Source organism: Pezoporus flaviventris, unplaced genomic scaffold, assembly GCF_033815535.1.
Source record: "Pezoporus flaviventris isolate CSIRO_AGI_PZ_B2104156 unplaced genomic scaffold, CSIRO_AGI_Pfla_v1 ptg000023l, whole genome shotgun sequence".
Classification (NCBI taxonomy): domain Eukaryota; kingdom Metazoa; phylum Chordata; class Aves; order Psittaciformes; family Psittacidae; genus Pezoporus; species Pezoporus flaviventris.
Window position 1 is genome coordinate 13,857,012 of NW_026892571.1, and position 72,089 is coordinate 13,929,100.

General features: G+C 41.1%; 1 protein-coding gene and 1 long non-coding RNA gene across 2 annotated transcripts; one reads left to right on the forward strand and one right to left on the reverse strand.

Moving 5' to 3' along the window:
- The first annotated feature begins 35,437 nt into the window (after positions 1-35,437).
- NMUR2 (neuromedin U receptor 2) lies at positions 35,438-43,005 on the forward strand. The gene is made up of 4 exons (XM_061456861.1): positions 35,438-36,751; positions 39,561-39,645; positions 40,922-41,047; positions 41,933-43,005. Exons 1-4 carry the CDS (start codon positions 36,032-36,034, stop codon positions 42,190-42,192), a joined length of 1,191 nt encoding a protein of 396 aa, XP_061312845.1. The 5' UTR covers positions 35,438-36,031; the 3' UTR covers positions 42,193-43,005.
- Positions 43,006-50,521: 7,516 nt separating this feature from the next.
- LOC133271312 (uncharacterized) lies at positions 50,522-52,974 on the reverse strand. The gene is made up of 3 exons (XR_009744082.1): positions 52,839-52,974; positions 51,008-51,114; positions 50,522-50,825 (listed from the first exon to the last, which is right to left on the reverse strand). It is a non-coding gene; the product is annotated as an uncharacterized LOC133271312 (long non-coding RNA).
- Between the last annotated feature and the right edge of the window lie 19,115 nt (positions 52,975-72,089).

The following is a 72,089-nucleotide window of genomic DNA, read 5'->3' on the forward strand; positions in this document are numbered from 1 at the left end:
ATACACTGACTACAGCACCGTCTCACTATCTTGACAAAGAAAAAATCTCAGATCAGACGCATGGGTAATGCCGAGGCCCACAGTCAAACCTCACATCAGACTTAGCCATTCTCTAATGAGTTTTCAGTTTAAGCAGATAAGACAGAAAAAGGATAGAGAAAAGCCTGCTTTTCCTCCTATGTTGCTGTATTTATTCTGTCAGACAGAAAAAGGAATACCTCGACACACAAAAACCCATCAGCTCTAGAGACAAGTCCGTTGGTGTCAGGGTGGTTGCTGTACATGGGGCCAGCACGTAGTGAGGTCTTGCATGTCCTCTAGTGGCCAGCACGGGACGGTGGGAGCTGGAGGGAAGAAACGCAGCTTTTCTGGAAAGTCAGATAATAGATTCCTGCTTCGGCTTCCTACAGAGACAAGTCTGGAGAGTTCCAGATATTTTTGTCTGCTGTTAAATTCAGCGCACAGTTACCATTATGGGCCCTTCTAAGAAGCTGATCATTCACAGCATGAATCCTGTACTGCAACACTCAATAAAGCAAAGTACCTCCCATTTCTGCGAGAAGGAGAGAAATAATGCTCTTACATTACAGCAGGGGCTGCAAAGAAGCCCTGAAAGTGCTTCGGTGACAGGCTTCTCTGAGTGCACAAGCACAGAGCCCTGGCTCAGTGTGACCGCCTCTCCACTTTTAGGATCAGATAGTGAATGGGCAGGGGGTCTGAAATAGGGCCTCGTCTCTGAACAGGGAAGATCTTGGTCCTGCACATGAAGTAGAAAGTTTGAGGGAAGCTCAATGTAAAACATGGGTCACAACAGTACCTTTCACCTGTCTGACTTGGGAGGATAAATTTACCCTCTCTTAATTTTTAAAAGCTATATAATCAATTCAAGTTGCCAGGTGTTAAGAAACACTGTAAAATTCAGCTGGTAGCTTCATCTGAGAGGAAAGTGATGAACAACTCTAGTGTTATATTTCCTCATAACAGAAGAAATAGATGTAGTCTGAGGAAGCCAAGTCTTATTTTTCACCCATAGCGCTTAAAAATTAGTTCAACTTGAAGTAAATGTTCCAGTCAATTTGTTTTTCCACTACCCAATCTGCTTTGTTAGTAATGCAACAGTAATAGAAAAAATATATTGACAGAACTGTATCTGCAGAATACAGAGCAAAGCCTGCCTGTGCTCACAGGGAAGACTATTACCGATTGCTACAAGAATGTTTCTCAAAATGGTTTATAAGGCATCAGCAAGTCTTTAATTTAACTGTGTGCCATTATTACATGCTGAGTGTGGTTTATTATTGTACTAATAAACCATAAAGAAGACTCTATAACTTCATTACTACAGCCAATTGCCATGTGCAGTGTTAATTTGCCAACAGATCATTAATTGCCGGTACTCGCTGAAATGTAGACATAAAGCAAAACTATTGGGCAGAGTTTCTTTTCCACATTCTGTTCTGCTGACAGCAGTAAGACTGAGCACACACAGAAATAGCTGTGCATTGCCAGTAGGAAAGCTTAGGTCTCCACCGAACCCAACCGGAAAGGAAGCCACAGAGGTTTCCAAGCCCAGCAGTACTCCACTGACTTCTAAAAAGTCGGTAACATTGAAGTAAAATTAAAGTAATTTTCAAAAAAAGCCAAATGTATTCTCATCTGAACTCTTACAAATGCATGGTTTACACTATCCAAGGATTTCAAAAATGTAACTGTTTTGGGAAGTATCATTTTTCCATAGAGGAAAAACAAACGATAATACCTCATTTGGCTGAAGTAACCTCTTCAAATAAAGTGCTAAACTGCATTTTCGCATTGTATCATGGGGGATTTATTGTGTACATAAAGTTGCTTTCAGTCCTCTTTGGGCTGCCTAATGGACAGTGCCATGTGCATATATAGCTGGATGTTGTGGACCCTTTGTGGTTGGCAACATGGTGTCTTGATCATCAGCAGATAGACAAGCTTAAGTGAATTAGGGAAGCTGCTGGAAAAGGAAAATACAGTTTAATGTTGACAGAAATAAAAGATGTTTACACAAGTCCTTCAAAGCAAAATAAAACATTTAAATGTTGGAACAGTGAAAATGCTGAAACCCCCCCCAGAAAAAATCTCTGATCCTGTAAGAAGTTCATCTTTTGTCTGATTCATAATGAACCTAAGCACAATGAAATTCCAGATTGTACTCTGCTGAATTGGAAGCTTTTTCCAGTTTTAGGGGAAAGTGTAATGGTCCTGATGCTGCTTGTGGTGTAGACCTTACCTTTAATCATGCCATTACAACAGGGAATTTTTTCATGCTTACTTTCCCTGGAGATATGCAGCCCCACTCCTTTCAGATGCAGGATGGGGTATATTAAGTTTCCTAGTAGGTGTTCTTTAAATTCCTAATTAAATTGCTGTCACATTGATGTCCTTTTGTAAAGCTTGTCTTACACTTTATTACCCAATACAGAAATCTGAAAGGACACAAGGTGATAAAAAATACCTGCCACTGTCAATGTAGGTTATTCCTCTAGTTATAAAGCCCAGAGATTGAATATCATGGGACTTGACACCATAAAACAGACATGTTAGCAGTATGCTGCTACTCATCCCATTCAGGGATGCCCTCAATTCTTGTTCTGGTGAAAGAGCTGGTGTCTAACTGGGCAGCGTCTATGTTTCTGATGATAGTAGTTTAACACCATGGTCATCTTTACCCTGAAGCATGCTTCTAATTAGTAGGAATAAGGCAAGGGGAAAAATACAAGTGAGAGAGTGCCTGAAAGTTTAAGGGCATTAATTGCCTCCCAGCTGTCAGGGTAGTAATTAAATTCAGCTTGTTGACTTCAGCTTTGTTGCGATTATGTGAAATTAATCTTCAAACACACTGAAAGCTTCCATTGCTGTTCATTTTAGTGCTGAATCCAGCAAATCCCAAACAATATGCACAGAAGCACTGGCATGCATCTGGCAGACCCAGCAAAAAATGTCAACTTAGAGAAATGAGATTAAACTTTTTTCCCAGTTTGCTATTTTGCACAATACTTTTTCCCTTTTTTTATTCCCCTGACCAGGCTGGAGCTATGTCTGTCTCTCTGGAAGAGGAGAAACTCAGCTGATAATCTTTTGAAGAGGTCACAAAAGTCCAGTTGCAATTCTTCTCCTATTCCTTAGCTCAAGTTGGATTAGATATAAAGGATTACTTGGAAATTCCAGCTTTCAAAGAACAAATCCTTCCTGCTTGTTAACTCTCGATTAGCCCTGTCAGCCTCCCTGTGCTACACATCACGCACAGTTAAAAGCAGTTTCTGCCCCAGAAAGCTAGAACTCAAACTCCCTGCTTAGTATGCAAATGCATTACCTGACTTGTGCATATGTGTCAAAAATTTATGCATTGATGTAGTCAGTGTCAGCTTTCTATTAACATCAACTAGTATGCTAAGCCCTTTTCATGTGAGGTGTGCATAAATACATTCATGCATTTTACATCCCTACTTCCAGAAAAAAAATGTCATTTTTCTATGAATATATAAATACCCTTGCAAGTGCACTTAGTACATTAATTAAATGATGTTCACTCTTAAACTGCAGTGTATCAAGGAATAATTGACTGGTCGGACTCTTACACCTAGGCAGAAACAATGTTTATTATCTCTGCTTGCTGCTTTTAGCTACTAGGTTTTGCCTAAAAGCTTCAGATCAAATTGGCAGCATGGCTTACATTTTTCTGCAAAGTTTTGATCTCATCTTTGAGAAGTGGCAATCTCAGCAGCAAGAATCTCCTTGCAGGGTATGAGATAATCAGGTATTACATGGTGTGAGAGACCCATGTGGCAAAAGTAAACAGTACATTCTCTATTGTTTGGACAACAAGGTAGTAGAAGAGTAGCAGAAGTTGGTATTGCTTTCTCTCCTGAATAAGGACACCCACTTAATATTGTTGAGTTACATCCACTGAACAAATTACTACAAGTAAACTGAATGCCAATGCAGCAAACAGTGCTCCCTTGTACCTGTATTAACAATGGAGCATCTCCATGGAGGATGCCTTTTCTCTTAACCCTTGGAGCAAGCAGTTGGCACAAGAAAAGACCTGAGATGAAGTTGTTTGTGGTGTTGAATTTCCCTCGTCTTGGATTCCTATTGGAATATTCACTGGTAACTGCCTGGCTGCTACCAAATGAGGACATCACTGATCCCAGAGGTGTTGCACCCTGTGAAAGGGACCTAGAAGCAGTTTGCTATTCAGTGAAGAACACTAGGAAGGACCGGGATCTGTCTTGGTCCTCACTGACTCCTCAGAAACTTTGCTAGGGCAAATTGTTCCATGGTCTGATTGACTGAGAATTCTAGTGTCCTCTTACCTGGATATGTATCCCCACTTTTCTGTAGCCCCTGATTCTCTAGCTGGTCAAAGAAGGATACAATCAATATCTGCCTCTTCATGCTGTGCCCAAAGGCTTTGTAGGATATCTTTGAGAGTAACTATTTGACATCAGTCTTGATGACAGAGAACACTGATTCTTTCTACCTTCAAGAGCTACATTCAGCCCTATGATGCTGCACTACAACATAAAACTTCTGGGTTTTGCCTCTAATACAGGACATGCAATGCAAAACATGTCAGCTGATAGAGGGCAAAGCTCAGTTTTTCAGAGCTTGTATTACAAGAAAAGGGTTTGCACATGAAGCCAGCTACTGGATGCAAAGCCTGGCTGTTCAGATCACCAAAGGGCAGAACTCCTAACCTGCTTTTGGAATCATTTGTTTTCCTGAATCTCACTAGATATTGACCTATAGTCTAAATTTGGAGAAGTCTCAATAAAAACCAAAAAGCACTGGGGTATTTTTACCCTTCTGGCAACCCAGAATCAGCCATGATGAATTTCAGTGCCATTGGCTATACACTTGGCAGGCATATATTCTAGCTCAAGGCAGCTCTTGGCCTTGCTGTTTGTCAGCTTCTCCCTCAAGGAAAGAGCAATGAGGAATTGCTGCCAACATATGTAATATTGCAGGACATGAGTGTCCATCAGCAGAAAGAGTTGGGACTGGTACCTCAGATAAATCTTTACTTTGTTGACTGCATCCTCCTGAAGTTTAGTTCTGATTTCAAAGGGAAACACATACCTTATCCATGTGGTTTTGAACAGCACCAGATGTCTAGGACAGAAATGACAGTAAACTACTACAGCTTTGGGCAATTCAGTTAAAAGACATCACAGAACTTCAGGTACGCTCTGCTAGATCATGCAGACCTGGCTCCTGTCCCAGAAAACCTCAGATGTTTAACTAGGGTATCTGAGGAGCCTAATTGCTGTATGCTCTCTCTACAACCTGTGGATAGAAAGAAGCTTGTAAAAAGAAGGTTTAGCCCACTTTAGGTATGCTATAAGGTTAATTTCAGTAAAGTTTGGAAGTCACTGTGTGGAGACTGAGGGTGCTGAGGGAAGACAAGCCACTGCAAAGTTCATTATGTACTGAAAGAAATACCGACATTCCTGGAATTCGCTATACCAAGAGCTGCAGATCCCCAGGGTGGATGCATGCTGTTATTAAACCCCAGTTGTAGCACCTGAGGTTGAGGAGATAGCAGTCCTCTGTCACCTTCCCACAAGTTCTCACTTTCTGTGCTGCCAGAAGTCCTGGAGCCCAGCAAGGAGACTGCAGCCCAGTGTCAGCACGGCACAGGCAGGCAGACCACTCTGCAGCTGTGTGCTTTTTCCTTCCTGGAGCTGGCAAGATCTGCACTGCAGATATATCCTGGGATCTTCTGGGTGCTGTGGTTCTTAAATACAGCTTCCCTCTTACAAGGCTTTTTCTGCCTTTCTCATTAGGAGACTGGAGAAACACTGACCCTAAATTCAACCCTAATCTTAACTCTTTAACCCCAATTCCTTTCTGAACTATTTATTTTAGACTTTCTATTATTTTTTGAGCCGTGCTGACAGGCGATAGTTCTGGAATATGAAATGTTTTGCAGCCATGGTAACGCAATGCACTCATTGAAAAGTTTTCTGATACTAAAAGAATTAGTTTAACACAACCTTGAACATTAGGCTTCCTATAAGATTCCCAGGCTCACCACATTGTTTAAAAGCATGGAAATCATTGACTGATCAGGTAACACTGCAGAGAGTCCGTCTGACATGCTACACAACATTTGCCCCTGGAGCATACCACAGGAACAAGCCCAAAGGAAATTACTCATGAAATCTACCAAGCTGCAAAAATTGGAAGCGTTGTCATTAAAGGCTACTTTCGTTCTGTTTTGTTGTGGATTTCCCTTGCTTCAGATACAAGCTTTAATTTTGCAGCAATCACTTTTGGTTTGTAAAGAGAAACAGAAGCCCTACCGTGGACAACAATAAGCAATTCCTCTCCTCTTTTCATGTCACCACCTTTTGCCCCCAGTGGGAACAGATTCCTGCTTGTTGAAATCACCAGTACCTCCACTGTAAATATTACCCACAGTTTACCTCTCTTTCCATTGTCTATGTCTCTCATGAATTTATATCTAATCTTAGTCATCTTCTTCTGTATTATGCTGGATTAAAATCTCCTAAATGCATGAAAAATGGTGACTGTAATGCACGAGCAAAAATTAATAAAGCCAGAAGAGAACATGAAATCAATAATCTAATTCTGACATCTTGCTTTGTCTCTGTAGCCAGGCTGTAAGGATGTACTAGTGTTTCCCTCTGTTTAAAATTAATTGAACTATTTTATCATATCAGATAAGAGTGCACTTTTTGTGCTATTGAAGTGATAATTATGACATGATAATTACAGTCTGTGGCCTGCATGATTCTGTGAATGAGTCAGCACAGGCAATTAGTTTGCGGCAGCAACTTTATGTGAATGTGTCCCTGCAGACAGGAGCTGCAGGATAGTTTAGCTGCTTATGTCTGTTCCCCAGGCTTCCTTATTCACAGGAAGGTATTTTTTGTTGTGGTGGTGTAGGGGTTTGGGGGGACTTTGGAGGTTTTAGCTTTTAATTTGTTTGCAGTTTGGGTTATCCATTTGGATAAACAATGACTGCGATAATCAGAGACAGAAAATCAGCTGCTGGAATGATACAGCTTCCCCACGCCTGATGCACCTTAGAGTGACTCCATTAAAACTGATCAGCTTGGAGTTTTCTAAGTCACCAGTCACTATAATATCCTGCTGACAATGGTATGCTCCTCCTGTGCTCACTGAAAAGGCTCAAAAGTGTCCTGGAAGAAGGAACACTTGTTCTCAAGGAAATCTATAAGCACCAAATATTGCTGAAGAACTGCTTGGTTTTGGCAAGCTGAAAACATAAGGGTATCTGATCCCAAGCCAATTACAGACTGAACCAGGAGACGATGTATAGATAAACAGGCAGATAAGGATAATGAAAGAATTTTGGGAAACATGAAAGAGTACAGTCTCAGCATGGAGCTATAGTTGTTAGGTTATTCACTTTTAGAGGGAAGGCAGGAAAGAAGAGGGTTGTTTGATTTCTAGGTGTCCTTTTCCTGTATGGTATCAGCTGAAAAAAGAGTAATCCTCATTTTAGAACAAATCATTAATGCGTCCAATAAATAATACACAAGCAATAAATAAAACACAGTATGGAACAACTGCTTACTAAATGAATATCATCCATTCTGTAAGCTCATGAGACAGTGGAAGAAACAATATGTGATCATGCAATTAATGATGATACATATCAGTATGATCCAAAAAATCTGATTTAGGGCCACATCTCCTAACTCGGCAACATTTAATTTTGCAACCATAATTTACTTTGACTCTGTGTGTAACTATATTTCAGCTGTATTATAAATTTAACTCAATTTATTTGTAAGCTGGTTCCACCTTAGGCGTGCAAATACAAATGTCATAAGATCGGGATGGATCCAAGGCAGTTCAAATGGAGAGGACATATTTTTATTCCCTGAACATCATGGTATGCTACCATCTGTGAAATTTCTGAAAAGGTGCTATTTCAGCATCCTAGGTCCCTAGTAGATGCGATGAGCTGCAAGGGAGCTGCCAGCGAGAAGGATTTGCATGCAGCATATTGCCTCTTGACAAAAGGAACCAACATGCATCAACACATATACAACATGTCACTATTAGGTCTAGGTTTGGAGTTCAGGCGACAGATGCTCTGCTCATACCCGCAGTGCTCTGTTGAGTTCTATGTACACTGAGTGAGAATGTGATCCGTAGAGAACCACAGGCTCTTCCTAGGGTTCGTGGGAGATCTTCTGGGGGAGTAAATGCATCCTGTAACTTTCAAAACGAAAACATTTTTATTCACTGGGGAAGACTTGGCTTGAGAGTAATCCTGTGCTGTGTTTGTGTCTTGAAGGTCAAAACCAAACCGGATTGTCACATGCAGCGTAAGTGACATCTGTTTTGGTGACACCTAACAGAAATCCCCCTGAACATGTAGCACCTGGCCTAAGCCCCAACACAGTTATAGGAATAGCTCAAAGATCAATGTCAGTATTTTTTTTCCAGTAAGTAATCGAATTATTTTGTTCCTTTGTTCTCTTTGTGTGGCTGCATCACCATTATAAAAATCTTCTTCCCTCTTCTCCCCCCACTGACACACAAAGCAAATTGTTGGACATGACATCCAGGCACATCTTCACTTGCACTCTCCTGTTCACTTGCATAACTGGATATGAATATTGATAATTTCTCTCTCTGACAATCTGCTTTTTAAGAGGTTTTGACCTGGAAAAGAATCCCAAATACTGTGCATAAAATTCTAAATGTTAAAATTCTCATTCACCAAAAATAACATTTCTAGCCTCCCAGTTCCTGCCTTGAACAAAGAGAGGAACAAACAGAAAAACAGTAGAATCAGAGAAATGTTGGCTAGAAGGGACCTCTGCTGGTCAGTAATTCAAACTCCCATTTGGAGCAGGAATATTGTCAGCAAAACCAGTAAAGCTCTTACAAAGCAGAGATGCTCCCTACTTGTATCTTATAATTATGCATGTTCATTCGCTTCATACAATAAAACAGGTTTCTGTGTTACTGGGGAAACCATAGCCTAGGAACAGCGTGCAGCACTACAGGTCTTGGCAGAGCTGCTCTGAGATGTGAACAGTGGTGCACCATGTGCAGAAAGCCGATTTTTATCTCAGCTGTCCATCTGGTTGGAGTCAGCAGGAATCAGCATAAGCTCAGGTGCACAGCTGTGAGCCAAACGGACTGGAGCCCATCAGCCACTCAGGGCTGCTTTATGGCAGTGTATCACACATGGACCTGAAGGAGGAAGATCCAGTATGTGTCCCTCATCTCTGAGTCCGTGGTACGTGGCTCGAGGGTTGCAATAAATATCTGGAGCTGTTTGGAAAGGGCCATGAGCTGTCTGGGAAGGACACCTTATTGGAGATGGAGCAGGAGTTAAGTCTGGACCCCTTTTGTGCGTTCTAATCATGTTATGCCAATTGTGTCCCTGGAACTCTGTAGGGAGTTTTCTTGAAGTAGGCACTCTAGTGGGTGAACATGAGGCTCCTTTTTAGGGTTATCCTTCCCAAATTCCAGGCCAGAGGAAAGAAGTTTTGCAGGACTATGGAGAAACTAACAGAGTTGCCCTTTGCAAGGCTGCTCTGAAGGTCACCGTTACCACACAAGTCTCCAAAAGCTACCTAGCCTTCTCTGCCCATTGGACTTCGTTCCCATATTGCTGTAGGAGCAGGCCTGGATATGATGAAAGCTGTAATGCTTTCTTCAGGCTCAGTGGTGCAGAGAAAAGCATTTTGCCTTTCATGCGTGGGGAAGAATGAGACATGAAGAACCATGTGTTTTATGGCACGGACCATTGCCAGGTGGCTAGCCTGTAATACTTAAAAAGGAACAGCTGTGTTGATTTCAGCAACTTGTTTCAGGTTTTAGGGCAATAGTGCCGTCATAAAAAAGACTGTTCTGCCATACAGACCTTATGAATACAGGTTTATTCATGCTTATAAAACTCTAGGCAATGACTGTCTCTGGTATGCCTGTTTAGATGATGTAGGTGAACTTTTATGGTTATTTCCAGCATAGGACAATGACTCTGACTGTGGCAAGGGGATTGTATCACTCTTATCTTAAAATGACTGGGGAGAAGAAAATCAGCTTTCACTTGCAGAAATGAAGGTTTGGGCAAGATTTTGTTATTGAATAAGTGACTGATGATACATGTCATTCGTTGATTTTCACCAGCGTATGTTTTTCCAAGAGCCACAGTAGTGCTGAAAACAGGGCAGTATCAAGCTGGGAATCAAAATGTCTCTACACAGGGGTAATGTTTGATAGAGCGACTGTTACAAGTGGGGAAAAGTAAGAAGAAATATACTGCTGAAGAAACAATACAGTTTGAACTGTACAGCGTGTGGCTAGTTGTTCTGACTTTAACTTAATGTGAAATGCAGCCTGTAACTTTGATCCAGTTTCCTAGTTCCTCTCATTATGAATAAAGGGAAACAGGACATATGGCCCCAATGATGCCCAGCATAGGGGTGCTGCAGGACCAGTGAAATAATCCGGGCTTGCTGTGTGCTCTTTGAATAGCGATTCTTTAAACAATTTATCCTATAATGACATCTGGTGGTTGTTTTTCTTTGACAGAAAGTTCTTGCAGAAGTATGTTGCCAAGAGTTGCCAAAGGGTGAATATTCCTATGACAATCATTCACTGGGGTGAATGCTTTTAGGCAGGAAGTGCAAATGTATTAACAAAAATGAGCACTTTTTCAAACACTTAACAAACAGCACACAGTTCCTCCTTGGGGCCACTCACTGTGGCCAGTTGTCTTGCTGGGAATGATTTGATGGTCAAGCATCAAGCAGAGAGGCCACTGTTGCACCTGGAAGATTTACTGGTTCATTCTGAGAGCAGCTATTGCTCTGCCCAAATATGTGCTGTGATTTCTCACAGATCAAAGCACCCACATAACCATTTTGGCAGCAGAAGTTATGAGCTCACTCAGGAGTGAGCACGTGTCTATGTTGCAGCCCCAGAGCATCGCTGTGTTGGGGTGCTGAGCACTCTGCAAAGAGTGATCCCCAAGCTTGTGAGCCATGCAATGGCAGGAGGGTGGGAACCTCCAAAGGCTGATTCTCTCTCCCGTATAACTCATAAAAAGAGCCCTAAAAGACAGAGGAGATACAAAAGACCCTCAGATATCTCTTTCTTGCAGCTGGGCACCATGCACTGAGTGGAGAAAACTGCAACCCAACCTCCGCTCCCAGGTGCAGCTAGGTGCCCACTCAGGTGCTGCCAATTCCCGGCACTCAGCTAATCCCAGAAAGGCTGCAGGGCAGATGCTGCTCTTTGTCTCCTCAGTTCCCCATGGTCGGAGCTAACCTGTGCTGCTTGGATGTGTGCGCGAGTCCTTGTGGCCGTGCAAGTGGACGCTTTGGAGCCTGTGGCTATGACAAGTGGTTTTCTGGCCACCAGATGGAACCCAAGCCATGTCTGTCCTCTCAAGATCTCACTGCCAGTGGCTCCTTGCAGAAGCCTGCAGGCAACTCATCACTCCTGTGTGGATTTTACCCTTTTGGACTGGCTTATACTCGACAAGCTACGCTGGATAACTGCTGTCCTGCTCAACGAGGCACCAGGTGAGTAGCACAAGGGGGAGTTGCCCAAGGGGAAGCATTAGCAGACAGCAGTGAGACATGGAGCTTTAAAATTAATTCTTCAAAGCAAGCATTTGAAGAAGCAACTGTGAATACGTGGTGGCTGCAGTGTGGAAAAAGTAGCATGAATTCATTTCATGGACTTTGGCCTGTGTTAAATTAATGTGGGCAAGGTAGCAATTAAACTGTGGTGCCAAATACTGCATTGCTTCTTGGGGGAAATAGCCAAGAGCTGCCGAGTTTGGTCTATAAGGGTCTAGGTCATGAAGTCTGGATCCAGCTATTCTGGACTGGATTCCTGCCTGATATTCATATGTGATACAGCATATTCAAGCACAGCATTAATGATTAAAACTGAATATTTTTTTTGTAACTTGAACTAAATTCTTAACTGTGTTATCTTCCCTCTAGATTCTCAGAGGGTTTTGCTTTGGAAGCTCACTGGTTAATGCTGGGTAGTACTAAAGAGCATTGGTGCTGGTTTTGCTTGCTACAAAAGGATGTGGCTTGTTTTTTTTTTCACTTTAAAATTTTACAAGATATTTGGAGGATTTTGTAAAATGAGTGTTTTTCTAAAAGACTAAAGAGAATTCTGTTGTTTTGGTTGTTGTGGGTTTTATTCCCTGTGGCCTACTAAAAACATGGAAACTTCAGGGTAAAAAATGGGATGTTGATTTACATACTCTTCAATATTTCTCTTAATGATAAGAAAGACCTCCCCTGTTACCCAGAGCAGGATGAGGGTACAAACAGCTGTTGCTGTTTATGCTCTAGGATTGTTCAGGCTCCCCCCAGAGAAGGTATATGCACAGTAGCTCATACATTTGGGACCCCCATAGCTCTGCTGCTGCTACAGCTCTTTCTCCTTTGCTTCCCTGCCAGCACCAGCAATTGTGTGCTTTCTTATTCTTTCCCCAGAGATGAAGCCTGGAGTCAGCCCATAAGGGTCATACATGGTTAATACTCTTTGCTTTGTTGACTCGCACATCAAAAATAATTTCTTAATATCCTTGCACTCCTTAACCTACTGTTTCTTCTCATTACTAGCACTGAAAGTACATCTGTGATCTCTGTTGAGAACTATGAGTATTCGGGATGCCCTGCGGGTTCAATGCTTAGCATCACAAAATCTTTCTAATCTTTAGATACTTTAAAGTTTGATCTTGTTTATTTGCAATTGTTTTTTGCCACTGAGGTATGAGGATCTGAAAGCATTTCTTTCATGGCTTAACACCCTAAATGTGTGAGCATCTTGCACTACTATGCATCAGATGCTGTAAGCCAGCTCTACTGGCTGTCTGCTGGTCAGAGTGGAGCACTGATATGTTTCTCTAGCAAATACCATAGTGTATTGCCAGTGTATTGAAACACCAAAAGCTGTTTTTGTTGTCTTGTGCTTTTTAAAATCTTTTGTTCCAGAGCAGTGCCTCTGTTCAAACTTGACCTAATCAGGAGATCCAGTCCAGTGAAAACTTCTGAGTTGATCTAAAATTCAGTCAGAGTGTTTTCATTTTTCTTCAAAGGCAATTGCTTTTATTGGACTTGCTTGTCCTCCTCTCCCCTTGAAAGAAGTATGACTTGACACCAAATTGATTGGGAAGTGTGGTGTTTGTCTGTCCCCCTTGTCTCACAGGTAGTGTCTCACTTCATTTCCTGAGGTGTGATGAGACTGAGACCAGGATTAGGGCTCTGACAGCTCAGCCCTGCCACCTTATAACAACTTTTCCCACCTCAAGCAGCCTACCTTTCCCTCTGCCAGAGTCTTTCTCGGAGGGGTGGCAGAGGCAGATGTGTGTCACATCCACACATTTGGCTTAGCAGGCTGAAATACCAGCTCCCACCTACCTCTGGAGAGGGTTTGTGGCAGCTCAGGGATTAGCACGTATTCACATCTGCAGCATCTTGTACCAGGGCAGCAGTTTCTGACAATGTGTTAGGGTGGATGTGACTTCCTAAATTGGAACCCTGGCACACTGTTTATGACAGTGTTACTGAAATACTTTGTGCTGTACTTCTAGCTTGTTTTCTTCCACCAGCAAGGTGCATGCAGGTATGAATGACAGACATGAGATAATAAAAGTGACCATTTTTTTTTTATAAAGGCAAAAAGATTCAAGAGGTTACAGGAAAAGGGATTGGATATTGGCTAGGACTAAATGAATGTGTAGAAGAGAAACAGATTGTATATGGAGATTTTTATATATACACAAAATCACTCATTTCCACAGACATCAGTTACTGAGAGCTTCATCCCTCTTGGTAACTAGCATCGATGTCACCATCTGCTCCCTGGTGTGGCCATTGCACAATAGCCTTGCTGTTCTCAGCCTTCCAGAAAGTCAACTGCTTGAAATATATTTTTTTAATCCCCATTCTACTACTTTGGAAATGATGTCCAAAAAGAAGTCCGTAGGAATCAAAGATTTTAGTAGGAAGGGTGAGAAACAATCAGAAAACAGATAACACAGGCTGCAGGAGGAAAAAAAAGCCAGTCCAGGCAATTGCTTTCTCCTCTGTGGGTTGAATTTATTTACACTTTTTCTTGCTTATGTTGAGCCAGGCTAGAGCAATTTTGCTACCAGGTGTGGTCACTCACCCTCTGCAATCAGCTAAATCAGGTTTTGTGAAATCTGACACTTATTTCAGCTGCTTCTTGAGTGCAATACCTGACCTCAATGCTTTCCTGCACAAAACCTGGGCACCAGCCTCTGTCCCCTTCTGCATCCCTGTTCCTAGCTATATTCTCATGTTCAGCAGTAACCTGAAATTAACTTACAGTCCTAAGGTGTAGGTAGGAGATTTGCTGAGAAGTAATGAACATCCCTGCTGCAGTCTTGGGTTTATGGCTTAAGAAGACATCGAATAATTTTTGCTTTCTTAGGTAGGATTAAAATTACAAATGTTTCTCCACCAACAACTTTTGAGCCTTTGGGGAAAATTTAAAAAGAAGATATTTCTTTTAAGAAACACAGAGTTTACTTTGCTGTCAATAGAGTTGTCACCACATGCTAATATTGCCTAGCTAAGAAAGACCTGAGCTAGGAAAAGTTAGTTTTAAGGCCAAATATCTACTTGTTCTCAAATAAACAAGGAGAAAAGAACCCCAAACCTGTAAGGTTTCTGAGTAGGGGAAGAGTCTGATTGTGTTCAGGTCACAAATGGCTGTGATGCAGCACTTGTACAGCCTCAATTTTCAGCTTTAAGAGAGCAAAATAACAGCCTGACTGAAGGCTCTGTAAAGGCAGTAAATGAACCTTCTATATGGATGTGAGAAGAAAGTGGGGAAAGAGAAGAGGATGTGTGGCCTTAGAACTCAGGAATGGGTCTGTTATTACCAGATTCCTGTCAGTGAACTGGATCTGCCAAAAAGTCAACCTCTTTTACCCCAGAGTTTATTTCTTTCTGGAAAGTAAAAGATTATGTGGTGTGGGTTTTTTGGTTGTTTGTTTCTTTGAGGTTTTTTCCTCTATTTTGTGGCGAACGGAGATTCTTTTATTCATTTTGATGATCTGAAAAACATGAGTTGCTCTGTATGTTATTACTTTAAAGAGATTTTTGTTTCGTTTTTAAAGTGCTTTTGCCTATACAAAGAAAGAGACATTTGCTCAACTGGGAGATGTTGTTGAAAGCACCTGCTCCAGCTATGAATAATGTTGCAATAATCTATAGAAAATGGGAGGGTTTTAACAGGTCAGACTGAAAAAGCCTCATTAAGGAATATTTCACAGGCTGTGGGAGGAGCTGTTGGGTGGGAATGTCTCAGGAAGATGTAGGAATCGAAGTGGGTGAAGAAAACATCCTCTGCGTCGAACTATTGATGTGAAGAGCTGCTCCCACTGGATTTGAGATTGAGCTAATATCGAGCTTTTATTTTCTACTGTTTGTTTTCTGAATCTTTAAAATTAGAACTTATGGAAAAGCTTTTTGTTGTTTTTTTTTCCAGTGAGAAAGAAATACGTATTTGTTTGAATCAAACAAAATCATACTTGTACTATCATGTAAAGCAGTGATCCCTGGATAATTGTTAGTCTGTCAGTTTTCATGTCCAGTAACGGTGAGAAGAGTAGCCAGATTAACACAATTACACTTTTGGTGAGACACACTGTATGATTTGCCTCTAATGACAGCTATTTATCTTTGTGGTAGGGCAATGTTTAATAGCAATACAGGCAATAACTTGCCCTATATTGCATGGGTAATCTGGGGATGTTTTAATTGAAAAAGAAACTGTGCTCATTTTGTACCAAATCTGAATCGCCACAGCTTTGTTATCCAGGTTTTGTTCCGTCAGAAGTACTACTGATTGATCAAGTTATTACTGGTAGCCTTGAATTTCTGATTCATACATGTAATGCTGGTAGAAAATTTTCTTCAGATTCAGCACTGCAATTTGGCACAACAGCAAACTACTGGGAGAAAATGATTTGCTGATAAAAAAGGCTGAACTTCACAGCAGCAGCCCAGCTAATATTTCCTGAAGATGCTATTGCACTATAAACAGACTCATTGTGTTGGCTGTAGGGCACTGGCTCATCTGAAACACGTTTCAGAGTAGTTACACAATTAACAGATATATCTGCAAATAACTCTGAATTTTATTTTTTTTAAATACAATTTCCTTTCTTTAAATTGTTTCAATACTTTCTAAACCACACAGTGCACTCCTGACTGGGAAGGGTACCCTAAAACCTGTTCCTGCCATGCTCTTCTCTGCTCCGCAAGCATCTCAGTCTTGCTTTTTCTCCCCCTTCTTCAAGCAATCACTTCGTGCTCCTAGGAGGCCTCAGATGGCCAGATTAACAGTCTGTCTGAGCCAGAGTGGTTCAGGGCAATCTGCTCATTGGCACTTAATTTCTCCTTCTCTTGCCCAAGGCTGCTTCTGGTGTAATTCCAGCAACAGTGATGCAGTCAGTCCCTGGTGTGGCTGATAGTGCGACAGTGTACTGGACCATGGCCCCCTGCACCATCCCTCCCAGCTCTGCTCATTAGGGTTGAGTCCTTGCTTGGACTTTCTGTAGACTTTGCCAGCGTCAAGCTTGGATTTTGTTTTTTTAAATAACTAATTTAGCTGCAATTTAAGGCACAGTTTTATTTTCACCTGAAGGCAGACCGGGAACATCAGCATAGGGTTTTTTTCTAGTATTTGTTCCAGAGAACTTCAGTTCTTGGGGAAACTTAATAAGTTTAAAGTCAGTAAAGTATAACTAAAGACTAAGGCTGTATAGCTCCAGGACAGATGTCTAACATCTGATAGATGCCTAAAGATTTTGATAGCAGACCTATGCAGGAATTTGCAAGTCTTTTCAACTCTCGAGATGGCTGGTGGTGTTCCCTGAATTTTATGTGAGTTTTCATGTGGGGTTTTGAGGGGTTTGTTTTGGGGTCTTTTTCTGTTCGTTTGTTTGGGGTTTTTATTTATTTATTCTGAAGGTGGACAGGCTCTTGGGAAACAAGTAACTATTTGTAAACTAATAGAAAAATTTGCCAATGCTTCTATCAGGACCTCAGGGGTCTTGAGATAGTTCTTGCTTTTCTGGAGTGTAGTGCTTGGATACAGAGATTGAAAGAAATTCTTTGTCCATTTACATCACAGATGAAAATAGAGACAATGTCATATCCTCACTGGTATGTCTGCTTTTTGCACAGGGAAAGGATGAACAGGAGGGTAGACATCCTCTGGGCCAGCTCCATCCCACAACCTGAGTAGACTGAAATTTGACAGCATTATGTATTTCCTGTGCAAGCAACAATTTCCTACTGAATCATATACATTTGTCACTGCTGTCACAAGAGGATCTTTCTTCTTGGGTTTTCCATGGGAATAATCAGCTGTTCAGAAAAACCTATAGCTCATTACAAGGGTCCTTGCCACTCTGTTATGACTGTAGAGACAGTCTTTTACTCCTCGTGATTTTTCAATAGTGTTTTAATGAGCTGAATCACAGAATAGTTAGGGTTGGAAAGGACCTTAAGATTGTCTAGTTCCAATCCCCCTGCTGTGGGCAGGGACACCTTACGCTAAATCGTACCACCCAAGGCCTCGTCCAACCTGATCTTGAACACTGCCAGGGATGGAGCATTCACAACCTCCCTGGGCAACCCATTCCAGTGCCTCACCACCCTAACAGGAAAGAATTTTCTCCTTATATCCAATCTAAACTTCCCCTGTTTAAGTTTTAACCCGTTACCCCTTGTCCTATCACTACAGTCTCTAATGAAGAGTCCCTCAACGAACTGAGTAAAAATCAGATGATAACAAGACTAACCCCCAAACTTCTGATCAGTTTGGTAAGGGGGGATTCAGATCACTGGGCACTGAAGTACTTTGTGTGCTATCCTACCAAATGAATTCCCCATCGAGTGAGAGAGAATACTTAAGCCCCAATGTTATGGTGGTTGTAACTAGATCAGATCAATAAATAGAACTACTACATTTTTACTTCTTTTTCTTTTTGAAGCCCACACTTTCCAGTCTTTTCAGCAATCTGGATATTTCAAGGTAAATCAGCTGCTTTGTGAAATTATCATTTCAGCACAAGATCAAACTTACTATTTTCCTGGAACTTTTCTATTTCAGAAAGTGTTGCTGTTAAGCTCAGAATCCCTTAACTTAGCTGTGTAATATACCAAATTCCTACCATACCATAGTTAGTATTTTGATATGAAAATAGATTCACAAAAAAGCATTTAAAAAGCTTCCATGACTCAAATGACATTGTTTTCTTGTCTGATAGTGCTGTCCACAGAAGGTCTTCTGAAATATTACTCAAATTTTAATTGTGAGTGCATATAACCACCCTCATTAATACATCAGGGGGCGATTACCAGGGAGTAGTTTCTAAATTACAGTAATTACAGAAGAGTTATTAACAGCTAAAGGCTATGAAAGTGATAGAGTCTGGGGAGGACAAACTACAATGTGAAGTTGAAAGAAATTGATTTGTTTCTTCTGCAAAGAAAGAAAGTGATACGGAAATTTTGATAAGCCTTCAGCTCAATTAAAGGTTTAGGGTTTTTTTTACATGGGCAGTGATCTGCGCTGCACCATGTTTGTAAATACGGGGTTAATATTGAGGATATTTAGCTCAGATATAAAGAAGAAAAAGTCTGATTAAGGAAAGTCAAGGTTTAGACAATGTTGAGATGTATTGGAGTTTCTTCAGCACTTGAGGTTTTAAGGAATATTTCTAGTAGCAATTCCTGGTTATGCTTTAGGCTGGCAGGAAAAAGTCCTCCTCCCAGTGCTCGCTTTGTTCTGCATGTAGCAATGTGTGAAAACCTTCTCATGTGAGGCTGTGCCCACCCAGCTGGGAAGGGGTGGGTGAACCTCAGACCCAACTTTCTGCGCCTCCCCTTGTACATTAAGGTACACACCAGTCACAAGGTTTACTGGTGAACTATGGAATCATCCCCCAGACCTGTCATGGAAGGAACTGGCTCATTAGCCTGGAAGTGGGGAAGAGGCACATGAAAAGGGAGATAGAGGAGACAGGGCAGCTTCACAGGTGCACTGTGACCAGCACAGCAGTGCAGGCTTCAGATAGATAAACTAATCAGTGAATAATTTGATATCTTTTACCTTGCTGCAATAAAAGAGTCATTTGCTGAGCCTCCCTTGCTGAGCAATGACTTGGAGCTGCTAAGCTGTCAAGCAATATACAATTGAAGAAGGAATTTGAGTGGATTAGCACTGGCCAGATCAATACTGTCGTATTTAAACAGCATCTGAAGTTATTGTTTGATGGAACAGAGAGTCAGTTTGGGAGAATTATCTACGTGTAAGAGTTCAGGCTCTGTCTTCATCTCATTTTATGACATTTCCACGTGATCTGACCCTCTGTGGAAACCAGTAATTATTCTGGGAGGTTGTTTATGGTGTTTTTCTCACAGTACTAATTCAAAAGGCTGAAATTCTTTCCCAAAGATGAATGTAGAGTTGATTACCTAGACAGAAAATTCAAAGAGGGCAAAAGTGTGTAATTAACATCCTTATTATCTGTCTTTTCTGATGCCAGTTCCAAAAATTCCTAAATACTTTTCTTACCAGGCTGTAATCTTTACTTTTTTGTTGGTTTCCCCCCTTCTTGCCTCTATAATTAGACACAATTGGGGGGGGGGGGATTGAAATAACAATGAATATATTTAATATAACCCCTGCTCCTTACTTGGTAGGAGGAGGTACCACCAGAATGCAAATCCTTTGTCAGCAGCATGTGCTGTGAGGTTGCTCAATCCATGCATGCGCAGTAAAACTTTTATTCCTGTGAAACACCATGTGGGTATATGCACATAAACACAGGTAGCCAAGGGCATCCGAGATGCTGTAGCATGTTCCCTGATATACCTCACCAGGAAAATCTATTTGCCTGCCTACTGGCCTCAGTGGCTGTGAGTTGCTCTCATACTCTGCTGGTGAATGCTGTACTAAGAATCATCAGGATGTTTGAAATGAGCCCCATTTCCTTCTGATTGCACAAATGTTCTATTTCACAAATGCCTTCCACAAAATGGGCCCATTTTGAAATACTGGATGATGAGCTGTAGGCTAAATGGCCCAAACAGCAGCTACGCATCCTGCCAAGCAATTCACAACTTTGAAACACATCCTATGAAGGGATGCAGGCACCCTTGTTACATGTAAAAGAAGATGGCCCTGAAAAAGCAGGTGGTTCCTAGGGCTAACTGAACTCCCAGGAGTGTGGTTGCCTTTGTGCTACCCTCTTCATATTATCATCAGTCCATGCATTGCTCCTTCTTGCAGTTCAATTTGCAGGTAAAATTGAAGTTGTGCCCCAAAACCTAAGTAAAATATCACTTTGTTAGAACAAAAGTCAAGAAAATTTGAAAGAGGATCTGTGGCCTTGTTCCTTTTTTCCTTTCTTTCCTGGGAAGAAAGACATACTCTTTTTAGTGCCAATTATGGTGGGAAAGTAAGACCTATATTCTTGGAGATTGTTAGGAAAACAAATCCTTGCAATGTTTGCTTGCACAGAGGCTGTAGATCTCTCTGCCCCAGAGTTAAAAGAATACAGCTTCACTGTAGGTAGCTTATTCAGAGAAACTCATGTCTGAGCAGCGGGATTTTCCAAGCTATAGAAAGTCCTGATTGAAATATCATCAGTTGCTTATCTCATTTTCTCCACCAGAGGGAGAAAGTCACAGGACTGTAATGGTCCTTATTTATGGGATTATATGAAATTGAAGCACTGCTCCTAAGAGTATTTTCTGCAGTAAGAAACCAATAGATATTACAGGTAAAATGTTTACCAAGATTTAATTTCCAAAAAAAGTTCTTATATTTCCTCATCTCTATATGTGTTGCATGATTCATATTTTTCCCCAGAAAAAGCTGAGGAATCACCTAGCCAGTGTGGACTCGGGATCAATTGGCATTTTGCTGCTACAGACATTTGTTTTGCCTCTTCAGAACTTCCTTATCACAATTCTACCACCTTTCCTGGGAAACTGTACCAGCACTTGCCACTCTACCTGCTTGGATATGGCCTTGTGGTATTAGGGTCAGGAATGGAAGGCAATAGATACTGTTTCTAACTGGAATTTGAAGGCATAATTACCTCTATTTCCCTACCATTGCGGAAGGTTATTGTGGAGATTGTATTGTACTTGTAGACAATGTGGAATTTTGATTAGGTTGTTTCTCTTTGCTGCTTGTGTTTACATAATTAGTGCCCTTTTAAGAATTCAACCACTTTGCCATTAAGTAGTAAACAAACTACTTACTTCTGCCCTTGGCACGCTGATCTGCATCTCTAAGATGTCGATGATAAGTGCTACATGTGTTCTCCTGTGAAAGGTATTAAATCATAGAAGATACAGGCACAAAAACAAGCGAGAGATGAATGCTCAGGTGGGAGAAGGTCAGCTCTGGGGGTAGAAGGGTTGGAATATTGTGTTTTAACAATGATGGATCAGCATCTTTAGTCATTAAGCTTCACTTTCTTGGTGTCAACCTAATACATAATTTTTTTAGTTCTAATCTGCTTGGGTTTATAGCATATTTACACACACACATTTGTCTAGCGAGGTGAATTGGTGATGGATATCAATGTTGGTATAGCAAACAGACTTAACACACTTTGTATGGCAAGTGTTATTTGATTCCTAGCAACACCTGAGTCAGAAAGGCTGTGAATATGTCAAGCATGCATCCAGGAAGATGTTACATAGGATCAGAGTGGTGAGACACTTCACTGCTGCAGATTTCAGCATCTGAAATGCTGACAAAGGACTTACAGCAGTACAGGTGAAACTCGGGCATCCTTGTCTCCCTGAAGTGCAGGAAGAAAAAGCTTTCCATACATTTCCTCCCTATCTTGGCATGATGTTGGCTATCCTGCACTGAGACACAAGTATGGATGCACGTTATGTTGGTATGACCTTAGTAAGGTTTCTGGTTTGGTCCAGAGAAGGAAGGTGGCAGGAAAAAGGAAAGCAAGACATGAACAGGGAGGAGTCGGTATGTTCACTTAGGGAGCCAAATGATGCTCAAGGTGCATGGAAGTGTAGAAGGAAGATGTGATAATATTCTTTTTGCAGGTCTATGACTCCATTAGGAGGGCAGTTTCTCATAATATTTCCACTTACCCATGGCTAGTGAAAATCCCAATTACCGTCCTCATCAGCACATGGCTACAAAAACAAGAGTGTCTTTTGCCTTAACCTCTGTGTATGACTAGCTTTCATAGCAGATTAATATTGCCTGCTTCAAATACCATAAAGCTGAGATTTTAATCCTTGTTCTTAACTGATTACCTCCTGCTCTTCTATCAGAAGTTTGTCCTCTGATGCTTTGGTTTAGGTGGATTAGCCAGGACTCTTTTCAAATTATTATCTCTGTTGTCTTCCACCATTCATTTTTTTCCTATTCTTATAGGCTTATTGGTCCTAAGTGCATCTCTGTAACAGGATGCTTATTAATATTCTATGCAGCGTTCTTCATCTTGGTGAGTCTCTCTTTTGCATGCACAGTTCTGTGGCTCACATTTTAAAAACATAATGAAGTAATTTGTGATTTCTTTTTTATTTTTTCCATGAACTCGTTCCGGTGTGGTTTTGGGGTTTGCTATAATAAGGAGGTAAATAGAGTCATTAATGACAAGGTACTTGTCATCGATCTCGGAGGAAAAGGGGAGTAATCAGTTCCTGAATACAGTTTAGAGGCAAAAGAAAAGTTCGAGTCATGTCTGCAGAAGTTTGGTTATCACTTTCATTCTGCTGGGCTTCATTGGTTAGGTTTCTCTTTCTCCTTTTAGAAATCTGCATCCTGAACTATATATTAAAAAGATCTGGTCCAAAGATGATGTTTAATATGAGCCTGACTTTGACGTTAGCATCTTGAAACATATGCAAGGATATGTTCATGAACTGGCATTTTTATTTTCCTGTGCATTCAAGCTGTGATAACAATTGGTTTTAAAAATGGGAGCAGCTGTGCTTAGAAGTATGTAGATATCAGGTATTAGTGCAATATTTCATTACTTCAATTAGATTTCCAAGTAAAATTAGTAGAACATATTTCTAAATGTACAAAAAAAATAATGCAGGTAACAGTTTGGGTTTTTTTCTATGTAAATCAGGTGTAAATTAGATGTCAGTGCTTTATTTGCTTTAAACTGCCTAATTTAACTTTGCAAAAATGTTTAGATTTTCCCTTGTTATTGCTGAAGGTATATTTCTGAACTATCACACTCCTATCAACAAAATTAGGAGATAATTTTTATCTGTAGCTCAGTAATTTCAAAATTATTCCAAACAATCCCATTTTTGTCATTATGTAATCGCATGTGGTTCTCAGAAGTTCCTTTTTCTACTTTAGGGCATTTTCAGGCTGTAAGGGAAACAAATAACACAATCTAGGGAGGCAAAGAGGCAGCTGGGAACCATGAACAGAGCATTCTTACGGAAGTTGAATTACTGACCCATTTTCCAGCCCTAGGCAAGTCACAGATTTTTTTATATTTAATTTGTCATTATTAATGACCTTCACTTGTCATATAAGGGAGAAGAAAAGAGGAAAAGATATTTTTCACTTCTTCTTTGGGAAGATTTCAGAACTATCTCTGTTTTCTGTGTTTCTTATGCTTGATGTGTACGTATCCTCACTGAATTTTAGCTACCTTCTGAAGTACATTTCAGATCTTGAAGTTACTCCTCAACAATATTAATATTTTAGGATAATTTTTTTAGTTAAAATAAAGACTAAGTGTGTGGTACCTGAGCATATGTGAGTACTATCCCAGTGGTAGGGGCTCACTCAGTCTGATGGTAAATCCAGGTCAGCCTCAAACCTCTGTTCTGACAGCTCCAGATCAGACATCAGATTCTGTTCACTACAGACAAGAGTTTAGGTGCCAGACTTTTGGTTACTTTGGAATTAATTTAACAGTCTATAGGAGGGGAGAGTTGAACCTGATGACACACACACTGGAGTAATACCCAGAGCACTGGGCTATTGAATTTTTTTGCAAGGAAAAAAGTCCTTCAAACTGTTCTTTATCCACCCACCCCAAAAAAGAGAAGTGTTTGCCTAATAAGTGTTCAAAATGGGTGCATTCACATGAAAGGTTTTGAGTTCAACAACTTGACATTTTCTGATAATGGTTCTCTTCCTACTGAAAAATATCTACCAGTTGAATAAATTATTTTATTATGCCTAATGCAGCCTGCATCCCTTCCCTTCTGCTCACTGCTTTGAGGTACAATGATATAGTCTCCCCAGTTATTGCCTACACAAAGCTGCAGAATTATTCCAGAATGTTCAGCCAGGATATCACTGAGCTGGAAAATTCCATTAAGGGGAAAGTATTTGTATTTACCTGCCTTCAAGCAGTGTGAGTATTGCCTTTTTTCCCGCACTGAATCGGTTTAAGACTGCAATCTTCAGCAGTAGATATGATGAACTCTGTGCTTAAAATGCTATTTCCCAAATCCTTAGAATTACTTGTATTTAACAAAAGCTAGGCAGATAAATCCCCAGAAAAATTAACGTCTTCTCACACACTTGAAAAATGCAATGGAAATGCAGAGAGTAAGTAAGAGGCACTGATTTGCTTTCAAACACCAGCAATACCTTGACTTTTTTAAAGTAATTCAAAAGCTTTAGAAAAACAAAAAATGGTAACGTAAGCTTCTGATGCTTGTTTTTAAATGTAGGCTAATAGAGCTTGTTGTAGTGGTCAGGTTATCAATATGTTTATTCATTTATTTAAAGACATGTTTAGAAGTAGAATAAACCACATCAAAGGGAAAACTCTCCATATATATATATATATATATATATATAGCTCCATAACTACCTTTTATTTAGAAACACTACACACACAAGTGCAAAATGTCCCAAATTTGTCTTGTTAACGGTTTAAAAACTTATCTCTGTCAGAATTCTGGGTTCACCGGGAACACTAATACTTGAAGACTTGTTTTCTTTCTGAATTAGGAAAAATAGGTGAAATCCTGAGATCTTTTGCCGAGTGAAAAATATTTAAAATTTTATAAATACTCTTGGAATTTTAACTTTAATATATATAGATTATTCCAAGTTAACACTGGGCTACTCAAAACAGCTACTCCTGGGTAATACTTTGGGTGCTGCTCTTGTCTTGATAAAATGAGGAACACTGAAAAGCTAGTGTTATTTTTCCAGTTCAATCTCGAATCAACAGTTACTGCACTTAAAACATATTTTAAAAGGTTAGAAAATATGTAAATGTTGTGCTATATCTGGCTGTATTTTACACTATCACTTGACATGTTCTTTACAAAGCCCATCAAGTAAAATTTATGACAGACCTGAAAATAATACAAAAATATTCAAACTAATATAAATGAAAAGGCATGGCAATATTTTGATATTGAAACCTTTATTTTGATATTTCCAAAGCAGATCGCATTTTACTTTCAGTATTTTTCTGAATGGGACTAATTTCATCAAAACCAGTAGCATCTGAGGCACAACTCTTGATTTTTATCAGAACATCATTTTCCAAAAGAAAGCTGGTTTAGAATCACAGAATCATCATTGTAGAATCATTATCATAGGATTGTTAGGGTTGGAAAGGACCTTAGGATCATCAAGTTCCAACCCCCCTGCCATGGGCAGGGACACCTCACACTAAACCATGTCACCCAAGGCTCTTTAACCACTAGCTTATAACTGAAGTTGAATCTTACCAAGAATTTCATTATTTTAACTTGTATACATCTCTTTGTCAGCTTAAGATGGAGTTGCAAGGGTCAAGACCAACTAGTTCACCATGAATTGTCTACAGATTGGACAAGGAACAGAGAGCTTCCCTGCTGCCAGGAAGGTTTGTCAGGAAAACAGGAGACAAAGAGGAATCAGGTAGGAGCAAAAAGTCTTTATTGCATTGGAAAAGGATGAAATGCTACCTGTGTTTGATACCATACTGCTCAAGATTCACACAGACATGAAGCAACATCTTCACCAGCAATTTGGACTTGTATTCACTGAGGTGTGAGGTTCATATTATCACCAGAAAGGGGCAGTGCCCAGTAAACTCTCATTGTAGTCCTGTTGAAGGGAGAAATGGAAGGAGCTCTGATGTGCTGCAGAATGTGCTCCACACCTGGGGACCCCTCTCCATCAAGAGTAGGAAAGGGAAATGAGGCTTTACTGCTCTTTTGTGGCACTGCAGATTCATTTGGCTGAGCTGCTTTGAGGTGGCTTTGTTTCTTTGAGTGTTCCAGCACAGATTAAAGCACATCTGAACTCGGCAGCAAACCTTTGAAATTAAAGCAGAAAAGCAAAACCAGTTTTTTTTTTTTTGCCCAGGTAACTGGGTAAACAGCAATTCACAGAATTACTGTGTGCACTGTCAGAAAATAACCTGTTTTCAAAAGTGCATTCAGCTGTTCTGTTCTTCAGGTTTGGGTGTCTGTTCTTTTTTCTCATTCTGTTCCTCAGGAGGTGCTTTCACATGTTTCCATGATGCTTAGCTTTTTGTGATTCAAATTTGGGCACTTTCTATTTGATGCTGTGTGTGTACTTCAACATGCTCAAAGTAAAACACTTTGCAGTGAAATACAGCTCTAGTCAAATAAGGCTTAAAATTAAGTATGCTCTTTAATAAAAACAGCTTATCTTTTGAGCCGTCTTGTCATCTTACAGTTGACTTGAGATCTCAGAAGTCTAGTTCTAACAAAGCAATACATGAGCTTCTTTTCTTACAACAGCATGGCTGTTGCACAGAAACTACATCTTTTCCTATTTTTCACCCTTTTCTTTAATGGAAGATACAGTAAGAGAACACCTTCCACAGCCTCAATGTCAAGAGCAGGTAGTTAGAAAAAGCACCCACTTCACTATAAATATGTATAACATCTGAAGAAAAAGTCTTCAAGTTAATATGTACAAAGTATGGTAGCAATCTAGACATTTTCAAAATACCATACAGCAGACTCAAATGGGCTTTAAAGTACTCCAGGGCTCTTGACATTATTGCAATTGTTGTCAGAGAAAGACGTGACGTCTCTCAAGCAGAATCTACATAATGCTCCCAAAAGGGTGGAAGGGAAGACAGCATTTCTTTTGGAAAGACGTAATAATGTCTCCTGATATTCCTCCAGTGGGCTGTTGATACAGCACAGGGACAAATGCTAAAAGGTTTAAATTGCTACAATTTTTGTCAAACTTTGTACTTCCTTTGGGAGAGAGGAACCATCTTGCTTTGCAGGGCCGAGCTATTCATATCTATAAAGCACCTGAAGATCTTCAGGGACGTTTTATAGCGGTGCAAGGGTAGATATGATCAGGAAGATGAGCTTTTTTCCCACTGAGCACAGTTTTTCTGTCATTGTGAAGCACCATCTGCAGTGCATTATAGACTGCTTTTGAAAGAATCGCTGGCAAAATGCATAGGCCTTGATTCTTGTGTCTTGAAGACAAAATTACAGCCTGTATCCTTGAACTGAAAAGGACCTCTTTAGAGCCAGTGGGAGCAGCTCACTTTTCACAGGAAGGCTCATTTAGGTCCATGAATAAATGTTTCTCCAAAGGGACCAGAGATGCCCTGTATTCTGGTTTGAACTTTATTCCACCAAGCCAGTAACAATAGATAATCATCTTTTCTATCTATAAGGTGTCATTTAGACCTTGTACCTTACTAACTATGACCAAAGTCTATGTTTGTCCATTAGCTTGGAGGTACATACAATAGTGTCAGCCTGACTGGTCACCTTCACTTTTCGAGTGAGCCACTAAAACCATTAGAAAATATAAGAATCACACAAAGTACTACCTGCATGTTTTCCTTTCATTTCTATGTTAATCACTGCCGTATCAGCTCTGAGACTTCAATCCAAATGCGTGCTGTGTAAGACAATGTATTTCAAACTATGGTGATAGTCACCCAGAAGAAAACAAGCATAGCATCTTCTGATGAAATGAAGAGCAACTACAGCAGTGCTGTGGGGTTTGGCAGCTACAGGCCACCCCAAAGTTTTAGGAGACTTACTGATCAACACTGTGGCAATGCAAGGACAACCAAAGAAGCTTGGACTGTGGAGCCCGGAAACCTTCAGTTCTAACTTTGCAACTCTTATGCCTTGAGAAAAAGTCCTGAGCTTTTTCTATAGGTCATTTATTAGTGCTATCAAACTATCCAGTATTAACTCATCATGCATTATATCCTCCAGAGAATTGGCAAGGTAAATGTTCAAGTAGGATATTCTCGGTATAGGGAAAACGTGTTATAGTATTTCTCTTCTGTTTACTGGTAACATAAGCTAGGAACCAAGGCTCTGAACAGCCTTTATGATTCAAAGTCTCATGAGTACCAAGAGACATAGGCTCCCAGACACCTCGTTATTCTGGACAATGGGTACCATTTCCTTTCTCTTCTGGGATGGCTGAATCATTTCAAACAGCAGAAGACAGAATAATGAATAACAATGTGAGACTAATCAGGTTTATACACAGTGTTAGCTTAGAAATAGCAATGCTGAGTGGCAACAGCTTCCACACAGAGAACTGCTTGGAAAGTGCACATTAAAGTAAAGCTAGATAGTGATCCTATTTCTTTACAGGTTATCTGTTGCTTCCTTTCTTTGTGTCTTCCTTCTTCATCTTTACCTTTATGTATGTTGTTCATTTGGTGTATTCTGCTAATTTCCTTGTCTAAAGTTCATTTTGTCCTTTTTCACTTCCAGTCCCCAGTGTTAATCTTCCTAACAGGTTATAGTTTCAAGGTTGTTGGGTCCTCTCCATTTTATGTCACTCCTTTATCCTGCCAGACATCACTAAGCTTTGCTTGTTTCAAGCAACATTAACCTTTTGGCCATTGATCTTTAAATAGAATTGAAAAATAAAACATCAGACTTTCTAATTCTGTTGTCCTTACCTAATCTATTTCAGATGCCATTTCAAAGTTAATATTGCTACCCATTTAAGTACAGCTTGCTGTACTGAGAACAACTTGACTCAGATTTGAGTCATTTCTCTTTGATGCAGAAATTCATTTTATTAAAGGTATTGCAGAATACATTCAGATATTCATTGAGATGAGATATGTTTAACATTTAGTATGAGCAGAGCAAATCAATAGAGTTCTGGGTCAGCTCAGATCTAATTGTGGATCAGAGCTTGCAAATGAGCAGATAATGAAGGTGTCTTGGCTAAGCAAAATACATATCAGTCTGGATGCTAAACTGGTCTCCCAGAAAAGAGAGGTTGACTAAGCCAAATTTGTACAGCCACTGTAAAACTAGCACTGGGGAAAAGTAGGGAGAAATGCATTGCAGCAGCTGTGGTCTCAGTGACCATGGTATAGGGAAATGTCCAAATAACATTTTTGTGCGTCTGAAATAAAAAGGGCACAACATTCATTCTATTGCTTATTTGTAGCAGTCTGAGTGGGAAGCTCCTGAGCCTCACACTCCATCTTCAGCTTCAGTGAGAGGAATAGGGCTCCTAAACTGGTAGATGGATCTAAATCCTGGTGGTGAAGAACTGATCTAGTAAAGCCACTGAATCCAAAATCCCCAGGTCATAGGGGTACTCAGGCCACCTAATCCACGCATCAATCCTGCAGAGGAGAGCTGTTCTCACTCTATGCAGACTGTTCCTTGCTCTGCTCCTCAGCTATAGAGGGTGTGGATGGGTTATCTTACCTTATTTTGAAGTACTGCCTGGGATCATCTCACTGCTGAGTGGGCTGCAAAGCACAAGAATGTTTTTGAGATGTACATCCCAATTTGAAACAAGTTTTTTAATAAGTTGGTTCAGTTTGCTTTGCATGTGTAAGGCCTATTAGGTTATTTGAAAACTCTACAAAATTATCCCTCTGGGATGTATCTTTCTAGACACAACAGTGATGAAAGTTTTCTTTCTCACTTTAACCTTGCAGCAGGAGACGTTCAAAAGAACAGTACCATCCCTTGCTGCATTTAACTAAACCAAGATATGACTCCTGGGGATAGTCTAATAGGAAAAAGAGCAAGAAGAGAACATAACCTGCCAGCATATTAATGTTCCAATTCATGCACATCCTTCTTCATAAAGACGGGGTTTTTAAATTCCAGGTCAAATAATGTTGATGCTCAATGTGACACAAAGGCAGGTGATTGCTGTAATCCAACTTACAAAGCGATCTGAACAGCAGCAAAGGCAGAAGCAAGTGGAAGTTCTTGACAAGTGTTTTTGCCAGAGTCACCCTTATGAGCAGCCAAATGATACTTTTACTGGAGCCAAGAAAATTTAAACAAGCCTAGATAGCTTAAACAAGCCTTCTCTAAAATTAGAAGAGGAAAAAATGCTGTGTAATATCCAGTTTCTTAAATTGTATTATTATTATTATGTAAAGAGTACAAACTAACACAACACTGAATTTCTGGGAAAAATGGAGTGTATCTACTTTTTCAGTAGGATGAAAACTTTTGAAATAAACTTTATTCTTATAGTAAGGTTATCTCCACATCAACCCTTAAAGAAAAAAAATGTTCAGGAAAGAGGATTCTCTTAACATTTCCTTCATATATGCTACATATATGTGACTTTATATATGTTACATAGTATATAAATTCCAAGTGTCACATTTATCATTTTCATTGATGGATTCAGTTCTATAACAAATTGCTAACTTTCTACCACCTCCAATAATAAAGTGTATCTCTGTCTGTCTGTAAATATGTTAGGACTTGTTGTGAATCCTTCCGTCTCATCAGAACACATAGATTTCTAATACATACCCAGGCGCACTATGCAGCCGTTTTGATATGGATGTATTTTTTTCCAATGGAGAAAAATCTTTGCCCAAATCCCAGGGTGTAGAACTGAAGCCAAATGGATGTGCACTGAAAAGTAATACTGGTAAGACATGGCAGGGAAACAAGTTAAGTGTCTATTGTGTCAGATAATCAAGTGAGTTGAGCTCTCCCAAGAAACACATGCACCACAAGGAGAGAAGTATCAATACTGTAATAAGATGCAGAAAGCCATAGAGAGATGCTGAATAATTTGATTCTTCCTGAGTACATCTGAGTCCTATACTACCAGATCCCTCCTGACTCAGACAATCTGACTCATTCTGTACTGTGCTTGTGACTTCAATACATTTTCTGCCACAACAATCTTTTCATCTTCCTCTGTGTAAATCCAAGTCACTTTGTCATGATGGATGCATTCAGTATGACAAGTTTTTCCTTATCACAGTTCTTTTTGAGCCCTTTTTGCTGTTCTCCAGCACATCGAGCTTGAACCACTTTTTTACCTGCCACCCACTCACTTCCTATTCAAAGCATGAGCACACACACACACACAACAAAAAACACTTACTGAAGAGAAAGAACATAATTCCCCCTAATTTCCAGAATCAACACTAACAAAGCAATCCATTGCTGAAAGACACGTTAATAGGTGCATCCACCTGGCTAACTGAGAGAGAACTAGGGAGTGAATTTTAGCACTGGGCTGTCCTCGCTTTTCACCTGCTGTCTCGCTACCTGGGTGTTTTCAGCTATCCCAGCAGCTTCTCAGAGACAAAGCCTGTACAGGGCCTCCTCTAAAGACCAGTCATAGTTGCAGGAAGATGGATAAGAATGCACAAAATTGAGGTCTAAATTCATCTCAGCTGTTTAACAAGCTTGTTATACTTTATTATCCACTTTTCCTCTGCAGACAATAGGAAAAAACAAGCTCCTCCATTTTCTGTCTCTTACTTTGTGCTATGGATTAGGGCAAATCCCTTTCTGGAGGTTCCTCTTGCCATTATTGACTAAAGTAGGAGCCTGAAAATCTGTGTGGACTCATTTGTTGATTTTAATGACTAAAGTTAGCCACTCTTGAACTGGTCCATGTCTGTACAGGCTGCATAGGTTGCCAGCTGCTCCAGGCAGAGGTGCCCTCTTCGGTGTTTTGTACCGTAGCCATGAAATCCACTTATTGGCTGTGTTGATTGAGATCCTCGGGACTTCAGGTATGCACAGCCGTTGAAAAGCTGTGTGTGAAGAGCCTAGATAATTGCAAAATTACTTACAATGAGGCATGGAAAGGCTACTTCAGATCTAACATTTATTATAGTGCAGCTCACACCTCCAGCCTGGGGGGAGAGAAACCACACAAAATATAGCTATGCATTTGATGGTATATTGAATGTTGTACTGAGTATACTTAGAAAAACAAGGACTTACTTTTCAGCTGCTGTAGCAAACAAAAAACTTTTCAAAGGAGAAAAGAGAAAGTCAAATGCATGATCTATAATTGTAGGTCAGTTATTTATAAGGGGAGCAGGGCTATATAGTTCTAGCAATTGTGATAACATCTTCAGCATAGCATGGCTTAGTATTTCTGCTTAACAGCTCTGTGCTTTATTTGCATCCCTTTCTGTGCATCCCAATAGAACTGAAATACTTGGTACTGCCAAGTTCTCAAAGATTTAAAACAGTGTTTGAACTTGCAATTGTGAAAGTAGTGTGGCTCCATGGGCAGATCGTAAAGCCTCCAGGAAAGAAGTAGGTAAAGCAAGTTCTGACAGGGTGGATAGCAGTCCCCTCACATAAAGTTTCTGAAAGTCTTTTGCACCTACCTTCAGTATCTACAGATTGAGGAAAGGGTGAAACCACTGAAACAACAGCATCTGATGACTGCAAAAGGAAGTTAGAAATGAAAGGCCAAGTTGTAATTGCTGAAGATGAAAAATAGTAGACCTGCTTGCAAAGTAAACCAGATACCTCTTCAAACCCATCCAAAATAGGATGACTTTCTAAGGGTGTGTACAGTAAGCATTACAGCACTTCTTTGCAGGCCCTGAGCCACATCCCATGTAGGGTTGCTCAAGAGATGTCAGCTCAAGTACTGGGTGCCAAGTAGACACATCAGTGAAATATTGTGTCTCAGCTAATTAACAGAATTAATCAGCATGGCACACCATGGCATTATCACAGCTATATTACTTCCAGTTCTACAACCAGAGCATAAGAAGCTGGATGAGAAAACTCATCTCACCACATAGATAAATATCAAAAAAGGCTTGTTTTGCATGAATAAAATGCTATATTCTAAGATAAGCAAGTATTCAAAGTACACCATCATAATAGCCCATAGTTCTTCAAAGTACATGCCTCTGTGAACATGACCAGTGGTACATTTATCCATTTGCTATACTCTAGATTACCTTCACTGTTCTCTTTTGATGAGTGTGTCCAATTTTCCCTAAAATGTAAAATTATTCACCATGTACTGACCTAATATATAGTTGCTAATAGGTGCCCTTGCAAGAGCTTTGGCAAATATGGAGGCACTTGAATCCACCTCTTGAATGTGCACTTTGCTGCCCTTAATCGAACACAGGAATGGGCTGTAACACATTACATCAGCTAAGGGAAAGATTCTACAATGTAAATGTGGTAAAATAGAGGCCACCAGTGTAAGGGCATCGTCAGTGTCTAAGGAGATAACGGCACACTCTAAGTAGTAGGGGCACTTACCATGCCAAAAAAACTTGTCTGGATTAATGTGACCAAATATTAGACTACATTAATGGAAATATTACATTACATTAATTACATTACGATTACATAAAACTGCACAATCCTAAGGCTAGCATGCAGCATATCATCTTCCCTCAAGCATATAACAGCTAGCACCAATGAAATGTGCTTTGTAATAAAAAATAGCAAATACTTTAATGTTAACTTTCTAAAGGAAAATCTGTTTTTATTTTCTGTCTCAGTTGTAAAAATAAAATATTTCCAGTCATGCAGAGCCAGAGCTAGTTCTGATTAGATACACTCTGCTACCCTTACTGGGACAGATATCATAAAGAACACCAAATAAAGCTTCAAGAAATGAAGCGAAATATAATTTCCACTGTCCTTGTGCTCTCCATTTGCCACTTAATCGTCTCATACCAACATGCTTCTAGGGGTGGCCTGTTAGACAAACAGACCTGGTTTTCTTCTGGACATCTATTCTTACATGTTTTTGGCACACAAGGCCAAAAGGATCTAAAAGGACTGGGAAGGAAGAACAAGTGGAAGTAGACATAGGTTGTCTAGCACATCCATGCTTTCAAGTAACCTGATGTGTTTCTACACAACCCATTGCTTTCCTCTCATAGAGATCATGGTGTGTGTGGATGCCCTGTTGCCTTTTTAGTACATAAATCCGTTTTGGTTTCCTTTTCTTAAAGATTGATTTAAAGCAGAATAAACCTCAAGTTTCCTTTAAAATTTATTTACAGAGGTTAACGTGTAAGAAGAAAAGTGAAAACCGATTTGGTAGGTACTTTAGAAGTGTTTACTCACTTCAGTTATGACGCAGTATAGACAGAACTGCAGCTCTCCCTTAAACAGACTAAGGCAGAACTTACTCAGGGAAGAAAAAGGAAAAATGGAAAGAACTGAAATATTGAGAAATTACAGAGAGAAAAACACTGCAAGTTAAGCAGAGGTACAGAAAGTATTTAGTCCTGCACAGTTTCTCAAATTCTTGTCTCCTACTGTGCTCTGAAACAGTAAATCTGTGTGGCAGCAAGGGACTCTACTAGTGTTTCCTCTGTTCCTACCTCTTACCCAGATAATAGCTCAAAATCAAATTCAACATTGTTCAAATGCAAGGAAATTCTTTAAAATGAATTCTTAATGAAGGGAGAAATAGGTCAAATGAGCTTGCTTGCTGCTTACCAATCCAATAAAACCTTTCAATCTGCTGTTAGGGATGTAAGAAGCTTAAATGGCTTCAAGGAGGGGACTGGGAAAGCACTCAAAAGTGACAGTGAGAGATATTGGGTAGACAACTGGCACATCAAGCTGATAAAAATCCTATAAACTAGCCCTCAGCTTTTGCACCTCTTCGATTCCAAACAGTCAAATTATATGCATGAACATGAAAAATGTTCAGAAAATTATATGCATGCACATGGAAGCTTTTTGGTTTAGAGAAATTCAGTAAGGAATCAAGCATTCATAAGGAGCTAAATGATGTATTTTGACGCAGCTATCATCCTTGCAGGATACATTTTCTTGGCTCAGAAGTTGTGTTTGCAGAATGGTTGTAATTCCAGAAAAAAAATAAAGATTTTATAAAAATGCATGTCATTCTAGTCCTGGAGGCAATAAATATGTCTTTGAAATAATACAGTGCTCAGAAATAATCCCAAAACAAGGGTAACTAAGAATATGGGATCAGATTCCATCACACCAGGAAAATGGGAAAATATTTTTATATCAATAAAAGCAAATGCAATCCTAAATCAGACTTCAAGAGGAAAAAATATACAGTGTTTAAAAAAAAGGTGAAATATTGTAGCAGCCTAATTCCACACGAATAACTACAAAAAAAGGTTGGCTTTCCTCTATTAAAACTCTGCTTCCAAGTACTTGCTGCTGTAAAAAACAGAAAATCAGCAGAGATCTGAAAAATACAATCATGCTAGATTTTGGGGTGCTTTTCTTTTGATTTTCTCATAACTAGATATAGCATCGATATAATTTTGTAAAAGCTTTTTGGAGTTTTGGGGGTTATTTTGTCTGGTTTCCAGCCCTCTGAGAACTACAAACAACTTGCAGCTAGTCTCACATCCTATTATTTCAGATTCCCAGCTCTCTAAACCTTACATTTCCTATTCTGTAAATGCATCTGCTACAGGAGTGAGACAAGTAGCTGGAACCTCTCTTCTTACTCTGTAATCTAACGCACTTAGTGAGCCAATGAGTATGTGTGAAAGGAGGGGCTTTCTGGCTAAGGGACTCCTTGCAGGGGAACAGCTGTTACAACAGCAAAACCTTAACTGAAGCCAGGCAAACACATTCACTCTCATCTCTCAGTGGCTTTGCGCATCTAGGTCTGGCAAGACAACTCTTCCCCCCCGGCTCTTTACTCTCTGCAAAAAGTGAACAAACTAGCACAGAGAAACTTGAAGAACAGATCTCAGCCGTGAGACGTTTCATCAGATCAAGTAATGGCCTGGACCAGTAATATCTCCTGGTTTAATCACCTTGCTCTACATGAAGAACATTTTAGGAGGTACTTAAACAGCACAGAGGATTACTTAGCCTTCCTATGTGGGCCCAGACAGAGCCATCTGTTCTTACCTATGGCTTTGGTGTACACCCTGATTTTTGTTGTTGGGGTGGTAGGTAACTTCTTAGTTTGCTTGGTAATCCTCAAGCATCGGAACATGAAGACCCCAACCAATTACTACCTCTTCAGTCTTGCCATCTCAGATCTGCTTGTGCTGCTTTTTGGGATGCCACTGGAAGTCTACGAGATGTGGAGCAACTACCCCTTCTTGTTTGGGCCCATTGGCTGCTATTTGAAGACTGCACTCTTTGAGACAGTGTGTTTTGCCTCCATCCTCAGTGTGACCACCGTCAGCGTGGAGAGATATATTGCCATCCTCCATCCTTTCCGTGCCAAGCTGGAAAGCACTCGCAAGCGTGCCCTGAGGACCATCGTGGTGCTTTGGGTTCTCTCTGTCCTCTTCGCCCTCCCCAACACAGGCACCCATGGCATCCTGCTGCAGTATTTCCCTAATGGCACCCTGATCCCTGGCTCTGCTACCTGCACTGTAGTCATGCCCATGTGGATCTATAACTGTATTGTCCAGATTACTTCTTTTCTCTTCTATGTGCTGCCTATGGGGGTAATAAGTGTGCTGTACTATCTGATGTGTCTAAGAGTAAGTTCTACTCTGACTGTGCTCAGTGTTTCCTTAGCTCAGTCTCAAGTGTCTGTGTCTGTACGTGTCTTTTAAGTGATTGCACCTTTTTCTTGTCCACCTGTTTTCCTCCTGTAAAGTATTTCAAAACCTCTGAAAACAGTGGATCCAGCTCCTTTTTTGATGTAATCCTGCTCTGAAATTAATACAGCTATGTTGGGGAATAATTTACCCCAATCTTTTTAAAAAATACTTACCATCACTGCTGCTCACATTTGACTGTTATTTAAACATTCAAGTAAGTACACTGATTCCAGCCTCCCAGAGATTTGCACCTTTGCAATAGGGACTAGAAGGAAACAGACCAAAAGGAAAATCTGAAAAGCGTAGAAAGGAGCAGGCTAATGATTGATTCTTGTGTATTATTTCTTTTCTCTGTTCTTGTGACTATTGCATTACTTTATTTTTCTCCTTCCCAGGAGATGGTGATAATATTCAGTTGTTATAACTCACAAAGCTGCTGTAAATGGAAATGCTACCTTATTGCTGCAACTAGTAAATTCAGCAATAATCTCTTTAGATAACTATAGTTTCACCATCGATTAAGGCTACCTTAGAGTTCATATTCACTCTCTCTTCAAAAAGTCAGACTAGTTTTACCAAGTATTCATTATCTAAATACACAAATAAAACAATCAGTATCATAGTATTATAAAACTATATAGCAACACACTAAAATGCACTGCTGATCATAGCTACTTGGTGAGTATTTTCTTCTCTTATATTACATGTATTTTGAGAATATAAATCCTATCACATCGCATTGAATGTAACTTTAAATAGCAGTATCTGATCATATAGCAAGAAAGGGATACAGTATTCTAGTAGAGACAAACGAACTTACTGAATGCTGTGCAAGAAATTCAAGCAAAACTCTGCTGGTGTACATATCATTTTGTTGCACTGGCTGAAACTATACAGAAGCATTTTTTTCTTACTCAAGAGAGCCACAAGGATTTACTGCCAGAAAGCCATAGCACACAGCCAATCTTTAAAGCAATGAATAGGCTAAATTATCCCCACTGCCCAGTGGTTCTTGTGGGATCTTTACACAGCTTCACTGAAAATTTTGTAAAATAAGGCCTGAAGTGAGGAAAAAAAGTGTTGAAAATAGAGCTGCTACAAAAAGAAAAAGAGAAGTCCCCAAACTGATAGAAAAAAAGTCTCGAAAATTGCAATAGCTTCTGTCTGTGGCAGCAGATATTCCTAATCCCCATCCCAGAGGAGACAAGTACCAGACAAGGGATGCTCCCCTAGGACTTCTGTATTTCACAGCTGTGTTCAAGCTGCCTTTGAGGCTTTGGAATATGCCTGGAATAGAATACTGTTGAGACTGGAAGCCACTAAATGAAAGCTAGGGATTTTAATCAATATGAGCAGACATTTCTCACTAGATGTGTTTCAAATCAACTGAGCCTCTTCCTTAAGCAACTATGAATAAAAGTTACAAAGGAAATGATGTAAAACATGAGAGGCTGAATTGCACTATAATTGAGTATAATTTGATTTACATGTGTTTCCCTTTTATGAGTTTTATGAATATGTAGGACAGTGAAAGAAGGTCTTATTTGATCATCCTTATAGAGAAGTATTGTGAATCAAAACTGAGAAGCAAAAAGTCACAGTGTAAAAGGCAAAAGAAAATGGCACAACTATCATGTTAAAAGCAACTGAAATCTTTTGCAGTTATGTAAAGTTAGGTATAGCTATGCTCTTGCAAGGAGAAGGAGTTGGGTCTTGGTGATCCTTACAGGCTCCTTACTACTTGAGATAGTCTATGATTCTATGTTTTCACAGGCTTTTTACAAATCCAGATTGATTTCTATGTTTTCCCTCATTCCTGATATTCTTTTCCATGTAATTGAAAGTTTTGTTTCCAATTTCTCTCAGTTGAAAAAAACACCACTCCAAATCTGTTGGCTAATCAGAAGCTCCCACTTCAGGAATCTGGGTCCAATTATGCACTCTCCACAGGCGATTTTGTTTGTAATCAAAGCAATTGTCCTGATTATCTAGACTTGACCTTTTCATCGCCAAAGCACCAGTACTCTTGCTGCAAGTGTGTTGGGGAAACATTTCAGGGAGGATTGGATTATTATTCTTTATGTCCATTTTTTAGAAGTACAGGAAAAACTACTGGCCAAGAAAACCCACCTTGTTGTAACCGAGCAGTAGGTGGCTGAATCCATGCATATCACACACACCAGCTGTCTGCAAGAGAGCATATATAGGCTTTGTTCATTAGTGGCATTGAATATCTATTAGTCCAAACACTCAGGGCATGAAACAAACTCCCTTGAATGCTACAGGAATTTTCCCAGTGATTACAGCTGTGTTTCACTAAGGCCTCTCTGAGTATTTTTTGGATCATTGATTTGTGCTTAATTGTGGGGAACCCTTTTAGGAAAATAAACAATATTTTGGTAAAAGAGAAAATAATGCCTAGCAAAATATTGTTGAAGCTGAACACAAACTGCGGACCAAATATTGATTCATTGAGAGGACAAGTGGGGAACTGAAATACAAATTTGCTGTAACTATGCAGCCTCAGATGCATAAAATCTGCAGACTGTTATCAACCTAAAGCTTCAATGTTTCCCTAAATTAAAACTGAAATTTAAATGTAGACTTATTTTTGTTTTCAGTGAGGCCTGAATTGCCCCATATTTTGTATTCTCAAACTACAGCTATCAAAGTATCAAACAGGTTATACCTGGTGGGGATGTCGTCTCCTGTCTAAGCTTTCCTTTGATTTCCCTACTTTTGCCAGTTGAAAGGAGACGAATCTTTGGAAGTGGAAGAAATGGCTGTGAACGTCCAGAGACCATCCAGGAAATCAGTTACCAAGATGCTGTGTAAGTAATGAGCCCTTCTGTGTTTTATTTACCATGGACAAGAGGGTTACCAGGTCTTGAAGTGTAGCAAGCAAATTCACTGGATTCAAGAGTTACGAGATGAGTAGCTGTGATTTAACAAAGAAAAAATGTCTTATTACTGTTCTATCTAGACTTAGAGAGCATGAGAGTGAAACACCATGGCTAGCAAAAGACTAGGAAGGCAATTTTCCTCCCCAGCACAAGAAAAGGTTGAGCAAACCTATGCGGCGGATGCTTATATCCCTCGCTCCAAGCCTGGCTCTTGCAGCCCTCTGGCAAAATCCCTCTTTTTCAGGATGCAAATGGTCTATCTTTTTCATTTTTAAAGAAGGTCATACGTCTGTTTTGCGTCACACCACAAGCTCTGTTCCTGAACAAGGAAGGTCCTGCCAAGCCACATACATCACCTACTGCTGCCTTAACCACTTAGACCTTCCCAAGAAAAAGTAGGACCTCAGCAGACTTGCGCATTGTACAGTATTCAGAAGAAATCTGTGCTCCAACCACCCTGAAAACACGTCAATTACTGGTTTAGGGGCTGCCTTTAAAGCAGTGATCACCTTCCTACTGAGAGGGTGTTTATGCAGGAAACATAAATCACCTTCAATATTTCCTGCAACAACATTATTCTTTAGGCAGCCTAAGTCACTGTCTGAACTAGGAAATTTTACTTCGAAGTCAGCCTGATTTTCTGTGCCCCAGGACTGGAATCACAGTTATTCATAAGACCCAAGTCTGGAGTGGACTTGCAAAAGTACTTACTAAAGCCAGCACAGGCCAAGGTGTGCATGGAGACAAACTCTTCCTTTCATTTTGAGCAATGCACCCAGACAGACATCATCAGCACATGGTTCCTATGGCCTTATCATGCTACGTGATATACAAATAGTGTGCAGAGGAAATTAAATCCAAAGCACAATGGAGCTGGTTAGTCTCAGGTACCATGTATGAATCCTGATGTCTCACTAGCATTTTCTTCATTAGGCTCTGTTTGCAGCACTACATGGCTGTTGCCAGCTCTGTTTGAATGTCACTGTGTGTGCATATATTGAGTTATCCAACTTAGAAATCAGTGGAAACTTTGTTCTTTTAGCTGGTAAGACAGAAAGGATAGCAAAAGATTTCAAATTCAGAATAAAAATTGTATACATGATCTTCTTCCAGCATTCTGAACATTCTCTCTGCTCTGTGCAGGCTGGTGAACCACATCCTTCCAAAACTGACTTGTTTTTCTTCACTCCTGTTTTATTTCTAGTTGTCCTTGTGATGGTTTTTGCTCTCTGCTGGGCTCCATTCCACATAGACCGACTTTTCTTCAGCTTTGTTGTAGAATGGACTGAGCCTCTGGCTAATATATTCAACTTAATTCATGTGGTGTCAGGTAAAGCTTTCTTCTTCCACTTGCACAGGGGCTGGCAAAAAAAAACCCTCTGTGTGAACGGTTTACTTGAAATATGTAGTCATTTATGCCACAGGTGACATGAGATATGCAGGGAAAAGCTTCTGGGGGTTTGGGACAGTGATAAGAATTATGCCTGAAATAAAAACTGCATGCAAGTTTCTGCAGCTTTCAAGGTCTGGGCAAGTTTTCCAATACAGTTGTCTGTATTCTTCACAAAGAAATGAAGTCTGCTGTCATTCAGCTGCTTTTAATGAATACACAGCAGCAGGCAACATCCTCTAGAGGGTCTCTGAGGCAAATGGGAAACCTTACCAAATGGCAAGACAAAAGACGTACACGCTGCTCAGAACTGGGTGATAAAATCAAATGCTTATGCCCCTGCCAACCATAAAATGAAGGCTTTTTCAAAAAGAAATCTTATTTTCAGTCTGCCATAGGAAAACACTCAAATGTGGCCATTAGGCAGCTCAGACAAATCCAGTGTTTGCAATTGTCCTGGTGTGCTGTAAGAAATGAGCTCCCCTCAGCTGGAAGTTATCCTCCAACAGCTTTGATGGGGGGACCAGCTGTGCAAATGTGCTGTGGGCATAAGGGCTGTGCTGGAGACTGGGCAGTACAGCTCAAGAGCTGGTTTCTGAACAGCTGGAGATAGTGAGCTCCAGCTAATACTCTCTCCAATTTCCCTTTCCCTTTGGGTGCAGTGCCTGCATTAGCCTTGGTGAGACATCCCTTTGCCATCAATGCCTCCACTTTTGCATTCAGGCTTGGTGGAGCAGTACAGGCAATTAAAAGCTTTTCCTCTTCTGAGATAATTTCACACACAAATGAGGTCTTTCTCTCTTCCTCCCTGCCTTCATTTCCCAGGTGTTTTCTTCTATCTGAGCTCTGCTGTGAACCCTATCATTTACAATCTGTTGTCCCAGCGCTTCAGGATGGCTTTCTTCAGTGTGATTTCTCCTTGCTGCAAGCACTGGGCCCCTAAACGTTCCACCAGCAAGACTTCTGCCCAGCAGAACATCTTCATGGTTGAGGACCACAATCTCATGGATTCTGCTGAAGACACAAGTCTCCCTGGCACACACAGGACATCTGTCAGCAGTTCTCAGCTCTCCACTGGACTGTGACTGTTGTGATCCAGGTGAGAAGTTAAAGAAAATTACTCTAAGAAAGAAAAATAAAAGGCACCCTCCAAAACAACTGCTTTTAGCAAGAGCAGATCACAGAGGTGTCTTGTTGAATGAATGAACTAGGAGACTGTAATTAGCAGGTGAAGCATTGTATTACCCTCAAGCTAATAGAAGGGCTGGAAATCTCAGTTTACTGTCTGCAAGCTATGCCAGCAAAAAGCTGGTTTAGAAAAATGAGATACACTCACAATGTTGCCAGTCCAAGAAGTAGACACAGCCTATCCATGTTTTACTGAATGGCTTTTTATGCACTAGCCTAAACAGGTTTTATTTTGTTTGAAATGGGCAACTTGCTGCACAAGCCTGGTCTACCCGACTCTAGCTTTAGGCAAGCCAGTCTCATCTCTCTCTCCTGCCACCTTCTTGAGAGTGGGGCTTTTGCAAGAATCTCTTGGCAACAACCAAGTAGGCATGAACAAGAGCAGCTCTGAGCTGGGCTGAAAAACATCAGCCAACAGCACCAGCAATAGCTATTTGTGGGCTAGAAGAACCAGGGAGCCAATAACTGTAAAATAAATGTAAAGAAAACTTCCACTTTCTGAGCTAAGTGAAGATTTGGGGGCAGGGGGCGTGATTAAAGCCTTGAATCACTTTGTCAAAAAATCTACCCTCTAGTGGGTTATTTTTCCAAGTCTGAGAGTCACTGCCATATCTCCTCATACTGTGCCTGACAATATCTACACAGTGCTCACATGGCAAATGCGTGCCCCAAATCCACCTACGTTACCTGGGAAATAGCCACTACGGGGGGCTGAGGATGTTCCTGCTGTGGCTCCTTTGCCCAAAAGTCAGCTGGTGAGGGATATCTGTCCAGGGAATGTGAAAAGTCTGCAGCCTTTTTCAGGCTTCTCCTGTACATCAGAGAGTTTTATTCTTGCCCACCTGCCTAAACCAACTCTGACCATGTACAGATGGACTGTGGTAGATCCCTGCTATCCCCCCATGTCCTGAAGTTTGAAAGAACTTATTGCTTAAACTTCAGATACTTACATGTTGTCTCTACCAGTGAAGCCCTATGGTAGTGCTTCAGCAGACTTCACACCTGCCCATACCAGATGGATTGCAGAAGTCAGATCTATGTGAGGCTAGCAGCCACCAAGAAAAGGCCAGGACAGCATTCACAATACATGGAAACAGGACAGACCTTCAGGCTCAGAGAAGCTGAGCAAAGGTCATTAAAAAAAGGGGAGTTTTGCAGTGATATTGCATCTACTGAATTGAGGTTTTGCTGTAAAACATAACACAAGGTCTGAGAAACTCTTCCACATCCCAGTCATGCAAACAGATCCTGAAGGCAGTACACTTCATCCAAGCTAATGAGTTCCTGAGCTCTGCTGACTGCAGACCAGGTCAGGACCCTGCAGAGTTCTCTAAAGGGGGGCCAGCATGAATCAGGTACACGGCAAAGAATTTTACAAACCTCTGTGTCCTGAGTTTCAAAACCTTTTTGTTGTTCCAGTGAAACACCTCCCTTGTGCATCATGACACAGGGATAGAGATTTAGCCACCAGACTGGGCTGAGGCTTGGCACGCACTGCCACAGCAAATCATCCAATGTATGTCATCAAGGGGCTGGGACTTACACAGAGTACACAGAGTTTTCATAATGAATAAGAACATTAGTTCCTGAAAAATTATACACTGTATGCATAAAGGCTTGTTGCAGTCTAGTCACTAGGGATCCAGATGACATTTCCCATCACAGAAGAAAGGAGTTGTACTCCTGCCTCAATGGGTTCTTACCTTGTTTGCCCCAAAATCTATTTTGCCTCTCACTGCAGGACTCCTGAGCGATGCAAGACTTGCCACAGTAGCTGGCAAATCACTTTTTGCTGCAACACAAAGGGAATTTTAGCCCGTGTTTTCTAACAAACCCATTTTACCAGCTGCAATCTTGAGAAACAAGCTATAGAGAGGGTAACAGAGACACACAAGGCCCTGGAGAGAAAAGGCAGCTCCTGCTCCCTGAAGACACAGCTGAAATACTTTGCCACCCCCAAGTGGACACTCCAGTTTTACCAGTGACATTTACTATTCTAAACAATTTTGTATTATGCTATTTCCCTCCACCAAACGTTAAAGTGTGTTTTCCCACTGGAATTGCCATGCCACTGGCGGTGCCTGTGAGCTGCCCAGGGACAACCTTGGCAGAGACTGAGTGGGACTTCCTCCCTCACCCTGTGTATCATTTGTGCAACTCCCTAGCTGAGCTCAGGGGGTATACTCCTTATCCTAGCTCTGTACACTGGAAGTGCATCTTCTTCTCCGCTATCCTAAAGACCCAGCTAAAGCAGTGGGGAGACAGTACATTTGACATACTCACACATCCACCGTATGATGGAGACATTCCTCTGCAAGATTTTGTGGCTCTTTGAATGCATCTTCTGTATTTAGGATCAGACAGCATCTTGTGTTGGTGTACAGAAAGCCATCCATGAGTGATGCTGCTGTCTTCTTCCCAGGAGAGCTGCAACCTTGGCTGTTGTTAAATGCATCTCTTGCCTTGCAGATGAGCACACAGACCTGCAGTCAAGGTTGGGATGAGAAGCTGTAAAATGAAGATTTGGTGTCATCTTAAACAAAATGACCAAATTTTTATTCCTAGGGAAGACAGAAGGTTTTGTGAGACAGGGGAAGGGGGAAGGGTGAAGGGGGTAAGTGTGCATGGATGAGGAAACTTTAGAACAGAAATTGTGAGAAGCAAATGACCAGGAACTCACCTCCAGTTCTGAACTCACTTTGGGTTTTTTTTTCTCCTAAAACCATTTTTTATCACATTTAGTTTGTCATAAGTCAAAAGAAGCGACACCCATAACCAAACATCAAAAGCAAAGCTGAAAGCATTTAGTCTTGTGCCAAGTCAAACCTTCTGTGAAAATGTTACTGGGGGAGACGTCAAAATTATTCAAAATTCTGCTAAAATCAAAATAAATGCAGTGAAAAAAAGTGGGCTGGCTTGAGGTTGGATGCTCTAAGTTAAGTTCCCTGTGACAGTGCAGCTCAGTGCCACCTCACTTTTGAGAGGAAATCTCTGGAAAGAAGTCAACGCACTTTGTCCCTAAAAAGTAGTTGGTGCCCATTGGAGGCTCTTCTTCCTAAAAGGTCAATGCATCAGTTGTTTATCATTCTAATATTTACCTCGATGAATTTTGGAAGCTGGATCCAAACATAAAAATACTAGGAAGATGAACAGAGATGTCATGAAAGCTGATGACATTTCTTTATTTTTATATTTAGCAGCCTTCATAGCTGAGTGCTGAAAAATGTTGGCAACTGTCTGAGAAAAACTCCTGTTGCAAAAATCCCAGAGAACAACTCCTTTTCCCTCAAGTAGTCCAGTGTGATGAAAATATATTTATTTGAAATCAAGCATGACTTTCTTGACAGAACTGTCTATTGATTCCTCTGCTTCTGTTTCCCTCTGCAGGTGTGTGAGCAGAAAGTGTGGAGAGTGGGGGCAATGCTGTGAACAAAAGTGGACGGTTTGAAATGTGTTACAAGGAAGCACTTAAAGGACAGAATTGCATGCAATGCCAATGAATGATACTCAGATCTAATGCCAGGTCCAGTAGCGGAAAAAAACATCATGACAGCAAGTGGACAATTCCATTCAGTTTATATGAAGAGTTTTTAGACAGTACTGTGTTTTGAAGTATTTAAACCATGGCTTATCAGTTAAAGTAACGTACGCTTCAGCTGTAGAGCTGGTTTTATGTATCTGTGTAACATGAAAATAAATATACTAGAGTCTCTCTTTGTATGCCTGGTCCATCCTCCAGTAAACTTTGTGCTTCTTGTATTTCTCCCCATGATTTCACATGAGTAGCAGAAGATGGAGATCCCCTGGGTGTTCAGCCAGCATCAATTTAAGGACACTGAGGACTTACTACAAATCACAGTACTGAAAAGAAAAACAAAACAAAAAGCATATTATTTCTACATTTTGTATTATTTGCTGGTATATATGCATGAAAATACAGCACTAAACCCAGTGGGGGTTTGTTGCATCCGAGTGCTCTACATGACTGCAGTTAAAAACTGGGCTGCATGGTTGTCAGACAGGAGAAGACCCCAGAACAAAGACTGATGCTTCCCAGGCTGTGTAACAGCCAGATCTGTTCTCCATCTCCATTTTTCTACAACTGTTTACCTCATTTTCTCTGCTGTCCATTATGGCACTTGCTAGGATTGTCTCCAGAGGTTTCTTGTTCCACAAACTAGTGATCTGTAACAAATTGTTGAGCTGTAGCATTTCCATATCAAATGCATATTATAGTAAGGAAAAATATGCTAATGAAACAGAATAATAAGCATGACTTTTTCTTTCTATAATAGACAGAAAAGGAATAATGGGAAAAGACAAGAAATCAAACAACCAGGAACTCCTGTAAGGATTAAAAGATAGGTTTAGAATTTGGTCCAACCTGATCCAATGATGGCAAGTGTCCTTCGGAGGGAGTTGAAGGACAAAAGATTTTGAAAACAAACTGCAGCAAGTTGCTCAATTTCGGCCTTGTAGATTTCTCTGCCTGGGAAAATAAATACTTTTGAGGTTGTTGGGGTAGATCACAAGCCATAAGGGCTCATGTTCCAAAAGACAGGGACCACCTTGAGCATGATTCAGAACTGGTTTCCCTGACTTGAAAAAAAGGATTTGCCATATGTCAAATAAGCACGGATCGTAACGTAAGATCCTCACCTGGGGAGTCAGGGATTGCTGGTTCTCTTCCATGTTTCTTACATCTCAAAATTTTGCCTAGGCAAATACACTGCTTTGGTCATACCCCAGACACAGAGGAGAGAGCTAAGTTCACCTGCCACCAGAAATGGAAGAATTCCTGTTGCTGTCTAGGCTTTCTGAAAACCTGAAAAGTCGCAGCTGTTGTTTTTAAGGCAAATTATCTTAAATCCACCTAATTTTTAAAGGAGGATTAATTTTAGGAGTATGGGAGCTGTTGGAATAATTTGCTTCCCGCTAAGATAGTTAATTCACAAATGAAAAACTGAAGCCTTTATTGCAAAAGCTCAAATAACTTTCTACTCATGCATCCTCAGCTTATGCTATGATGTGAAATGAAGCACAGTTCCTTCCCAGAGGAACAGGCTTCTGTTTGCTTTTTTGGTTAGAAGTAGGTTTTCCGAAAGACCCATAGACTCAGATGTCCACAACATTAAGACCTCCATCAGAGGAAATATGGATCCCTTTTATGGTCAAAGAAGGAATAGAAAATCAGTGCTAAAATCAATTTATCTGACCTATTTCAGTGATCTGCCTTAGGTGTTTTACAGGTATTTTTAATGTATATCTTCTACAGTTGAAAAACAAAGCTAGGCAGCCAGGTACAGGTCACCTTGAAATGCTGTATGCTCTTTGTTGCAGAGCAGATATGTTTGTCAGTCCCTTTCAATTTGTTTTGTTCCTTTAGAGCCCAACAGACTCCCTTAGAAATGACTCACCAGGAAAATCATGCTCCAAATGAGCAAAACAAATGGCTAACAACCAACTCACTGCAAAACACTAGAACAGCATCCTCGGGGGTTCACCTATCATTTTATTCACCGATCTGGGGCTGGTACCTCTGGAACACCTGGACCATGATCTCACAAGGCAGAGAAACTCAAACAAGGCTCTACCACTTAAAAGGTTCAAAGCATTTGTTTCTAATTTGCAGTTTTCTTTCCCTAGCTTCTACAGGAGCTTGTGGGAGCAGGAAAGATATCAGCCCTGCCACAGTGTGTTAAATCGCTGCCTAAACTCAATGGAAAGGCTCCAAAGGGAAGTATTTCATGCTGCTATTGACTGCAGTGCAGGTAGGTTGGGCTGCACTGAGCAGCTGCAGAAAAGACTGCAAGAGTCATGGTTTTGGGAAACAGAACTACCCAGCTTTTCCATGAGGAAAAGAGTAATGAAATAAAAGAGTAATGCAGGAACTTGGAGATACAGTTGTTGCTTATTTAACCATGCACACGCTGGAGTTCCTGTTAGTTGGCGTGGTGCTAGGGAAATATTACCTGCATAGGGTTTTTTGAATGTGAACAAACTGGGCTAATACCGCAAACATCAGCTTCCCCCAAGCCCTGAGCCAGTTTCCTCCCAGTTCAAGTTACCTGGTGGTGCAGGAAAATCCGACCACGGGAACAGCAACACATACAAATTTACATTATAGTAGCAACAACAGGACCTTCCACTGGGACTTAGATACATACAGCACTCAGTGGGGTAACAAGGAACCATTCCTCAGCTGCTTTGCATTAACCATCTTCCTCCCTGCTCTTAGCTTAAAACAATGCGAATCAGCTTGTGCTTCTGCATGCAACAAAGATGAACAGACAATTGACATTGGTCCAATTGCATTTAGTTTGCTTATGTACCTCAGCTTCAAGATGAGGGGCTAAAGCATTTGGAGCTTGCCCTCTCTGCCTGTAACAAGACGTAGCCCTAAGTTGGGTCTGACATGGCAGCCTAGCAATTCCCAGTAAACTTACTATGTTACTCCAAGAGGCAGCAATGACTGCCATACATGATTCAACCTCAGCACACTCCACTTTTTCACAGTGTCTCTTGCATTAACAGCAAGGAGCACTCAAATGATTGTTAGACTCAATCTGATTGCTTTAGGACTCATTTCTTCCCTTATCTCCCCTCTCATGAGGAACAGGTATATTGAAGAATCATCTCTCCCCCTCATCCACCCTGTCTTTTTGCTGCTAAGAAATTCCACCGAGGATTGAGTTTGTTCCCTGCAACTTCATCTGCCAGCTGTAGGACTTTCACACCATATTTGTATTCCAGTCCCGATTTCAATTACCTGGCTAACCTTTTCAATTTTCACAGAGAGTGAGAATCTGAAAACAGCAGGTCCTTTATTACAGCTCACACTGGCGGCGAATGTTTCACCCCCCTTTCCCTCCCCCATGTTTGCAGGAAAGCTCTGTCAAATTCAAACAAACTCATTGATCATAACTTGTCCATTTACTTATGCTTTGCTGACTGCTAAGTATTCTGGTCCCTTCTGCAGACCTCTTATCCGCCCTCCTTTTGGCTTGAACACTCTATGTTTTGTATCATTTCTAAAAGCCAAGGAGAAAGTCTTCAGTTTTCATCCTGATGCTTGACTCCAGTGGGAGTTCTCACTGTGGTCAAGTACTGGAGAAGGTAAAAGCCTTGTGCTTCGAGAAGGGCAATTTGCTGATCTTTGACAAGCAAAACATGATGGTAGCCAGTCCTTTTTCACATGTCTCAGAACATTTCCCAGTGGAGGCTCAGGGTATTGGAGGAGTTCCCTCAAACTGGGGGGGATGTCAGGCACTGGACACCACTCTGCTGATCCCAAACCACTGTTCTGACACTAAACTGTACTGGCCATGGCTGTCACATGCAAAAGAAATTATTTTCCTCCTCCCTTTTCCCTTTCTCAGTTCTGCAAGTCATACCCCTCCTCTTATCTCCTCTGTTATTTTGAGCTCTTGATACAGCAATCATTTCCATGTCTGTGCTCTGTCTGCCCCATCACTCAGCCACCCAGCTCCTAAAAATGTTTTATTTCAAAGTGAGGGGGGATTTAATGCAATAGATCTGTTTCTTAGCAGCACCTTCCCCCTTTTCTTACTCTTTTTATTTCTAGCCCATTATCGTTGTCCGTGTTCAACTCTAAATTAACTTAATTATAGGCAGATTTCATATCTCTCTAAACCAGAAGGGGCACTTCTAAAACATCCCTCCAGTCAATAGTAAATGAGGACCTTGTCCTATGCTAAGTAGGCTTTGGGAAAGGCAGCTCAGCTGTGTCTGTCTTGCTCCTTCCAGAGACCTCTCCCAGTTGCTCATAGCTCCTGCCTTTGCTCTGAGCTGCTTCTAAGTGAGCCATTTCACCTATCCATTTTGCAGCCTGTCAAAGTTCATCACAACCACTGAGCTCTACAAAAGACATCTGTATAAATTGCAAGGTGAATTCTTCCCTTATGCAGATGCCAAGGACGCTGCCATCTTTCCACCTCCTCTTGCCATATTCAGATAGGTACAAAGTGCCTAGGTTCAAAGTCTATGCCTATTTTAATCTGCCCTGGGTGCAAATCTAAGGTAAACCTAAGTCATATCACATCTGAACATTGGATGTACTCAGTCCAGGATGACCTCCTATTATTTACACGTTTGGCAGGATAAAGATCCCTCTTGGTTAATGCAACTTTTGTTCAAAATTCATAGACTGATGATAATGGAAATCCCTTCTGAATCATAACCACACAACTGGACTAGGTCCATGGCACCCCGTTATACCTCATCCTCTCCTTAGCCTATGATAACAGATTTCCTTTGGAAATCAGGAGCAGGAGCTATCTCTAGCAATTGATGGGTTTCTCACCTTCCAGTAGGTAAGGCTGCATTGTTATGGCTTACCATTCACAAAAGCACTCCACTGGCAGAGGGAATACCTTCTTCCTTCTGCAGGAGGTCAAGCAGCTATTACCCAGCCAGGCCACCTCTTCCTAAGTCCATCAAGTTTTGCATGGTGTCAGTGAGTCCTCACTGGTAGAAGCAGGATGATGCTCTGAGAACAATGAGCGGAGATCTGTATTCACATAATGAGGGAAGAGTTAGAGGTCAGCCACCAACAGAGCTGTGTTGAGGGCGTATGAAATACTACAAAGCCGTCTATGACACACAATGGAGGGTGAACTAAACATCCACCATATAAAAGTCAGGGAGGGTATTGTGCTAGTTATAAGAGGAATCAAAGAGCTTCATTCCTACCACTGGAAAAAGACATCTGTGATTTCTGGAAAGGAAGGAAAGCCTGGGTGATTCTTTATGCAGATGGTTCCTCTTTATTCAGATCTTCTTCCTAGGTGTTTGCTGCCCTGGAAAGTGGAACCACAGGTTAACTTGCATGTAGGGTTGGAGTTGATTAACTTGAAACTGGTAGCAGTGCACCTAGAGGACAAGTCTTCTGGGGTCTCTGGTGGCTGACCCACGCAGTTAGTGGGAGTGATACAAACTATACGCCTGTGACAAAACAGTACCACATGAACTGCAGCCAGGTCCTTGCCCTTAGCCCTAGACTTTCTCATGGATAGAGCCTCATTCAGAATGTAATTCACTCTGCCCCAAAATCTTCAGGGTCTTCCCTTTCTCGCTCATCACTCTGATGTGCAGGGGGAGACACCATAGGTAGGATATTTCCTCCCTGCTTTGTGAAGACATTTTCAGAATTACCTATCTCAAATGAAACCACGTTGTATTTATCAGCACTGCAGGAGTCTGTTCCTAAGGTCTGGTGTTAGGCCAGGAGGGCCTGAAGAAGGCAAGGAGCAAATATCTGCTCTGAAATCTGAACACAAGCCCTCTAAAAAGCATTTGCGCACGCCTTCCCCGGATTTACAGGCCAACAACAGCAGTCATCGCCCACTGGAGGTCAGTCTTGAGCCACAAAAACCTGCGTGGGGAGTGCAAAACTCTGATTTCCAGCAGCCGTGGACTCTTAGCCTGCATGTGTGGTGCCCAGGATACCCCAAGGAAGAACATGTTCCAGCTCCCTTGATGTTGCTTTATGATTTATAGAGTCTTCATGTTTTCATTTCTTTTTTCCCTTCTTAAAAATATCCAGTGGTCTGTTGCTGGATAAGCTCAGCAAGAGATGCATGTGCTGTTCAATCAGCACAGTTCAGGCTCACAGAAATCCAGGATGCTCCTCAGCTCCAAACCAACATGTGCAGTGGCACCACATAGCTGGTGAGTCAGGCTTGGCCTACTCATCCAAGGTGACCTAACAAATACTCTTATTTCTGGGCAATTATGAGTCTTTTGGTTTTGTTTCAGAGGGAAGTGGTATAATAATTATATACAGATAGCACCCTGTGAAGATCAGGATATTGAAGCACAACCAACACAAGTCCAGATATACCTAATTCAGATCCATATTCCTCGCCAGTGCCTATAATTAGGACTTTCTCCAAGGAAACCTAGTTAAAGAATCACTTCCTCGTACCCCTTCTGTGACACCCTCCAAGAAGGGCTCAAGAAGGATTTGATGAGAAACAAAACCCTTTAGCTAAACATTTTGATAAACCAGATTTTGTCCCCCCTCCAAAAAAAACAAAACACCCAACAATTGTATGCTTCTAGGATCCCACAGGTGTCAGTGCAAGCTCAGCTCTGGCGCTACCAAGTGAAGTCAGCTCTTGGTAACTCTTATGTCTATACACGAATAATGCATCTGTACTGGCTGGCAGAAAATGGAGATTGAAGTGCTCAGCCGGGACCTCCTCAGGTTGTTATTCCATGCATCAGTCTGTGGTCCATACACATTCACCAAAGCTCAAGACTGAAATAACATCCAGCATTGAACAAACCTGTTTGCCCCTTCTACAAGAAGCCTTAAGCATGCATTTCTTCTGCTTGGCTGTAGTAGTTAAAGAGACATTCCTTTTCTGTTCTTTTCCTTGCACAGCAATAGAAATATTGATCCCCACCCTGGCTTCTTTCCTGTGAATGATCAGTTACCCTTTGGTGTTAAACAAACTGAAATCATACATTCTAAACAACCAGAGAATCACAAGGGTCAAGGTACCTTCTGATCTCGTACCTCTTATTCCCATCTGTATTCCTGTATGCATGGCCTTGTGCACACCACATCTTTCCAGCAAGAGAAAGGCAGCCTCCATCTCTCTGTCCTTCTCTATTCATACTTGCCTCCTGCTTCAAAGAAGAGAAAAGTTGTTTCCGAAGTCAGACAGTTCTTAAGAGCGACTGGAGCAGATGAAATAAAAGAGACAGGGTAGGGACACTGCATAACTCAGTAATATTGGCTCTTCACAATTTGGAAACAAACCCACAGCATGTCCGTGGCACTGGAATCATTCCTTGGGTGATGGAATCTAACCAGCTGGGGACCTTGGCAGCCCACCAACCACACAGTCAGAAACCAGGCAAGCAATGGGTAGGAACAGAGGCAACAGTTGTCTTTGGCACAGCCCATCAGGCATCCTTGCAGCAGCCCTTGGGTGCTGCTATCTCACTGCATATTGGAAACTGTGCCGGGAGAGTAGGATGCACTGTTCTCAGTATGATCCACAGTGGCAAATTACGTACCAAGGAGCTTAGAACAAGGGGAGATTCACATCTTTTGTTTTGCATATTAATCAGCTTTGCATGTAGAGGTGAAACAAGGTTAGGGAGGAAAGGAACACAAGACTCTCTCATTTTATCCTCAGGATCCACCACTAGAGCTTTCGTCCTTCCTCTCACACATCATATGTTTTCATTTCTTGTTTGTTTTAGAGTGGCTTTTATTATTACACACACACACACACCCCAACCCTCCCCTCCTTGTTGCAATAGCTGTGCTATTTACTACAGCAGGAAATGTGACATGTCTTCACCTGGCTGCCTGGGAGCTTTGCAACTGATTGTCCATTACCACTTTCTTATGGAGTATTCATTTTCTTATTAATATTTTGTAACTTCACAGATGGGCCTGAACCATTTACCTCCATCAATAAATCACAGTAGCTAAAGCCCTGGTTTGCTGCCAGGCTGGACCAACTGTGGAGCTTAGTAAGTGTGTTGAAGACAAAAGGTTTGAAGCAGGGATATATTTAGCTGCCCATATTTAACACGGGGTTGGAAGGAAAGGGAGAATTTAGAAACTATCCAGGTAAAAAATAGCTGTGAGGAAGCAGGACAGCTGCTGGTGTCTGTGAGCAGGACCCAGCTTCATATGTCTTGGCTCATTTACTTCACTGATCTACCCAGCGCATTTCAGAGTCAAGATTTGCTCAGCCTTCCTACCCAGGACTGTCTGTCTCTCCCTCTATCATACCACAGCTGCCCTTGCCCTCCAGTGCTGCAGGCTGAGTCCTGCTCATGACCCAGTGACGAACTTCTGCTCTGGGCATAGCTGGATGAAGACATACCTTTGCTGAAATACCAAGGAATACTTTAGAAATGCTAAAACAAAAGGGCTTATGGATGTTGAAGGGGGGTTGTTAGTTTGAATCCGGCAGAAGCAGCATTTCGATCCATTTATCAAGCTGCCTGCAGCTCCCATTTCAAGGCTGATGAAGATATAATAAACAGTGAGCCAAAAAAAGGCCTTTGAAAGGTGTATCCAGAGCAGTTTAATAAATAAAAGGCAGCAGGGGAAAAAAGAAGGAAAATCATCAGTGCAAGTTTCGGCTTTCCTCTGCTGCTCATTTTATAGCATAAATTTAAATAAATGAATGAAGTGGGTTGGTGGAATAAGTCTTCCATTCTCAAATTCGTTCTCTAAAAAGTTCTGCCTGTGGAGTCAATTTTTCTCCCACAGCTCATGTCTTGCCAGCAACCCCCCAAACCGCTTTCCAAACTGCCCCTTTGAAATTTATAAGCATATCCATCAGACTCTGCAGACCCACAGGGCTTCTTTGAAAAAGTGCATGCATTCCCGATCAATGAAAACCCCAGCGCAATGAACTCCAATACAACTAAGCAGCTGGATGCCAGCTAGCTCAGGTGATCCCAAACATTATACTGCTCACTTCCCACTGCCCATACAAAGACCTTGGAATCTACACTAACCTTTTATCTTAATAGAGGAGACTGCTTCTGTACAGCAACTTGGAGGTCTCAGTCCAGTTTTAGCTAGTTGTTTCTTTGGGTATGTGGCAGCCTTTGCTCATATTGGGATTAAGTGCTGTTTGCCATGTTCTCTTTTCCATTTGCATTCCTGGATATCAGGCAAGCTGGAAGACTTCTCCAGTCCCTTGCTGGGTACTTTGTGCCCAGGGTATGGCAATGAAGTTATTCCATTTCTTTCCAGAGCGTTTTGGTCATCAAGACCTGATAGACATTCTGACTGGATGTCCAGGTGTGAGTTTTAACACCCTTCTTCCAGAAGCTGGCACATTACAGGAAATCTTCTTTGGGTTTGATTCTTTCTTCAGCTGAATTGGGTTAAGACTCACAAACTTCAGCAGATATCATTAAGATCCTGTTAGCAATACAGAAAACAAAGAGGGAGTCCTAGACAGAAGAAGACATTGGAAGATGGGAAGGAGTGAAAGAATCAGAAAGAAATGGGGAGAAAAAGACAAGCCCAGAGGAACAGAAAAGGAAGGACTGAAAAAAAGAAGAAAAATTAATCAAGAAGTGCAATGAGAATAAGACTGAAAGAAAAGATGAAGAATGAAAGGAGAGAGAAAAGATCCATAAATATATGTAAAGAAAGATCCACACTGGTATTCACTAATGCTTATCATGGTTTTGGCTGGGATAATTTTCTTCACAGTAACTAGCATGGGGATATTTCGGATTGTACCAAAACCAGTGCCAACAATGCAGAGTTGTTTCCATTACTGCTGAGCAGTGCTTACACAGAGCCAAAGCCTTTTCTGCTCCTCATCCCACCAGTGAACTGGGAGAGGACACAGTCATGACAGCTGACCCCAACCAACCCAAGGTATATTCCATATCATATGACAGTGTGTTCAGCATAACACTGGAGAAGAAGGAAGGGGGGGCTGTCAGAGTGATGACATTTGTCTTCCCATGCATGATGGATCCCTGCTTTCCTGGAGATGGCTCAATACCTGCCTGCAATGGGAAGTGGTGAATGAATTCCTTGTTTTGCTCTGCTTTGCTTGTGCACGCAGCTTTTGCTTTACCTATTAAACTATCTTTATCTCAACCCACAAGTTTTCGTACTTTCACCCTTCCAATTCTCTCCCCCATCCCACTACAGGAGAATGAGCAAGTGGCTGTGTGGGGCTTAGTTGTCATCTGGGGTTAAACCACAACACGCTTCACCAGATGGAAATGGTAGCAACAATAAATAGAACCTCTGAGCTCTAGAACAATAGGTGATATAATTCAAGCACCACTTTCAGATTAAAAAAACAGTGAAGGGAATTTGATTCCTTTCCCAGTTTTCTTTTTCTTCTATATAAATAGAAAATAACCTCAGCCATTTACATTCTGTGGCTTATCACCACAAAAATATAAATAAAAGCATGAAACCACCCTTCAGTGCAGACAGAGAATGAATCACAGGCCTCTGCTTTCTCATTGTTGCAGCTGGGTCCTGTCTTCACATTTATTCATTTTTAAATTTTCCCTCCCTCCTTGCACTCTAGAGACCATAACCCATCAAAAGTCGGGTTATCAAGTTAACTGTGAATAATTCATGAGATAATTATAAAACATTTACACCAGAACATTATTATCTTGCAACTAAAAAAAAAAAAAAAACCAAATATTTAATGTCCTCCAACATTGATGGCAAACCTCTTGGGACTGCAATGTTCCTTAAAGCTAAAATTAAATTGCATTAATCTTCAAAACTACTTTTGTGCTCACTGGCACAGAGTCACAGAAAACGCATGCTCAAATAACATGGAAGCACAAAAACACATACATATATATGTGTGTGTTTATGCACATAGATATATATAGGATTCAGACACATGCACACACAGGAGGCTCAGTTTCAGTCTTTCTCCCCCAACATACTCTGAGGCATAAGGGGCATAAGCTTTTATGCTCAAGGGATGGATTCAGTGTGTGCTGACGGGTTGTCATGATCCACACATGCAGGCACACTCATGCACTATCAGCACAGATATCGACCTAGACTGAAGAGGCGGAGCTGTGCATGTTGTGAGATGTTGTGACTCATGGAGACTGTCTCTCACAAATGCAAGCATAAGCAGAGAGGACAAGTACAGACCTGGAGCACTGTGCACCATACAGTAGGGACTGTGGTAAGGTACGAGGTTTTCCTTCTCATACCTTTCCACTGCAAAGGTTATATTTTCTCCTTTCATCTAGAAGAGGATTTTTGGTCAAATTCTGTGCCCAAAGTAAGCCTAGAGGTTTCTTTGAAATGAATATAATAATAAATTTCAGTTTTACACCGGTATCACCAGGATCAGGATTTGGCCTTGTATACACATCCAAAATTAAGACTGCCCGTATGTGCCTATAAAGGCTCCTGCAAAAGCATCACTGATAATGCAAATCTCTCGTGCGACTAGCACTAGGCCATTATGATATCTGCAGCCTGTAAAATAGCTCCTCTGTCACCTTCCATCTGGACGTGAAGCCAGAGGATTGTCTGGGAAAATTCTTAAGGCCATGCCTTCACTGTGTGATGGTGACCTCCAATCGCTACAGTCCCTAGTTGCTCCTGAGGGCTTTAAAAGGCATACACAGAAAAACCTCAAAAACTTCTTGCTTAGTTTACAAAAGCTGTCAGTTTGCTGCTAGAGACCCAGGTTTTTCAATGACTTCTCTCCCTCAGGAGCACAGGATAACAGAGCACCACTAAAACATAACTCCACTAGACAACTGTTTTTGTGAGCATGGACTGCCGTGCTCAGAGGAAACAGACAGCCAGAAAACCTTGGGCTGACATAGCCAACATCTAGCTACTATCCCCAAGGCAACCCAGGATAGAAAAAGAAATCCCCTCAGGGCAAATGCAGGCAAGAAAAATTCTTTCTTGCTCCTATTTCCCCGTTCCTCCCTCTTTGAATGCAGTTGGTTCACAAAGAAAACAGTCTGTGCTTTCTCACAAAAATGTTTGCACGCAGATCAATATGCTTAATGTTTTTCTGCACAGAAGGGCAGGGACTCCTCTTCCTCCCAGAAGAGGTCACAGTAGGCAATGCAACAGCTACATCTGCCTCGCAGCCAAGATCAAGGGCTGGAAGCACACTGTACATCCTTAACCTGTGAATGTGTCCCAAGAGATCTGGCACTAAGCAGATGGCAAGCAAAGCTATCCAGAGCCTGAGGCAGTACAGTTTGATTAACTACGCATACCTTTGTGAAAGGATTAGGAGGACTCTATCATTATGATGTTTGAATCCTAATTGAAACCCAGTCCTTCCCGCACACGCTGTGCTGGTCTGGGATTTAGGAGGAGAGATGTGTGAGTATTTGCAACAAGGGGGTTTACAGCTCCAAAGACTCATGTTTACATCATCACACATCAGACCAGCAAACATCATGGGATTGTACAAGACTGATGAACACAGTGGGGATTAGAGTTAGAATTTCAATCATCTATGCAAAACCCATTCAGAAATCTGTTTGCTGTATGCAAGTGTCAACAAAAACTCATGAAATTTCATCTCAGCATCAATTTGCAAAATAGGAAAAATGCTTTGTGAACACCAACGTAGTCCTGCATATACAGCTGCCAACAGCTGCCCTCTAGGGTGATTCATGTAATCCACTATGCTTCCCTCAGCAAAATGTCATTTATCATGAAGATTATTATCAACGTATGAGCTGAGAATGAATCCCTAAGAAGGTCTATTATCCTTAACCCTGCAACACAGAGGAGACCTGTTTCAGGTATTCTTCTCTGGGTACTTAACTCAGCTACACACCAAAGGGATCTACAGTCAAGGGGGTAGTAAGCAGTTCAGATTACCAGACTTCCATGCCATATGCTGTCCATGGTTATTACTGCTCTCTATGTGATCCTGCAGCTAAAGACCACAAATCGTGGTGCTAGACACTGTTCATGCCCACTCAAATACATAGCTATAGCATAGCCTCTTCTCAAAGGAATTAGTCTCAGAGAAAAGTTAATGTCAGCAGGTAAAGACAGATGGGGACCATGAGATGATGAGGCAATCTTGACTGGTGTTATAGAGTCTGAATGTACCAACAGCTTAACTACTGTTAACCAGCTAATTACAGATGCTAAAGAGGCAACACCCCTTCAGCTGATTCTTCAGAACCGCCTGGACATACCACACACATGACTGCAAAACAGAGCTCCAGCTTAATGCCTAAGGACAATGGCAGTACAAGGGGATGTGTTTTAGCTCATGCATTTGCTTATGTTCTTCCTGAATGCATCTGCCTGACATTTGAGATCATTTGAGTACAAAAGTTTGTCAGTGAAAAGAGCTGAAGACTGCAGCATTTTCTTCTCTCTGTAAGGACAAAGGGAGGATCAAGTCCAAGCTGTTTCTCCTAAAACTGTGGATCAATTGAGCAACTCTGATGATGTCACTATCCCTGGCACTGGGACCTAATTCAAAATTACCTCAAATCTAAAAGATTGATTTTCTCCATCAGTATTTAATGTGTCTTTCTTTCCCCCTCAGAGGAAAAGAAAGAAAAAAAAGGGGGGGGGGGGGGGGAGAAAGAGAGAGAAGGATTCAACTGGTTCAGATTCAACTGCAATTTGGCATTCATTTGCATTTTTAAATTAGTTAAGCTATGGACCGTTGCAAAGCAATGACAGAGAATTTTTGTAATAATTAGTCTGCTGGGAGTGTAGAAATGGCTACACAGGCAGGTTGTTCTGAAAGAGGAAGCAATACCCAAATGCTCAAACTGGGATTTGCACGGGCAAATTTACCCTCACTCATATGGGGCCAGATCCAGCTCACCAGACACACATAGCTGCAGTTCAGACAACTTCATCTGCACTAGACACTGACTACAGTCAGTGGAGAGAAAGGAATGTTTTTAGACTATGATTCATTTTATCCTGAAGTAAAAATCTAATCAGATCAGATGATTAGATACCTGAAGTGAGATGAGATCAATCTCACACCGTTGTTTTTCAGTATAATCTTAGTTTCTGCAGTCTCTTCATTCTGTTAATCTCTCCTCAGTGGGCTCCACACATCTTACCCCCTTCTCCCTTCCTTCTGCAGTTCCTACCATGATTCTCATAGTGCCTGTAATAAGATGTATCTCTCTCCTAACTCCAGTGGAAAGTCGTCATTTGCTCACATCTCACAGTAAATGCCCAGGAGAGGAGGAAGTGGGGGGTCAGAGTGGGGACATAATAAAAGGCCCCCAACTTTGCCATAGGGACCTACCTTCCCTCAGCTCATTTAGAGGGATACACAAGCACTTCACTTTACACTGTAAATTGCTGCATATTCAGCAATCTGACTTGAGCTCACCTATTTCGTAATGCATCTCATGTTTGTTGTTTGAGATGGGTGAATATTATCATGTCTCCTTCCTTGGATGGAAGAACACGGCATCACTAATGCTCACTTTGTTCAGTAATGGGAAGAGATCGCTCGTGACTAAGCATGACTTTAGAAATATTGCACACTCAAAAATCTCGAAAACAACTGTCCATCGCCCATTAGATTCTTTCCTGCATCATTTTGTCCTTTGCTTGCCCTGCTCCAAAAGCTGGCATCTGTTTCTCAGTGTGACTGCCACTTTTTGCTTAAGTTATCCCTCTATGGATCCCTGAAGCACAAGGAACCTTCAGTGAATTTCCTGAAAATCTTTCACCTGATCTGAAACTTCAACCCTAAGCACATTTGTGCTTATCCAGTTCATCACTGCTTTGTCCAAAACTGTTAATACATTCTCTTCCAGAGAAACAAGTCATTTCCAGCAACTTGCCATCTGGAATCAGCCAACACAACATATCTGGCATGGTGATGTAATATTGTAATATTCTCAGTACAGACAAAAATTGAAATGATAAGGGCAGTGAAAGCTTTCTCTGACCCCTACATGGGCCAAAATACTTCTGATATTTCGTTACAAATAGCATTTGGATCTGCCCATGTTCATCAGAGATAATGAAAACGGAAGCCAAAATCACCAAATACATAAAAACTAAACATGACATCACTAATTACATACCTATTAACCCCTATGGGATCAACAATTCAAAGGACGTATGCACTCAACTGCTGTCTGAATCTATGCTACAGAAAATTGTATACACTATCCAGGGTAATTATTAAGAACAACAGGCTTAAGGCTATGCTGGGGAATGGCTTGTTTTCTCTCCAGCATTGTATGGGACTGCAGAGCATCAACGTTTTACAGACACTTAATCCATAATGGTGTGTCATGGGTTAGGTAAAGACCAGCAGCTTTTATAGAAAGTTTTCATTCTTCTCTCCTTCCAAAGAGGTCCCTCTGACTTGTCACTATGACTTGGAAATCATCTACCTTCATCAAATGCATTAACTCCATGACCACAAAATAAAGACCTCATTATTCTGACAACAAAGTGAGTACAACTGGATTTCCCTGAAGGAACCCAAACCTTCATGGTTTTATTACCATGTCACTCTGAGTTTTCATAGGTATTATTCACAGAGGTACGTTTTGTTTCAACATGGACTTAAGTGACTTGATCTAAGCTATCTTTGAGAACAGAAGGGCAGGAAGAACACGAAAGCTAAAATAAATAAATGGCTATATTTATATTATGCACACCAAGACCAAAATGTTCACAGTTCCACATCTGTTAGTAACTTGTGCAACTTTTGGGACTGGCATTTCTGAGTGTGTTTATCCTTTCAAAGTTTCTGATATGTTGTCACGAGTCTGCCTCATTCACATAAGTGGGTCTCAGCTGTGACAACTAGCACTGCCCTAGAAAGTTCAAGTTTCTTGCAAGCTTACCTGTCATTTTGTCACTATCAGAGGTCCAAACTGAGGCGCAAGTAAGCACTTCCTAGGATCTGTCCATTTTCCCTCTGGATATCCTTGATTTCTTCCTCTGTCAGAGAGCAGTTGTGGTGTAGGCTCTGGAAAGGTTTTTTTAGCTTGTAGTATACAGCGGCACATGGAGCAAACCTCCCGTGTGTCCTGCTGAAATCTGAATAGAATTCTTCTCAACTGAGCTTAGGCAGCTGACCGATAGCTCAGTTTCTATTGTATCACTTCGTATGTTTGTCTGTGTACATAGGAGTGGATCCATTCCAGCTGTTTATTCCTTAGTCTTTTCACAAAAGCATTACCTTGGAAAGGACCCTATTTTCAGACAGAACCAAGCTGACCCAGACCCAGACTGAGGAGCTATCAGAAAACATCCACAGCCCTATGAACATAGACTCCAAGCTGATAGGGTCTTCCCTGTAAGACAACAGGTTGTGTAGAGATAGCAGTGAAAAGAAGGAGACAGAAAAGGACAGAAAATCTCCCTCACCAGATGTGTGCTGAGGACAGATCTGCATTATAACCTCCTTTCCAAAAGACTGAATTTTAAGAAAACTTTTTTGAAACACATCTCTGACATCCAAAGGCTGCCAAAGTAGTTACATACAATATTTCTTTGTCAAGATCTCCTTTTGTTCCAAGTGTGCTGCTGCAGACACACAGGCAGAATGCTGCGTTGCAAGAGGTGCAGAAGGGGCTGATTCCCAGTGCCCTCTGACATGTCTTTAGACCTTCACTCGCTGAGGCAGTCACCCATAATTACCTTTGCTGGATATTTCCATGTGTGTAGCCAGCAGTTCAGATACCCTGTCTCATGAAGGACTTTTCCATAAAAATAGATCTTGTAAAACTTATACCTGTAGACAACCCTCACTGAGATAGAGCATGCCTCTCTATTTTACAAAATAAAGGTTTAAGTATTCATTCTCCTGAGCCTCCCCAGTGTTATCTGCATTATTTGCGATTGTCTTGGAAACCCAGCTCACCCTGAGGCCAGCTATTAACATCTTTCAGCATAACAAAATCTTTTATTGTCCCACTATTTCACATGCATCCTTGTCAAGACAGGCAGATGAATGAGTTACCAGGGGGTAAGTTTGGGTATAAATTTACAAGGCCTCTACTCCATCATAATTGTCTGTATTCATATTCGCATTCTTCATGCTCATCCAGATGCACTTGGAAGTGATTTGTCCTCAGGAAAAAAGGGGTTGGTTGCTCTGCATCTGCTCTATAGAAACAAAAAAAAACGAATGTCCTGGGGCTTCTTGTGGAGAAACTGACATCCCGCAAGGTCACCCACTAACTTTTCCTGCACAACTTGTTCCTCCTTCTTTCACCTGCATCAGGCCTATTCCACATCATTAAAAAATGCTTAGCGAAAATATGAAGCCAGCTATTTAGTTTGAAAGACAATTTTCATCTAAGTAGCTGAAGCATTTCAATTGGAAGGAAACATTAACAGGGAGAAAATACTGAATGGGGTTTTCTACACTAAAATTCTTGACACTCTGCATATATGAGCAACCATCCATAAAGGACATGCAGTTTACATTACCAGAAGACTCTTCTCCAAGCCAGCTATAATATTTCTCCAGAATCACAAACCAAGAACATTTGACTATCTGCATTTTGCCATGTGCCTCCAAGCTTTTGTTAGCATGACTATGATGGCTAGAGGGTAAGATCTGCTCACATTCCCAGCTGACAGCCAGGCCAGCAAAATCTCATTGATCATACATGATCTCTGATTCTTTTTATTTCTTAATGGATTGACAAAGAATCCCTTAATGGCTCCAATGACTGTTGTGTTTTTAATGAAGCAGCAAATAATTGAAAACACTAAATACTCATTATAATTAGTAAATGGCAATACAATAATAGGCAGGCAAATATTAAAAGAACTTATCACCCAGCTGAGGGAAGCCAAATATAATAAAGATCATCTTCAGAGAAATGCACCATGAAGAGCATTCATCTCTGTAAATGTGTTCAATGCACCCTTCTAACCTGTGGTGCTAATTAACCTGGAATGAGAACATAGCTAAATAAGTTCCCCAAGTCCAGCTTGTGCACACATTTAACTTACTTAGTGTTTATCTGTTATGTGAGTGCACACTGACATTAGTCATCTTCAGGTCATGTCAGTAGCACTGCTTATTTCATTCTTTCTGACTACTTACCCATTCCACCAATGCTGAATGCCATATGGTGTCCTAATTATTGCAGTGCTGCTTGTATTATGTTAAATAATCAAAATGTGAGGAGAGAAGCAACAAGGAGAGTCAGGCATTCTGAGGAAAAGGCTTGTTCAACGTACATCACTTAATGCAAACAACTCCAGCATGCCAAGAGCCACATCCAGGAAATGAAAAAAGCTGGGCATGAGTATACCAAAACCTGGTATTTATATATGCCTGGGGTTTTACATCACCACTGGGATTGGATTTTGTTTCTCTTCTTGCTTCTATTTCCCTATGGCTAGAGAAGATGACTGTAGCTTATAGGAGTAGAAAAACATAATGTTATTCAAGACTCTGACACTGCTATTCTAATTTGCAAAAAAGGAGAAGGAGCAGATTCAAGGATGATACAAAACCCTAGGGCTGGATTCCCTTTCTGGCGTATATTGAAATAAATAACCTGCAGGAGTGGAAAAGTCTATATTAACAAGAGAATCAAAATGCACTAACTAATTTGCATTGCTAAAGTGGTGCAAGACTTTGGAGGCATAATCATAAAACTGGTTCCCCCTGATTTTCCTCTTTTCTACTCATTAACTGCCTTGGTCAAATTCTCTTCCTTGTTCTGATTTAACCGATAAAAAATGACTTAGCTAAAGACTTTAGAGTAACTGTGGGTTTGCACCATTGTAAAAGATAGCAGGTTTCACTCTAAAAGCTAATATGCCTTGTTCAGAATGGTGTTGGAATTGTTGATGTTCCAGGACAGATTGGACAAGCAACTTCAAGAGGAACCTACTGTGGCTTACTGAGAATCACATCAGTTCTGGGGAATCCTGGGCTGAACATGCTCAGAGAGTAGAAAATATTATGGAGGAAGATTAAGCATGCTCATCCTGTTCTTATTCTTCACAAAGTGTCAGCTTATGGTCCCTGCTGGAGACCCATTACCAGTGCTGTCAAACTAAAGGCTCAAGGATATCGCTTCATCAATGGTTAATAATTTGCGGACTCAGCTCTACCATGAACATCATCTACACATCACAAGTCTGATGAGAAGACAAATGGTGAAGATTATTTACTAGGAAGGAACTGTCTGCCTTCCTGCTAATGCCCTTAGCAGTAGAAAGAAACAAAACATTACAAAAATGACAGACCTGGCCTTTGACAGAATGATTCTCAAGGTTTTTCACAAACCAGACATTTTACAAGACAAGACAGAAAGAATCCCAGTGTGCCAAGTTCAGACATTTTATGGTGGAATGAGGATGTGCTCCTGCAGGAGTAAAATATCTAATAGACCCATAACCTGTAAGAGCAACAAGAGAGAGTAAGATTCCCACTGTAATTGGCTTATAAATCATTCCTGTGATACCAGGGCCTAGCAATTTATTTGTGGAATTTGAGTGCTTATTCAGAGAAAATACAGTGGTTTAGCTATGTTTAAACTCTTTGGATGGTGCTTGGAGAGGAATAATGACAATTGTGCACAGTGATTTATTTCCCCATTTTACTTGGATTGTAAAGGTGTGAAGACAACGCTTTGAAAAAGCAGTCTTTCCTGTGACCAACATGCTCTGTGCAAGTGCTGTCCTTCCTGGCCCCAGCTTTGTGCAGAGCTGGGTTTCCACACAGAACACGGGTGATAAGCAGTCACCTTCTTCCTCCCCATGATGCCTGTCATAACAAGCTAGCTTTGAACTGCTCTTTGAAGATCATTTTACCAACAGAAGTTTATCAGGGTCAGTGCCCACACAGGGAGCCCATACAATAACATGTTCGCTCACACATGTATATACAGTTTCTCAGGCTATGTACCCTACCTGTCCCTTACATTCATAACTCCTGTACATCAAATGAACGTTAGCACATGAATTTAGCTGCACAGTGGACACAAGGCATCATCAGGACCAGGTGAGATGGTTACTCTTTAGTGCCCCTGCTTGTGAAGCTCAGCCTTCACTCCCTAGCCAAAGGGGCAGAAGTGGCTTCTCAGTGCAGCTTCTGGAGATAGTCTTCAAAATTAGCAGCCTTCACAGGACCATGGAATGAGATAAAGGCCAGACCCGAACTGAGAGTGAGGTCAATAATCACGTTTGAAAATATTTTATGGCATTTTTTTTCTGAGCAGAGGCATAGCAGATAGGAAAAAAAAAATAGAATAAAATTATACTCCCATCCTCCATGGAAGAAATAGGAGTCACCTGCCAACCCTTTCCCACAAGCAAGCAGCCAGGACAGAGAGCATGGCTGGCAATTTCCTTTTCCTGACACTTATTTCCATATTCATCCTTCCAAAAGAAAAAGCAGAGCCATCACTGGATTTCTGCAGCTGTTCATGTCTCACTCTGTGCCAAAACAGTGACCTCAGTGACAGCAGACAGAAAACAATAGGGTAATATCCTGTGCCATGGATTTACAAGTACGAACCATCTTCTATGACTAGCTTTTCGTTAGCAGAATTGCACAAAGAGAATAGCTGAGGTTCAGGCAGTGCCATGTGCATATCCAAAGCAGACAGAGTGACCTAGCTACTTTAATCATAATGAGAGATGCTTCTAACGTACAATGAGGCACTGTTAAAAAGGAAAAAGAGGGAAAGGTAAAATTTTGCACCATGCTGCTCTTCAAAGCTATCAAAGGAAATCTGGAAACACTGGGCTCTGATTGCAAATTTGGTCATGGAAACATGGTGGGGGGGCAGGAGGGGGGTATGAAAGAAAAAGAAACAAGAGCTAAAGCTATATATCCCTTTGCTTTCCAAAAGTACAAAGTAGCCATGCAAAGAGATTCAAAAGAGCAATGGCCCTAGCTCCAGTGCTAGAGCCCCAGCATGACCATTCAACTGAACAGACAGACAAATAGAGACATTTCACTACAAATGTGCCTTCTCCAGACAGAAGTCCCAGTGAAGGGGAGATTCCTTACATAATGACTGCAAGACCAGAAGACAAGATCAGAAGATATTTTATAGCATACATGCACACTCCTGCCCCAATACTTTAGCACATATCTTTCATCTCTTCTAAAGCTGTAAGCAGAGTAATGCCTGCAGTTGCCACACTACTGCAGAATACATCACCATGCTTGAAAAGCATTGAGGAGTATCTCTGATTTAAAACATATTTTATTCTCTTCTAAAGTCATCTAGTGTCTTCATTTACATTTTATCTCAACAGCCATGAAAGTATTTGAATAGACGCTCATGGAAGTTAACATTTTCTGTTTAGTTATGTCCAACATGCAGTTCCTAAAACCTCCTATATCTTTACCAAAGATGGGTTTCACTGGGTCTTCTTGTTTCATGATATGGTGTGTATCATGAAATGAGCCTTCACTTCCAGCCCAAAGAATTTCAGCTAGCTTAATGGAAAGAGACAGGGGTAACCCAGCACAATGATCATCATACCCTGCCACTGCCTTCTACTCCGCATGTAGCACATGGAGCTGGTTTTATTTTTAAAATCATCTTATTTGGTTCATCTCCTGGACACGTAGGAGACCATCAGCTGGTCCCTGTAGTGTAAAGACCACTTAAATGAGAATGAGATATTGTTCTTAGCCTGTTAGCTACACCTGAGTAAGCAAAGGCAGGAAGGCCCTGGGGATCATACTTAAAAAGGAACTTAAGCTGAAATTCTCAAGCGTGTGCTCAGTAAGTAAGGCACCTCATGAGCATCAATTTTATATGATCTGGAGAAAGGTTTTTGATTTTCAGACACTGGTGCAAAGTTAATCTCTGCAGCCTAAGCTTTGATCTGAATTAAGATCATTGAAAACTGATGAGTACGAGGATGTATATGATCTGATTAATCACAACTGGTTATTTTTTGTTGCCCAGTTTTGACAATGCTGCCTAGAACTGTATTTTTAAAGCACATAATCTTGATGGTGTATCTCTTCTTATTAGCCTTTCAAAAGAATTATCATGCAAGTTGGAGCTGCAGCATCTCTGCTGAAGTATTCTAATAACATAATAGGTCATATATATAAATATATACTTTCCCCAAGTGAAACAAGTCCAGCTGTTTAGGGTAGGTCAGAGCATCAAGTTTTACTATCAAAGAGATCCTGTTTAAATGCAACAGCAATCCGTAATTTCAATTTGCAAAACAACAAGAGAAATATGCACAACATGGCTTGCTGACGAAGCAGAATTTTGGCAGAGTAGGACATTGTTAAAAGGTTTACCCTGGGGGCACCAGCTGTTTTCTGAAGTACTGCTAAATGACAAGAAGATACACTTACACAGAACACAAGGAAAGGCCAAGAATAAAACCTGGAAACATTTTACTTGAAAGTAACAGCGAAAAAGCAAGAAGTCTGTGAGTCCACAGGTAGGATACTGATGATAGAGAGGTTCACCATCATATACACTACTCAGTCAAGAAGGTACGAGTACGAGACAGCAGCTATTTTATCCTTTATCAATATGCAACAACCAAAGATGCTGATGTTCAGAATTTATCTTTTATCCATTATTTCCTATGACTTTTCCCCCTGATACTGCAAAGAGCAGCTGCTTTTTTTGCAGCATTGTGAATGATGTTTAATACTTAGATTAAATGAGAGCTGCAGGCAGAGAAGTATTAAATGCAGAGATCATGCTGTTTTAACAGACTGCTGGCCTTTGTTCGAAGTAAGCTATCAAACTTACACCCAACAAAATCCATCAGGAGAACAGCAGCTTTGCCAGCAGCTGTTACAAAGAAGATAGAGAATAATTTTAAATCAAGGCCAATAAGTTATATTAGGATTAGACAAATTCACAGACAGTGGAACCACCGGTGGCTATGAAAACCAAGAGCAACTACTCACAATATCTTTAACCAGAAAGGAAGGGTGAGCAGAAAGCAAGCCACTTGGACTTCTTTTTTCACTTGGCCTTCAAAGTGTAGCTTTTGTGGGAAGAAGGCAGCAGAAAAGCAAAGCGTTACAGTAGCTTAGCTATGAGCAGTAAGTTGGACTCTCTTCTCCCACATCCCCCAAATCTGTGGTGGTGCAGTGAAAGGCATGCCATCCTAGACCTGAGAGCAAGGAAACAGCAACTCAATAGGCAATGGAAAAAAGATGTACAAGGGAAGCAGAAGACAGGGAGCAGCGATGACCTGCCAAAAGAAGCAAAGCATCACTTGTCTGAATGTGCTTTTGGTCTGATACCATTTGTGAGTTCTGTTCACATCAGCCAGGTCTCCAGGGGAGACAATTCCCTGTACATTAGCAAATTACTCCAGTTTTCAGTTGTGACTAATGCCTGATAGAATGCTGTAAGGGAGAAAAAACATGAATGCAATCTGGCCAATTAAGCACTGAAGAGAGTAGGGAAAACAAACAGTCTCTGAACCTGCGGGTGTCAACACAAACCCAAAAGACTGATAAGCTTGTTTGCTTAATGTGGGGCTGTGGCATGGTGAGCACAGAGAATGGGAGTGATTCCTACAGTGGCTGCTTGCAGGTCAATTGGTGGCACATCACCTCAAACATTATACATGAAGGTAGAGACACAGGGGTTCCAGCACTTGGACCGTTTCCTCATTTTTTATCTGTGATGGCAGCCACGTGGGAAGAGCCAATTACTTTTCTGCCAGTGATTGCAGCATATCCTGTGAAATTCTGTATCACTTCAGGACCTCATCCCAAGGACTCCAAAAACCAGGCCAAACAGCCCGAGGCTGAACACGCAGGAAAACCCCTGTGCACCGAGTCACAGAAAGAGACTACTGCCGTATGGACCTATCTCAAGGGCTGGAAAAACCCAAACCTATTTTATTCTCTGAGTTTATTCACTTGAGCACAGTTCAGCCCACAGTACTGTGCAGAGAAGCACATCAGAAGAACTGCTGCAGTAGACCTGAGCATCAGTGCCAGCAGTCACAGGGACTGATTCAAAACACCAGCTTTGAGACCTGCTGTTACAAGGTACAGCTCTGGGGCTGAAACAAGAGAGACTTTAGAGAGCATCTTCTTGCTGTTCCTGAAGAAATGAAGTGTTACTGCCCGCTGAGACTCTCTCTGTGTTCTGCTGTTCAAGTACAATTATTACTCCACCCTCAGCAGTGTTTCTGTGCTTGTCTCTGATAAGAACGAGGGTTTCTTCTCCTGCTGTATCTGATCTTGCACTGCCACACAACCCACAGGAACTGATCCTGCCAGGCCTCAATGGGCCATATAGCACAGACCAGAGCTATAAAGAGACAGTGCATTTCCCACCTCAGAGCAAAAGGAAAGCCTGAAAGGAAGAGATACTGCCAGGTTTTCTCTACACTGATTCTTTTCACACTTTTTAGCTCAAAGCTCCATAAATACCTGCAGGGTCAAAACACGCTTTTCAGGAGTTGGAGTAGTGACCTGGATAAGTGACACAGCCAATACAAAGTCCTTCCTTTGGAAGGAATTGCCCCCAGTATATCTATTGCTCATTCAGTATTTCTCCTTCAAGCAAAACCTGCCAGAACTACTTCCAATTCATTTTTTTTCCCCTTCCTCCTATCCTCTTGATTTTGTGTGTTGTCCCAGGCTCCCCTCTCAGAGGTGTCTCCCTGGGGAAATTCATGTCCCTTGTACTTTTTACTCTGTGCGCATAATAGAACATTATCTGCATAATTTATCTTTCACTACATGTTGTCTTCCTTCTAGCTAAGTGTTTTTCCAAAATAAATATATATATGCTCATCGTGTACACTGAGAAAAGACCCAACGAGCCTGTCTTATGTGAGAACTCTATAATACCCAAAACCTGTATCACCAAGAAGACAGTAGTTCAGTCCTTTAGGTCAAAAGCAACTCTAAAACCGATCTTCTTCCTGCCTCCCTCTGTATTTTTCAATGTTCCATTCTTTCTGTAGATCTAATGAAGGCACCACTGCCTGCTTCTCCAAGGCTGAATCCAGATAGAATTTGGATTTGAAAAGCAACCCACAAAACAAGGGAATTCAATGAGATAAGACAAACAACCCTCAGCCTTTCATGCCTTTTGTCACACCTCTGAATGTCAGGGTATGAAATGATAGCAGATGTATGGAACTTTACAGGGTGGGAGCATTGGTCATGTACTAACTAGTATGACCATAAAATCCAGACAACATGTGACAGAGATGTTGCCTCTGTATATGCTCCATGTACATGCCCTCAAGAAGCACAACTGCCAGTACTGCCAGCTAGTCATATTGCAGCTTACAGTATGCAGGGGAGCTGACAAAGCATTTGACCATGTCTTGAAGTTAAATGCACTGGGGCTGTCGTGGTCCAGTCAACTCAATCTTCAGTCAGCTTCTCTTACATTCTCTTAAGCAGAAGACAGCATGAGCTTTGCTGATGTTGTTGGGATTTCCAGGTATTTATAGCTATGGGCAAGAAAATTTGAGAGAAAACCATAGCAAAACAGATTCTTTTGTATTGCAGCCTGAGGTTAACATCCCTTCCAAACCAAACCACTCCATGATTCTATGGCCAGTAATGGGAAGAAGTTGTCCCTCTGCTATATCAGCACAGAGATAATTTTGCTAGCCTGGGTTTCCTTCAAAGCACATGAAAGTATCTCCAAAAGGAAGTTCAATAGGAAAAGGTGAGAAAAGTAGTCAGCTGGCTCCCATTTGCTCAGCTGGAAGCACATATCCAGTACCAGCCATCTCATTGACTCTTAGGGGACAAAAATACCACAAATCCACCTCCAAACACTCTAATTTCAAAGTCAGGATCTGTGAGGCTAGGTAATTATAGTGCAACTCTGATTCTTTGGGAGCAGCTATCAGCGCCTACTCAAATGTCAACACTCAAAGCAAAGGCTGATGTAAGTATGGCCACCTTATTAGCTGTCCCAGAGACTTAATGATGTGAAGAAAGAACCTGAGTTTTATTAAAACTTAATAACATCATCTCAAAGTCATCAATCAAGTCTAAATTGCAACAAGAAGAAAATAACTTTCCATTCATTTCTTAGTTAAAATCATCTTTGTACAAGAATATGGTGAGACGGGAATATGAGTTGTAACTGAAGGTAACTGACTTCTCGCCCTCAGCCTGTACAAGTAAAACCTTAGTCTTACCCAATTTTGGGCACTGGACCTCAAAAAAGAGAAGTGGAACAATCGCAGATATGCCAGAGTAGCGATATGTGAAATGTCAAAGATCAAAGCTCATCAACTATAATGGAGCAATGAGGGAGCTGGTTGTTCAGACAAAGAAGAGAAAAGTGATGGAGAGAGCATAACAGTCATCAATTG

What these genes read in the sequence shown, in the direction of transcription:
- NMUR2 (XM_061456861.1), top strand. Translation starts at nt 36,032, where the DNA reads ATGGCCTGGACCAGTAATATCTCCTGGTTTAATCACCTTGCTCTACAT. An exon ending in ACTATCTGATGTGTCTAAGA is followed by an intron (nt 36,752 to 39,560) that starts GTAAGTTCTACT and finishes TACTTTTGCCAG; the next exon opens with TTGAAAGGAGACGAATCTTT. An exon ending in ATCAGTTACCAAGATGCTGT is followed by an intron (nt 39,646 to 40,921) that starts GTAAGTAATGAG and finishes TTTTATTTCTAG; the next exon opens with TTGTCCTTGTGATGGTTTTT.